This window comes from Zingiber officinale, chromosome 7B (assembly GCF_018446385.1).
Source record: "Zingiber officinale cultivar Zhangliang chromosome 7B, Zo_v1.1, whole genome shotgun sequence".
NCBI lineage: Eukaryota > Viridiplantae > Streptophyta > Magnoliopsida > Zingiberales > Zingiberaceae > Zingiber > Zingiber officinale.
Window position 1 is genome coordinate 90,054,063 of NC_055999.1, and position 72,089 is coordinate 90,126,151.

The 72,089-nt window shown below is 36.4% G+C and overlaps 2 protein-coding genes across 5 annotated transcripts; one reads left to right on the plus strand and one right to left on the minus strand.

The window, feature by feature from the left end:
- The first annotated feature begins 3,704 nt into the window (after positions 1–3,704).
- LOC122006229 (vacuolar fusion protein CCZ1 homolog) lies at positions 3,705–28,648 on the plus strand. 3 transcript variants are annotated; one of them, XM_042561650.1, is made up of 11 exons: positions 3,705–3,994; positions 4,069–4,130; positions 4,742–4,942; positions 5,127–5,220; positions 6,107–6,290; positions 6,406–6,515; positions 25,631–25,729; positions 25,865–26,326; positions 27,179–27,334; positions 27,664–27,893; positions 28,343–28,648. In XM_042561650.1, exons 3-11 carry the CDS (start codon positions 4,761–4,763, stop codon positions 28,371–28,373), a joined length of 1,548 nt encoding a protein of 515 aa, XP_042417584.1. In that variant the 5' UTR covers positions 3,705–3,994; positions 4,069–4,130; positions 4,742–4,760; the 3' UTR covers positions 28,374–28,648. The 3 variants fall into 3 exon arrangements, with proteins under 3 accessions (XP_042417584.1, XP_042417583.1, XP_042417585.1); XM_042561649.1 differs by having other exon boundaries at positions 4,759–4,942; XM_042561651.1 differs by lacking the exon at positions 25,631–25,729 and having other exon boundaries at positions 4,759–4,942.
- A 21,802-nt stretch (positions 28,649–50,450) lies between these two features.
- Positions 50,451–58,056, minus strand: LOC122006230. 2 transcript variants are annotated; one of them, XM_042561652.1, is made up of 5 exons: positions 57,116–58,056; positions 56,384–57,027; positions 56,206–56,295; positions 50,842–51,540; positions 50,451–50,769 (listed from the first exon to the last, which is right to left on the minus strand). In XM_042561652.1, the coding sequence occupies exons 1-5, from the start codon at positions 57,216–57,218 to the stop codon at positions 50,731–50,733; spliced, it is 1,575 nt and encodes a 524-aa protein (XP_042417586.1). In that variant the 5' UTR covers positions 57,219–58,056; the 3' UTR covers positions 50,451–50,730. The 2 variants fall into 2 exon arrangements, with proteins under 2 accessions (XP_042417586.1, XP_042417588.1); XM_042561654.1 differs by having other exon boundaries at positions 57,119–58,055.
- Positions 58,057–72,089: the final 14,033 nt, after the last annotated feature.

Sequence of the window (72,089 nt, forward strand, 5' to 3'; positions counted from 1 at the left end):
AGCTAGAGCCATTGTTCAGATTGAATCATGTGGCTGGAACCTTGAACGAAGTAGGGGAGGCCTTGAGCAAGTAAGTGACCTGGTGTTTGAGGGGATACTCTGAGCAAGTTAAGAGTGATTCGATACTTGAGGGAAGACTCTGAGCATGTCAAAAGTGATTCGATACTTGAGGGGAGGCCCTGAGTAGGTCAAGAGTGACCCGATACTCGAGAGGAGACCTTGAGCAGGTTAAGAGTGATCCGATACTTGATGGGAGACCCAAACCATGAAAATAATGGTGGTCTTTTGTTTGAGGGAACGATTATTGAGAATACAATCAAAGTCCCATATTGAAAATACATGAAAAAGATTATGGGTTTATAAGATGAAGATATCTCCATTGGTATGAGACATTTTGGATAGAGCCCAAGAGCAAATCTATGAGTGCTTAGGTCGAAAGTCGATAATATTATATTATTATGGAGATATATAAAATCTTTTGGGTTTACAACTTTTTTTTCTCTTTTCTCTTTTGCATGCAACAACTTTTCTCTATTCTTTTCCTTTTTAAATTAAATTAAACTTTTTTCTCTCCTTTGTATGCATGTAACAACAATTGTGGTGCTGATTTTTAAAAATTAGCACCACAATTTAATTACACCATCACGTTGTGGTGATGGTTTTTAAAAACCAACACCACGACAATGCTAATGTATTAAGTTGTGGCGTTGGTTTTTTTAAAACAGTAAAATAACATATTTGGACTTTGAAGCACTATGAAAATCCATAAGAATTAAAAATGGGTGTAATCAAAATTCTCTAAATCTATCAACGAGTTTTAACTGAAACTCATTGATGTACCTAGGAGATTTGAATTTTTAAAAAGTTGGCATGTAATGGAAGAGAATAGTATAGTGAAGGTATTTATGGTGTCTATGCCTAGTTATGACATTCCTATGATAAGTTATGTATATGTGTTAATTGCCTTAAAGTTATATGTTGGATCGTGATTGTTCGATAGAGGGGGGTGAATATCGATTTAAAATTTATCGAAAAGAGTTAAGCACAGCGGAAAAGGAAACGAGCCAAAGACGACACAGAGATTTACTTGGTTCAGAGCCTTTGGCGACTCCTACTCCAAGGCCCGCACACAAGGGTGCTTTCGGTGGGCAATTACTAATAATTCGAATAGTAATTACAGAATTGAGGTACAAGAATTAATTAGTAAAATAAAAATCGACAATTAGAAAAAGGAAAAATCAAACTAGAACTTTGTCGGAGAGCTTTCGCAGCATCGCAGGAGCACTAGAGATCGAATTGAGAGTTGTTGTTCTGACTTCAGCCTTGACCCTCTTTATATATGAGGTTCGGGGCGCCTGGTACCTTCAGGGCGCCCTGGTTGTGACGTAACCGAGCCGACTAGCGAACTCTACGTGGCACAACGACGTTGGGGATAAAACTTTGCCTCCGGGCGCCCGGGTACCTCCCGGGCGCTCGGACCTCCGAGCGGCCGGGTACGTTCCGGGCGCCTGGACCTTGATTTCCAGCAGCTTCCTTCCTGCAGAAAAACGTTAGTCTGAGACACTTATATCTCCTGCAAAACAGATTATTAGCACAGTTCATAGTTTAACAGAAAGAGTATTAATTAGATTTCGTCTCTCCGAGATTGGAATCTAATCAAGATCTCGACTTAGAGTTCCGAAATGGTTTTAAGTCAGATCGGCACCTAAGTTCCCTTCCCGGGAATGCGTCCTCACAGTCACTCCCCTCCAGTGACTTGCCTTTACTTACCTGCCAGACGTCAGGTCAGCCCTTTGACCCGTTTGGACTTCGTGCCAACTATCCCGTCAACCCGTCGACCCGTTTGGACTTCGTGCCAACTATCCGGTCGGCCCGTCGACCTAGCTGGGCTTTGTGCCAGACATTAGGTCAGCCCGTCGACCTGTCTGGACTTCTCTTGTACACTCGATCAGAGTGTTAGATAACAACGAAACTAACTTAACCTATTTTGTCATTAATCAAAACCTGGGTTAGACCGTTAGTGTTAACCACACCAACATTATAAACTTTGAAAATCTTCTGAGAATTGATGATAATGACTTCAAGATGATATTTTTGGGCACATATAGACTTCGGGGCACTTCAGAAACCTATAACACTTGAAATAAGTTCGATTAAAGCTTTTTAAGTCCATCAATGAGTTTTGACCGAAATCCATTGATGAACCTATGAGATTTATTTATAAAAAGTTGACATGTAATAGAAGAAGGTAGTGCTAGTGAAGATATGCATGATGTCCATGCCTGATTTTGATATTCCTATGATAAGTTATGTGTATGTATGTGTTAATTACCTACTTCTAGAGGTTATAACTTTTGATTCAGGTATCAGAACGAGATGTAATTTTTTTAATTGAAGTTTGTTCAAAGATCTATATTTATTATCAGATGAAGTCCATAACACCCAGTTTCAAGTCCAAAAAATATCATTTAAAGTTTTTTTTTCTATCAATGAGTTTCGGTTAAAATCTATAGATGCACTGAGAGAGCTCCGATCAAACTCATTCCAAATGCTATAAGTTTCTTAAGTGCCCCAAAGACTACATGCGTCTAAAAATATCAGCTTGAAGTCATTAACAACAATGATCATAAGGTTTTTAAAATTTATGACTTTAAGCAATTGACATATATACATAACTTATTGTGAAGATGTTAGAACTAGATATGGAAATCCTAAATATCTTCACTGCACTATCCTCTTCCATTGCATGTCAATCTTTCAAAAATTAAAATCTCATAAGTTCATCAAAAATAAAATTTGATCAAAATTTATTGATGGATCTAGAGAAATCTGATTGAGACGAATTCCAACTCTTATGGATTTCTATAGTGCACCAGAGTCTAAATATATCATTTTTTACTATTTTTTAAAAAATAATACCACAGTTTAGCACACCAATAGTGTCATGATGCTTGTGCAATTAAACTATGTTACTAATTTTTAAAAATCAGTATCATAGGAGTTATTGTATATATGCAAAGGAAAGAGAACATTTTAATTTTAATTAAGAGAAAAAAAAAAGAAAAAGTTATTGCATGTAAAAATAGAGGAAAGAAAAGAAAAAGTCAGCTTTTACCGATGGGTAAAATAGAAAAGATGGGTACCTTTTAGGCATTTTCAAAAGTTAGGGTGCCTTAGGGTAATCCCAAACTTTGAGTGCTTCATTTGTGAAATTGCAAAAAAAAAGAAAAAAAAGTGAGGAATAAAATTTACCTTTTATAGATTTTTAGGTAGAAAAGTATATTTGAATGTATATGAAAATGGATTAAAATTAGGAATACTTGAACATAATATAAATCGAAAAATAGAGAAATTTATCCACGACAGGCAAACTAAATATGATTGTTAGGATTGTAAATAAATTACATCTTCATGAATAAGTTTAGTATTCAAATTCATAAAATTTATTTATATAAGAAACATATAAAATAAACAAGTTTAAATATTAATAAATTTGATTTATTAAGATATGAATAAAATGTATGAATAATTTATAAATAAACTTATTAATTCACTTATATAAATTTATTTTTATTTTTTTATTAAATATATAAAAACTATAGTTATTTATAAATTTTAAATTATTCCTACTATTCTAAAAATAAGAAAAATGAAAGCTCGAGCTCGAACCCATTCCTAAAAAAGAATGCCTTTAAATTTTTAATTTTTTTCCCAGCTACCCGTCCAACACACGCGACACGATCCCTGACCTCCCTCCACCAAACCCTCCCAACGTCCTCTACTCCTCTCCCTCTCCCTCTCCCTCCCTCCTCGCTCCTCCCTCGATCCCTGACCACGTGAGATCGCAAGATTCCTTCGCGTTGCCGCCTCTTCATTGAGCTCAATTCGCAGCCGAAGCCTCGCCGCCACAGCCCTGACCTCATCTCCGCATCTCCGATCTCCCACGTCGCTATCCAATCGCCTCTCCACTCTTTCCCTCAATTCCTAACCTCATGTGAGACGAGAGCAGACTTAATCTAAGATTCATCTGTATTCTTGTTGGACCGTTCTAATATTTTTCGAGGCCAGTTTATTTTTCAGATTTGGCAGAATATTAGTTGGTCGGAAGGCTTATCTGCCACTCTAGGAAGGTATGAGTTGATGATGATGATTCAATACATAAACAATATATAATTTGCAGTATAAAATCAAGTTCCCAAACTTATTCTTATGGTCATATACTCATTTTTGGATGTCAATGCTTCATGCACTTGAGCTTGCTGTATTTTAACTAACTAGCAAATTTTACCTGCACTTCCATTGGGCTCATGTTAAATTTCCTTTTATTTCCCAATTCATACTTAATTGAATCTGCAGTGTAACTCCTGATTTTGATCAATTCAAGATGGTTGCACTAGAATAGATTGCAATCTCTTATGATTGTTAGGCTTACAATTAGGTTTTAAGGAATTACTACACCACAGAGCAGTAAATTTTGCATTCTAACATGGGTATGAAAAACCAAATCCTCAAAATGCCGGAGCGGGTGTTCCAATAGTTCAAGTGAAAATAGGTTTTTTGATTGCCTTAGGCTGAGAAGAGACTTTCTTCTTAGAATGACCGCTAAAGGTGCCTATCGAGTTCAAGCTGAGATGAACTAATTTAAAAATGAATATATTTGAATGAATGTGCCTTCCATATGTTTGTATGCCACTTGTTGATTAATACATCTGATTATTTACTTTCATCTTTGTTTTCTGAGTTGCTGATTCATAATAGCAATGGGATTGCCATCTACGATGGATGCTAATGAAGGCATCCAGTTATGCGTTTTTGACTCGAGAAGGGGACAACGTGAAGGGCAAGAGCTAGATAAAATATTGTTCTTTTATCCTCCAGATTGCCCTTATTCTGTGCAGTTATCTGTCATAGGGCTTTCAGGTGGAATGATTACGTTCACAAGGTTTGTCTCTTCTTGTGCATCAGCAATATGGATTTCAATTCATTTCCCTAATTTTTGGTTTCTCAATCCCTGCTTCATACACTTAATGTATATCTTAGCTGTCACCTCCTTAGTTTAGGAATAACAATTTAGCACCTTAAATCTCGAATATGGTCGTTGCTTTACTTTCTTTAATCTTTTGCAGACTTTTTTCTCCTGATGCTGCTTGTGAGGTCATTGAAGCTGAGAGGCACTCACATGTGTTCTATCAAGCAGAGCCGGATATATGGATGGTTTTGGTATGCATTCTATTATCATATTGATGTTATTAAGCTGCATATGATAGTGAGCTAGCGTGAAGTACTCATATCTAAGTTTAAGCACTACCAAATCACAAATGCTCTTTTAATTGTGACTTAAGTGGATGATGCATTAATGACATACATGACAGTATAAGAAGGGAAAAACTAACTTTCTACTTTCTTGTTAATTCATTCTTATTACTATTGGAATGTCAAAAAATTTGAGAACTGAAAATACATTCCCTATTTTTCAGATATATGAATAATTATTTCTTGTGCTCTTTCATATGAGATTGTCAAGAATGCCTAGTAGAAATCACTATCGCAAGCAACATGGCAACATAATTGTTCATTATAGTTGAAAAAGATAACTAAATTTTAGGGCCTTTTGAAATACCTTTGTTTAATATTTTTGTCTCCATTCATGTGACTTATGTTCAATAATATTATGTTGATAACCTCCATGGGATGACGCAGTTGGTACCTGCATGGATGGTTGCTCCAATAGGTCTTGGGGTCAATTTCCAGTGGTTGCAAAATGCCTCACTGGTGCTTAACCTCCTCCATGCAAAGGGCTGCTGTGTTAGGGAAAATGCCCCTCGTGAAGAGTGTGGAGCTTCCCTGGAGGGGCCGCTAAGGTGACGACTTCACCTTTTGCTCCGATAATATTATGTTGATAAGCTATAAAAAATGGTTTGCTGCTAAGCTGCCTATATTATATTGATTACGTCATTTACCTTCATGGAGGGAAAATCTCTTTTTAATTTTTAATTTTTGCTAAAGTTGCATTAGAGGAACTATCATGATCTCAGATTAAATGACATTTATATTCCACAAACAAATGTTACCATTGATACTGTTGAAATTTTTTCTGGTAGTGCAGATAGTGGAGAAAGTTAAGGACAGTGAGTCTATATGGAGGTGTGATGCCTTACAAGCCATACTCAGAGAAATACATTCTCTCTTCACGATGTTCAATGGATCCTTACAAAATATACTTGATAAACAACCCAGTGGTGCACTTGCTCGCAGCTGTTTGTACACGTTTATCACTGACTATTTAACAGGTGATATTTGTGCTCAGTGTTATTGAAATCTCCAAAGTTCTATCACCAGTATTCAGCCAATGAGCTCAATTTCTGTACCTTATTAGAGCTTCTATGTTACATCTTGCTAAAGCAGACTTTCGCGTTAGCAAGAAAATCAAAGTGCCTACCTTTCGTGATTGTCTCAAGGAACGGAGAACGGTCCAAATGTTAACAATTTCCCGTGAAGTGGCTATTGAAGTTCAGGTATGTAATGATCTTAGGAGTTAGAAGACCATGATATAGAACAAGGGAATAATTTATGTGCTACCTGATTGTAAGTTAATTTTTGATGATTCTTTCATTATTTTATGTGCTTTTTCCAACATTCGCTTTTCATCTTGAATAATTGATATTGCTTAATATACAAATGCTTGTCTTAGAACTTTAATTGGTATTACACTATTTTTTGGATTACAATTGTCATGCCCAACCCAAGTTCAGTCTACTAAAAGGTATACTTTGCTTGGCACACATGACATATAGTAATTTCAAAGAAAACAACTTAACCGTGTATTCCAAATGAGAAATGACCATCAAAGGCACAACCACCTCAATAATCAACTTACAACTGTTGGTAAAAAACATTAGAAATTGAACACAATGTGCATGTTGGGTTCCAAATATGTGCATAAATCATATATCTTTAGAAGAATTCAAATAACAATAGCAAGTTAAAGTCATCTACATTTTATCCAACTTTCAATTAATGAACAAACTATATATTATCACCATTTATCAATTTTTTAGTTATCAACAATTAACCAAGCTTAGTATTATCACTATTGATTACCTTAAGACTATCAACAACTAATCAACTTTAAGGGAATCAACATAGTACCTTCTTGTAAATTAGATGAACCCTATATGTAGCCATTAGGATATGCACCAAGATTTTCAATTTACAAAGTGTACCATGGGATACATTGGCCAAAACCCTAACATATAATATAAACGGATGAAACCCTACTTAAGTACGAATAGGCCAATGCCTCATCTACTGCACTTTGCTGAAGTTAAAAAAAAAAAGAAAGAAAGAAATGGGCTGAAGACCTGCCTGAGCGTGAATAGAATGAAGTCCCACCTAGCTTACATTGAGCTAATGACGAAGATAAGATAGTCTGACTAATAGTCTTCACCATTCCAATTATTTCTTCTTTAATACTAGTCACCATTAGAAAAATCCTTTGTTCTTGTTGCTTGGAGTTTTAGTCCATTTAAACTTGTTCCGTCTATTCTCAGTTTTCATAATTAAATTAGGACTAATCTAAGTTCCATTATCGAGATTTCAGAAATATTCATCATGAATATGTTTAATAATCTGATATAGATGTATCCACAAAGGCGGTCCATCACTATTCAACTTGAATGGAAAAAGTAAAGCAAAAAATTGACCAAGTATCAACAAGGAAAAGAGTCAGTAAAGAGAATAGATATTCAGGAATTACATACTCATGTAAATCCCTCCACAATATTTTGAAATAAAATTCTTCCTAAATATATTTACGCATATGCAATCCCATAGAATTACATGTTCATAAAATAAAGTAGAATTCCCAGATAAACATTCTCTCACATATTAATATTTACAACTATCATTTCAGCTCTTTTTAAAATAGGATCACAAATGGCTACTTGGAAGGGCTACTAGAATACCATATTACTGCTTCCCTAAATGAAAAAGAGTCATCAAACAGGTAAGGGTTTAAAACCCTCATACCTTCTCTACTAGAAGGGGAAACTTGAGGGTACAACATGGGTCTACAATACCTGTAGAAAAGAGAAAAAAAAAAGGGCAGTCCGGTGCACGAAGCTCCTACCATGCGGGGTCCCGGGGAAGGATCAATTGTACGCAGCCTTACCTGCTTTTTGCAAGAGGCTGTTTCCAGGATTCGAAGCAGTGACCTTTTGGTCACATGGCAACAATTTTACCATTGCGCCAAGGCTCCCCTTCTGCATGTAGAAAAGAGAAGCAAATGAAAAAAAAAAAACCTAAAATTGGAGAAGAAAGACTCCCAATGGAGGTCCTTGCTCGTCCACAATGGCTACTACAAGGGGGAGGCTGTTGCCTATTTAAAAGGTCTTGGGGAGGGTTTGCGGGGAGGGGAGAAGAAGCTTGTCACCCAAGGGGTGGGAGTGATTAAGTAAAAGTCAAGAGATGGGGGAAGTTCAGCATTGCCAAGAATCCAATTCAGGCTTAGCTTGAATCTAACATTCAAACCCCACTTAGCCACAACCTAAAAAAAACCAAAGGACTGCCCAAATTGAATCATAATCCAGCTAATATATATATAAAAGGCAACTAAACATTTCAAACCAGCTTTATTTAAATTATGTCAACTTCAAATCCAACCTTTAAACCAAATTAATCTCTCTAATGCATGATGAATGTTTGATTATACTTCAACCCAATTAATCTCTCTAATGCATGATGAACGTTTGATTAAACTTCAAGGATATAATGTTTTTAGACTAAACCATAAAAAAATCCAAGATATTATATGCATCAAATGTCATGTACATGTGTCTTGTTCTAATTTTCTAAGACCTCCCTTCTAGGTCTGTTCATATTGAGTTGTTGCTGACTTACTGCTATTTGAGTTTCTTGCTTTCATCTGTGGTCTCCAGTATTGCACTATTCCAATCAGTTGTCCGAGTATAACAGTTATCCATCTTCGATTTCTTCCTATAACAACTCTGAATTGTCCTTCTGCTCCTCAGGTCTGATGTTTATCGTTCAAAGTCAGCTGGAACTATGACAACAAACTATGGGATGTACACTTGGTGCAAATAAAATATCAAAATAAAAAAAACTGTGCTAATAAATAAACTGGATAATGATCTAGTTTTAAATTTTATTGTTGATTCTGTATAACAAGTATTCTCTCCTAGTGCTACATCAAGTTGCATCGAAATGGAATTCCTATTTTAGTATTCAATTCGCTGCTTAAATCTAGTCCATCAACCTTTGATGCTTGCTCTTTCCATCCACTGTTCATCTTCCCACACTAAGAATGTGGCAACCATTCTCCCTCCATGTGTGGTGTGCATCGTCTCCTCCTGTTGCCACAACCTAAGCCATGCATATGCCCAACTTGTGATTGCCATCTATTGTTTGTCACTTTTAGGAGTGCATCTCTTCCCCATTGTTGCACAACACAGCGCCTCCTGAAACTTACGCTTTCCTCGTACTCCCATCTCAATCCCTCCTTATTGTAGCAAATAAAACAATTCCTCCCTGGTAATAGGTTGGCCCAAGCTATTGTTTATGCTGATCCTCCTCTAGGCTCATCCATTAGAGTGTGGCTTTTTCATTGTCCTAAGATGTGAGAACCCTCGTAAGAGTTCCTTGTGTAATGTTTCCTTTTTCCACAGAAGTTAACTAGTAGTGAGACTATTTTTCATCACTTCGCCTCCCTCTTAATCTTGACATTTCAACTTGTTCCAAGCCTTCCCAGAGCAATGAAGCGAACAATCCACACCTTTTACCTCTGTAACCTCGTAGCTTCTTTAGTGACAACTTCTATGAACTCAGCTAACCACACCTTATCATTATTGGTAGCAATTCTAAAATGATACATTAGTTATATACTTTAGCTGAGAAATCTTTTCAAAATTACAATTGATAGAGGTAAGTGATGGTAGACAAACGTGATATCGTTGTTTCAATTGTCTACTTTACGAAGGGGTATGCCAAAAAGAGGCCAAATTGTTTGCCATTTTACTTTGCTAGAAGAGAAATGTTGAAACGAAAGTTCAAACAAAAATTAATCTCACCAAAGTTGTGATCATCAAAGTTAAATGGTTGAAACATAGTTGTCAAAGTTGTATCAAATCGGCCAAGCCGACCTATGAAAATCACACTCAGATTCTTGATTCTGTCAGGTTCTTTATTTAGATTTTTTTTTTGTATATGAATAAGTCATAGATCAATTGGACTAGTAGATTTATGTTAAACAAGAAAAGTTGGCTGGTTTGATCAACCCATTCATATACTTTGATAAATGGATAAAATTGTCTTTTTACAATTTAAAAGAATCAATGATACAATCTAATAATGAAGGGAAGCCTTGGCATAGCAGTAAAGTTGTTGCTTTGGGACCAAAAGGTCACGACTTCGAATCCTGAAAACATCTTCTTGCAAAAAGCAGAGTAAGGTTGCATATAATGGATCCTTCCCTGGACCTGCATGGTGGGAGCTTCGTGTACTGGGCTGCCCTTTTAATGATACAATCTAATAATCAATAATACTAAAAATAGAGAAAATTTTATTTTTGTTTTGAACTTTTATTATTTTTTCAAAATTTTCTTATAGTTTCACAATTGCTATTTAACTTCCCATGCTTTCACAAGTGTTATTGAAATGCTCCTGTAATTTCATTTTCTATCCGTACTTTCATGTCTTGTTGATTAACCCCTTTGTTGAGTAGAAATATTAGTAATGAATTCGCCCCTCGGTGACTTTAAGTTTCCAATTTCTAAACCTTACACAAATTATAGTGGAACTTTCTATACATTTTTTATTTTTTATTTTTTTGTTAAAATTGTCATGTTCATATTGCATTGTAGAAATCAACAGCATATAATTGTTGATTTTTTTTCTATTTCTATTTCTATTTTTTAGGCTAGAAAATATATATTTTTATATTATTTTATTTCCCAATTCTTGGGTTTCAGTTTAACTTGCCGGGATTGATTTGCTATTCAACGTTGACCCATTGGCTCAACTAATGAATTGCTGTCCCAAAGTTGTTTTTTTTTTGGTTTGATGTTCAATCCGGTTCTAATAACCATGGTTGGAAGACACTTAGTTGCTTGTTAGTTTAGTTTGAGAGGAGAAGGATTATGGAAAAGGAACCTAGATTATACACATAAAACAATTGAAGGATATGTAATTGAAACTTGTGGCATCTCAACATGAATCAAACAGGAAGAGTTCTTCCTCTCACTCCATATTATTTTGACTATTTCTTAATCATGCTCTCTTTTTGAGAAATCTATAAGCTCCTCTTCCCTCCCTTCCTCTCCTTTTCTTTTATTTTTTTAATCTAACATCAGTCTCTCACTTTTTTTTATATATACTTTTCTCTTTCTCTATTTCTTAAACTTGTCCCCAATTTTTTTTTTCTTTTAAAGACCATATTTTTTTGTACCTATTTCTATTTTTTTTTTTCAATTGGGTGCTACTGGACATGGTCTAGTGCGGGTAGAGGTGGAGTAATAAAGTTAATGATGATCAAAGGAAGAATAGCTGGGTGATTTTGGTGCTTCTTGGTGTTGTACATCATGCGATGAGCCAAAAGCTAAATATGTGAAGTTGGTGACTATTGGAGGGTAAAAATCTTGATCGTTTGCCTTGTATTGCTTTTGGCATTGTACGACACTGTCTTCATTCCCACTAAACAATTTATCTAGTTAAGCATGTCAATGATGGAGTGTTATGGTCAACAATGGTTCTGTGATACTATTGGAGGCACATAGTGTTGTGGAATAGTCAAGTCTTCCTCAATTCTCTATTTTTGTAGGGACAACATATGTAGCATACGGCCTTGTTACATCATTGTAAATGCCTTGAGAATTTGTTCTATATCAAGGATGACTAGAAAGAGGTTAGTGACAATTGGAATGACACAATCCCTTTAGATCTCTAGAGGCAACATGATAATGGTGAAGGTGCCATAGTTGGAGCTTCTATAGAGATGGTTGAGATTGATGGAATTTCTTCTATGTCATTGTAGGGTTATGTAGATGCATTGACTAACGTGGCAAATTTCATAGGCATCTACCATAAAGGGGAAGCCACATTCACGCAACAATATTTTGTAGTCAAAATAAAACGTATTCATGGGATAGAAAAGTAATTGATTAAAGGTGATGGATGTGATGAAAAATTAGAGATGAAACAAGATAAGGCTTCGACGATGGTGGATAATAAAAGGAATTTTAGTTTTATAGGTGTGTGTGTGGGGGGGGGGGTGGTGTTGGCCTTTATATTTCTAGAATTTAGGGATAATGTTTGTGGGTTTTCTTTGAAAAACTTCACATGTATTTCAATAACCTTGCCTCTTTTTATATACAAATTACATACTCCTATTTAACAAATTGAAATCACATATCTCCTAATCAATTACAACTATTATCAAATCAAATCTTTCTAATTATAAAATATTAAATCAAATATATAATAAATTTGTGCAATAAATCTGTAACAAATCTACCTATATTGGTTCTCCACACTCTCTCTCAATATGTGGTAGATGCTTTCCAACTAAAGGATCATGTTCTTCTCATTTAGATTATGTCTGAAAGGTTGATGCTTTGATGGAATGCAGTTGAGGGTGATTGACTTATCTTCAATTTGTTTGCTAATGAAATGTCGATCAATCTCCATATGTTTGGTACGATCATGGTGGACAGGATTCTTGACAATTGTAAAAGCTGATTGATTACCACATTAGATTTGCGCAGATTCTGATGCCTCAACTTTGAAATTGTTTAATAGCCGTTTTAGCCATATCGCCTCGCAAATACGTGAGGCTAGTGCTCTAAATTCAACTTCTGCACTACTAGCGACCACATTTTGCTTCTTGCTTTGCCATGTTACTAGGTTTCCCCAGATAAAAGAGCAATACCGACCTTCTATCATTTAGAGACCCTACCCAATCAGTATCGACATTGGTATATACTTTTAAAGATCCGCTTCCTGATTTCTTGACCATACAACCTTTTCATGGATTGCTCTTCATGTATCTCAATATACGATTCACTGCCTCTATGTGATCCATAGATGGATTACTTTGAAATTAACTCACCCGACTTATTGAAAAACTTGTGATCCATAGATGTATGCTTATATTGTCTGGGAGAGTAAGTGTTTTGAGTATGTTTTACAATTTCACAAACTTTGCACTAAAACAAACTCGGATTTTTATTAATAATGAGTGAGGGAAATAAGTACCTTAAATATGAAAAATTGGGATGACCAAGTCGAAAGTGCCACTTCATAATATCACTTTCTTTATTCGACCAGCAGGACTCAATTGACATTTGTGACTAAGTCGAAAGTGTCACATTATTATATCACTTTCTTTATTCGACCAGTCGGATTCAATTGACAATTGTGACTAACTAAATGACTTGAACATAGATATACATTAAGTAAAGACCTTCACACTATCAATCGTCTTCCTGGTGCTCAAATTCTGAAACACACAAGAGTAGAAAGGAATTTAGTCTCACAATTGAGATCTTTATTTAATCTATTAACAGACACAAGATTATAATCAGGGTCAGGAACTAATAACACAGAATATAGAGTTAGTGTGTTTGAGAAATGAATGATTCTCGTCCCAACTACTTTAGCACATGTCCCATTTGCTATATGCACCCATTGAGATTTGTCATAGTGAAAAAGTGGAGAAAAGTGATCTATCACCTTTCATGTGCTCTGAAGTGCCAAAATCCGTAATTCAAGGGAAATGGGTAGATGTGTGCATTGCTGATGGAGGCGATCTATTTAATGAACTGTCGGAGAATATTAAGTTGTTCCTTAGAGAAAGGAACCAAGTTGTCACATTGTGTCGTGGGTGTGACTATAACATTTCCCTTTGCTTCACGGTCCTAGGAGGGCTTCCATTCTATCGGTTTGCCATGAACATGTGTCTTTGGTGCGTCCTTGCTTTCAACAGTAGTCGCACCATGGGTGTCCCTTCTTTGTCCAATTGTTATTCGTGTTGTGAGCGGGATTTCGGACAGCTAGAGCACTTGCTTTAGTTGACTTGAGAGGCTGAATTTCGGGGTTTGGCCGACCCAACATTACCCGCATACGACTTTCTTCCCTTTTAGACTTATGAAAATGCCTCTCGAAGACTTGGCAGTGGTTTTGTGCTGAGGATTCTACCCCTTGTTGCATCCAGAGACTAATCAAGCCCTAACAGAAACTTAAACACTCTCTTAGCCTTTACAAATCTCTTGAAATACGTTTGGTCTTCATAACACTTCCAGTTATGAGTTTTAAAGAGATCCACCGGTTGCCAATTGAGAGTTGTGAAATAGGTAGTTATTGAATGATTGCCTACCTTGCTTGAAGTCTTGGAGAGTGCTTTCAACATGAAATAATTCAGCAATGTTGTCTTAGCCGGAGAAAGTATCACGAACTGTCTCCCATATATCTTGGACAGTCGTGAACAATAAAAAATTTTCATCGATTTTTGCATTCATAGAGTTGATTAGCCATGACATAATAAGGTTGTTTTTGGCCCTCCAGACTCGATACTTGGGACTACGTATTTCTAGTTTTGGAATACCTATGAGATAATCATCTTTTCCTATGAACATCATTATTGATTGTGACTACTGTAGATAATTGTGGTCATCCAGTTTGTGAATGATAATTGAGCTAGAGATAGTTTCTGGTCGAATTCGAAAGTGTGACATCATGGGGTGATTTGGAGTAGAGTTGAGAAGAGGTTGCTGACATCTACTTGAAGCCTGACATGATTGGCCACAGTCTCAGTAAGTAGACATAGGTGAAAGAGATGATCTGGCAAAAAGTTGTTGCCCTCGAAGATCAAAACCCCAATGGCTAATGAAGACTGAAACCCTAGAGGTGGTCGGACAGTAGAAGGAAACTTTGCTTTGATACCATATGATTTTCTCTAGAAAACTTCACATTTATGTCAATAACCTTGCCTCCTTTTATATACAAATTATATACTCCTATTTAAGAAATTGCAATCACATGATATCTCTTAATCAATCAAGCAATTATCAAATCAAATCTTCCTAATTATACAATATCAAATCAAATATGTAATAATTAAATTTGTGCAATAAATCTGCAACAAATCTCTAATAATTTGTCTAGATTGGTTCTCCACAATGTTCAATTGCTTCCACTAATTGATACCAATTACATGGATATATGTAGACTTGTAATTAAAAAAACTCACACTAGTGCCACTAACGTGTGACTAAGTTTCAAAAGAGGAGTAGAGCAAGCTACCATAATTCAATTCAATGCATTTATGTCTAACTTGTTAACGTCGGACATGATAACGATTATCCTATGACCTGACGAGAAGAGGGGATTGAGGAGCAGACAAGAAGAGGAATCTCCAAAAAAGAAACTTTTGAATAGAGGATAATTTTTCAATATCTAAACATGACTCTTATATATACCACAAGCTAAGACTCAAATAAAGAAAGGAAATAGATATTTTTTCTGAAAAGGAAATTATAAACAATTAACATATCTTAATTTCAATCTTGTAAAGAAAGGAAATAGATCTTTTACCCGAAAAGGAAAGTACATAACTGAACGATCTTAACTCCAATCCGGACGCGGATCAAGACAAATTCTCTCATATAAATAGCAGGAATACCAAAATTACCTTAAATACCCCAAAAAACGAAAATGACTAAAAATAGCAAAAAGACTCTTAAAGGGGTTTAAACGGTGGAATTTGAGGCCAAAATTTAACGGTTACGATTTCACCGGTAATAAACGTAGGCTTTTGAATTTTGCACGCGTGACGAAAGACAGCCTGATTATCGAATCCTCTGTCCCCAAAACCCCTTGTCCCCGTGTCCCACTTGTCAGCCCAGCCCATCGCTGGCGGCCGAAGCTCAATCAGAACTATACCCTAGGAGGAAGGTGAACCCAGAGGGATTGCCATCGGCACGATCGATGTCGGAATCTGGCCGGATCTGAGCAGACTTTCCTCTACTGTCAATCTGAGCTCTTGCTCAGATCCGATCGAATTCCGGCATCGATCGCGCTAGCGGTGATCTTCCTGGGTTTACCTTCCCCCGGGATATAATTTTGGCCAGTTCGGCGATCAGAGGCCGCTGGTGATGGGCTGGAGGTGATGAGTGGGACACGAGGACAGGGAAAAAGTGGGACAGCGAATCCGATCTCCTGATTTCGAGTTCCGAGTCAAAGGTTATGATCGTCTAAAGTTTGAAGGGTCATATTGGGCTTCAACATCGGTTGGTCTTCTATCAATCTCCCCGGATTGAAATGAACTCGCTCTTGAGTTCATATTAGCTTCATCAGCATTCGTCGAATAAGGAGTTAAGTGTTTCACATTGAAGACATCGGAAGTCTTCAAATGAATAGAAAGGCACAACTTGTAGGCATTATCGTTAATCTTTGTAGTATCTCACATGGTTCGATTTTTCGATCCTTTAACTTATTATACTCTCCAACAGGGAACGATCATGAATGAATATAGCCCAGATAAAATCTCGAATTTCACAAAGTACCTGTCGAAGATGACTATTGACCCGAGTCTTATACTTGGTATTACTTTCCATAATTGTCAGTTTCACCTGCTAATGAATATCTCGAAGATGTTGGTGCAGGTTGCACTAACGGTCTAACTCAGGTTTTGATAATGACAAAGTAAGTTAAGTTAGGTTTGTTATGATCTAACGATATAACTAAGTGTGAGGAGAAGTCTAGATAGGTCGACGTAATATCTGGCAAGAAATTCAGTTAGGTCGACAGGGTGACCGGATAGCTAGTACAAAGTTTAGATAGGTCGACGGGTTGATCGAATATCTGGCACGAAGTTCAGCTAGGTCAATGGGTGGACCAAATAGCTAGTATGAAGTTCAGATAGGTCGACGGACTGATCGGATATCTGGCAAAGCGGTAAGTTAAAGTAAGTCATTGGAAGGGAGTGACTTGTCAAGGACGCGTTCCCCATTTGAGGGAACAGTATGCGTCAATTCAACTTAGATCCATTTCGAAAATCTAAGTTGAGATCTTGACTAGATTCTGGTTTCGAGGAGATAGAATCTAATTACTACTTTACTTGTTATATAGTGTGCTAACTTTGTTTTGCAGGGTAGTATAATTTTTATTTGTCTCGGACTAAGTTTTTCTTGCAGGAAAATAGTTTGCTGGAAAAAGGAGGTCTAGGATCCGGCCGCCCGGAGTGGTCCAAGCGCCAGAACTGGTCCGGGCACCCGGAATGCCTAAGGGTTATCTGCTCGCTAGCTTGGAGCGCGCTGATTGGTTGGTCGACGTCACGGTCCAGGCACCCGGAAGGGATCCAGGCGTTCGGAATTGCTTATATAAGCAGTCTTCCACCAAGAGTACAGAACACAACATTCTTTTTCTGATCGCTTTCTTTCGCGCTGCACCGACGATCGAGCAACACAACTCTGACGACAGAGTGACTCTAATAACTGAAAGCATAGCCTTCCAAATCTTTGAAGTTGTTGGATACTTGTTTATATCTGCACTTAAATTATAGATCCATTGTATTGCTCTTGTAAAGATTTGCGAATTGTTAGTGGATTGCCCAACGAAAGCACTCGACGAGCGCAGACCTTGGAGTAAGAGTCGACGAAGGCTCCGAACCAAGTAAAACTTGGTTTGTTAGCGTTGTTTTCATTTTTCTCTTTCGTTGCGCACTTTAATTCTGTCTCAATTTTCAACGATCGCTATTCATCCCCCCTCTAGCGTTCCTTTCAATCCAACAGAAGATGCTTTTCCATCTCATCCGCTTTAGGACTAATTCGCCCTAAACGTGGAACAGGAGCTAAGTCTAGAATTTCTGATGGATTCCGCCCATAGACAATCTCAAAAAGACTTAATTCTATTGTCCTGTTCGTCGATTTATTGTAGGCAAATTCTGCTTGAGGTAACACTAAGTCTGCTTTGGTTTAGTCCCTGTAGGCATCTCAGAAGATTACCCAGACTTCGATTCGCTACCTCAGTTTGTACATCTGTATGAGGGTGGTAAGCATCACTAAGGTTCAACTGCGTGCTGAATTTTGCTCATAAGCTCTTCCAAAAGTGACTAATGAATGTGGTATCTCGATATGAAATCATGGACTGAGGAATATCATATAAACGCACGATCTCCTTGAAGTAAAGATGGGCAATCCGGATCTTTCTGCAAGCTATAAAATGTGTCATCTTTGAGAATTTGTCAACTACTACAAGAATTGAATTTGAGGTTTGTTGGGTGCGGGGTAATCCTAATACGAAATTCATGCTGACATCGAACCAATGAGCTTCAAGATTTGAAGAATTGTGATACCAATGCCAATGCCTTCGATGGTTGGAAGGCGCCTTCGACGAATGCTTTTCGAACCAATTTGAGCTTCCAACCATCGAAGGCATTGGTCTTCATGCTTTTCGAAGACAACACGGAGATGATCGAAATGTGATGCCTATGTTAGATGGTAAACGAGGATGTCGTCAAAGTATACTACCACAAACTTTCCCATAAAGGGCCGTAAGATTCGATGGTTGGAAGGCGCCTTCGACGAATAGTGCGAAGGCGCCTTCCAAAGCCATGGAAGGCGCCTTCGACCAGGCAATTTTAGCCGTTGCGAAAAGGATAAAGTTTTATCCTTTGGCCTCTTTGGAGGCACCTTCCAGCCCTATGGAAGGTGCCTTCATCCTGCGGATAAGTTTTTCCAGGGTCTATAAAAAGACCCCTGGACCTAGGAAAGATGTAACAACTTCGGTATTCAGTTTCCTAGTCATTTATGAGCTTTCACTGTGTGTAAAAGGCTTCTCCGCCTTCAGTGAAGGAGATTCTTAGTGAGCTTTCATTTGCATTGGATTAACAACCATTTAGGTTGTAACCAAGTAAATAGTGACCTTTTACTTATTTCTTTTAAGTTGTTAATTCTGTTTTAATTACTTTATTAATCTGAGTTGAAAGTCGAGAAATGTGCTTGTTTTAGTGTTACAGGCAACTCAACCCTCTCCAGCTAGCCTATCTGGGCCAACAAGTGGTATCAAAGCCTAACAGCTTCAGCAAGACTAACCGCCGAACGAAGCACACGAGATGGCAGGATCAAGCATCCACCCACCAAAGTTCGAAGGGGATTTCGCCAACTGGAAAAAGAAGATGGAAGTATTTTTCAAAACTGATTTCGATTTACTTTTAATAATGGAATTTGGTTTTGTAGCACCCGAAGGCAAAGAAAAATACCACTGAACCAAAAAGGAGCAGGCTGATTTCGTGGCAAATGACAAAGTAGAGTTCCATCTACTAAGCGTTCTACCGTCACAAGAAGTCAATCGGATCGGAGCCTATGAGTCTGCGAGGGAGCTCTGGGAGAAATTCCTGAAACTATACGAAGGAACCTTAGAGGCGAAACTCGCGAGACGGGATCTGCTCAGAAACCAGATCAACAACATTAAACTGGAACAAGGCGAAATCGTTGCATACCTTTATTTAAGGATTAAGGAGCTCAGGACTCACGAATCTCGGAGTAAAGATAAGTAACCGAGATTCGATAAGGTACGCGCTTAACGCATTCCCTAGAAATACTGAATGAGCATCATTAGTAGATGCTTATTACATATTTAAGGATTTAGATTCAACTACTTTAGAAGAATTATTTTCTATTTTGGAAGTTCATGAAACGAGATGTGCAGATCCGAACAAGGAGCCAAAGCATAACATTGTCTTGGACGTACAAGATTCAGAATCCTCTCTTGACAACAACAAAACAGTAATGATGGTAAGACAATTTAAAAAATTATTTAAATCTAAAAAATCTAACCATCTGCAGGGTAGAAAAAAAAAGAACAATCAGATGCTACCACTACAATGAAGAACATGTAAAAGACAATTGTCCTAAATTGAAGAACAAGGACAAAGGCAAGGACAAGAAGCCTGTCCAAACAGACAAATACAAGACCCTTAAGGCGACGTGGGATGAAACGTCGTCTGAATTAGAGGTTGAAGCTTTTTCCGGACTTGCGTTGATGGCAAGTCATCAAGAAGACGAACACGAAGTAAGCTCGTCTGAAATGAGCATCGAGAGCATCGATGAAGGAGGAGTTATATCATAAGAAAGCAGCAGTTTAGGGGGAGCTACGGATGACGAGATCGACAAGGTAAGTCAGGCACGATCTCTTCCACCTGATAAGTTTTCCAAATTTGTTAAATTCCTATAAAAAAAACTGTTGCAAGTTAGAAAAAGAAATTATAGATTTGAAAATACGGTTATCCAAAGTATGCCACTAGAATTATGTGATAATTTAAAAATAAAAAATGACAAATTGAAAACAGAGATAGAATATTTGAAAAATCGTGCATGCTCATATAATAAAAATATTAGAAAATATAATAATTTGAACTGGTATTTTAATTACCATAAGGGGCAAATTAGGAAAATTTCTCAGAAAAATATTCCTAAAAGATTTTTAATTAACTTAGTTGGAAGGAACCTAAATTGGGTTCCAAAATTTTTTATAAATTAAACTTTAATTAGACTCAGGGCTTTCAGTGAGAAAATTAAATGTTTAATTTCCTTAAAAGGCTTTGTCTAGAAAGTGGTTGCTGCTCCAATAACCAAGAAGACCCAGTGCCTCGCCACTGCCTGGAAGTCAATTAATGAAATAAAATATTTAATTGACTAACTGTTAAGTATTTAGAAATGCATTAAATTGTTTTTCAGTTAGAAATATTTTTTAAGAACCTCAATTTTAATGTGATCAGAGAAGAACAAGTTTGACTTGACTTGCAAATTTCACTTAAAAATTTCTTTTTACTTGCAAGTCTCACTTAGAAAATTAAGTTTTTTTGTTAAAACTTATTTTTTTACCCTTAGATTTTTTTTGGTATCCCATTTTTTATGTGATCAAAGGGGGAGAAGGGCAGATTAAGTCTAGGGGGAGGTAGTAGTTCAATTAAAATTTTAAATTTGAAAATCTTTTTGCACTTTATTGCATAATTGCATTAGTAGTTCAATTCAAATTTAAAATTTGAATTTAAAAATCTTTTTGCACTTTATTGCATAATTGTAATTTTATTATCTTTACTTTATGATTGGTTTACCCTAACTTAACTTGTGTTGCTTACATCATAAAAGGGGGAGATTGTTAGAACTCCAAGGTTATTTTTGGTGTGATCAACCAAGTTAGGTTATGTCCTATTATGTTTTGATCACTGTGTCTAACTGTGCAGGAGTTTAGGAGCACAGGAAGTTGAGCGAAAAACGCAGCTAGCGAGAAGGACGGCATGGGAGAGAGCCGACGGGCTCGGTGCGTCTGAGGAATGAGGTGCTGCGGAAGAGTACACCGGTGGACCAGAAGGATGCGCACGACGGTCCGAGGGACGAGAAGCCGGGGAGGAAGGTTGCTCGAGGAGAAGGTCAGAAATTGGGTTCGGGTGAGCCCTATTCCGTTAGCCGAAATCACTCAGGAGATCATAGCAACAAAGGAGTGAAATGGAGCTGCAAGTGTTGCTGGAGGTACCTTCAAAGGCTGTTGAAGGCGCCTTCGCGCTTTCTCTGGAAGGCGCCTTCCATGGCTGGAAGGCGCTTTCGATAAACAGTGCGAAGGTGTCTTCTATAGCCATAGAAGGTGCCTTCGACCAGGCAATTTTGGCCGTTGCAGAAAGGATAAAGTTTTATCGGCTTCGCTGGAGGCGCTTTCCAGTCCTATGGAAGGTGCATTCAGCCTGCGGATAAGTTTTTCCAGGGTCTATAAAAAAATCCCTAGATTTAGGAAAGATGTAACAACTTCGGTATTCAGTTTCTTAGTCATTTATGAGCTTTTACTGTGTGTAAAGGCTTCTCCGCCTTCAACAAAGGAGATTCTTAGTGAGCTTTCATCTGTCTTGGATTAACAACCATCTAGGTTGTAACCAAGTAAATAGTGGTCTTTTACTTATTTCTTTTAAGTTGTTAATTCTATTTTAATTGCTTTATTAATTTGAGTTGAAAGTCGAGAAAGGTACTTGTTTTAGTGTTTCAGGCAACCCAACCCTCTCCAGCTGGCCTACCTGGGCCAACAAACTCAACGTCCGTGGTAGGAGCAACGCTTTGGCACGGTAGCAAAGCATATACAACTCCATGCTCCACTTCATCTAAAAACCTGGATATAGAAAGCATATTAGTATTTTTAGCTACCTAGCTACTGAAATTAGAGTAGTTCTTTCCCGCTGCGGCGCTAACACAATATTTTTTCCCTTGATACGAAGGGTATATGTATTTTTCTGCCCATTATGAATAGCACTACGATCATACTGTCAAGGTCGCCCCAACAATACATGACACGCATCCATGACCACCACATCACACCAAACACTATCAAAATATTTGTCAATTGAAAAGGAAACGAGACATTGCCGGTTTACTGTTACCTCACTTTTTTATTCAGCAAGGATAACTTGTAGGGTTTAGAATGACGGTTTGTCTTCAGTTGTAATTTCTTGATAGTCTCAGCAGATATTACATTCTCACAACTATCGCTATAGATGATCATCTTGGAGACTTTATCCGCGATGGTGCAAGTAGTATTAAAAATATTGGTTCTGAATCAATCATCCCCCGAATCGTGCTTGGGAGTACTCTTACGAATGACCAAAGTCTCATGGCCATCACCATAAATCACTTCGTTAGATACCCATCATACATCGTGTCGTCTATCACATCTTCCTCGATCAACAAGTTTTTTCCCTTTAGATTAGTAGAAGAGGCATTTTGCATTGGTGCGCCATATGTCCCTGTTCACCACATTAATAACATCTAGGGGCCTTAGAGTAAACCTGTGGCTACTGTTGTAGTGGCCGCTGCGGTGGCTGTTGCATTGGTTGCCGCTGTGAAGTATGAGAATTTTGAGAGCGACCTGACCGACTATTTTGGTTGCTTATCCCTGCCAGTTTTCAATTTTTTTTGCTTTTCAGCCGCCAGTGAACGCTGAAAGGCTTTTGACACCGTCGAAAATGAATGAAGACTGAGGACATCTTGCAATGCCAAGTGTAGACCCCCTATGTATCATGCCACCTTCTGCTCCTCCATCTCGGATAGATCATTTACTCATCTATATATTCGTCGACCGTTCGCACCGTCTCAACGAGTGAAGTAGAATAGAGTTTGCGTGTAAGCGAAGGGAAGGAAGTGTTCCTTCATTTTTTTCCTTCATATTCTCCCGGTCAGTTATTTGGGATTTACCTTGTTTGTCTCGAGAGTGTTGCATCTATTCCCACTATGTTGATGCTCGCCCATTGAGTCTGATGACAATTAACTTCACCTTCATCCGATTTGAAACTTATAGTCGAAGATTCGCTCTACTTCGTTGATCCAGTCAATGAAGTACTCTGCTTGCAGCGAACTAGAAAATTCGAGCATATCTCCAAATTCAAAGTCTCCAACAGGCTCCTCTCGCCCACGGCATTCCTGAGGTGTAATATGGGTTCTTGAAGGAAGATTCAGATCCACGATCAAAAATCTTACGATCTTTGAGATCCTGCGCCGCTTGACGTTGGTCAACTCTACAACTTGCCTTCGTAAATCCTCAATCGTCATTATGTCATGTTACGACCATGGTGCTCAGCTTCTCCCACTGAAGCCTGCCTGCTATTGCGACCGCGACTACGACATGACGACCCGCCATTGGATCTGATGATGACCTTCTTGTGGCTTTGATACCAACTGACGCTGGGCAGGATAGTGACTATCCTGTTGGCTGATGAGAAGATGGGATTGAGGATAAGGCAAGAAGAGGAATCAAAAAAGAAACTTTTATTAAGAATAGAGGATAATCCCTCAACATCTAAATAAAACTCTTATATAGACCACAACCTAAGATCCAAATAAAGGAAAAAAATTACAATTAACATATCTTAATTCCAATCTTGTAAAGAAAGGAAATAGATCTTTTACCTGAAAGGGAAAGTATAAATAATTAACAGATCTTAATTCCAATCTTGTAAAGAAAGGAAAAGATCTTTTACTCGAAAAGGAAAGTACATAATTGAATGATCTTAACTGAAATCAGGACGCTGATTAATACCAGGAATATCAGAATTACCTTAAATACCCAAAAATGGAAATTATCAAAAATAGCAAAAAGGCTCTAAAAAGGGTTTAAACGGTGGAATTTGGGGGCCAAAATTTGGTGGTTACAATTTTACTGGTAACAAATGTAGGCTTTTGAATTTTGCACGTGTGGCGACAGACATAGCCAGATTCTGAGTTTTGAGTCGAAAATTATTTCAGTTTGAAGTTTGAAGGGTCATATTGGGCTTCAACATGGGCGGAGCCTGTATCACTTGTTACATAAACTAGAGAAATTCTCATAAGCAAAATATGAATTAGATTGATAATAATAAAATTAGAAATACACTTGTATCCATGTTGGTGTGATCCCTCGTCACCAATCTCTCTAGTCATGAAACGAAGTTAGTAAAAGTCATGCTTGCATCCCTCTTAGGCTTCATAGCAATCGGAGGCAGATGTTTACATTACGAGCAAAGGCTAGTAGTGGCGATGCTTCCCTTTGCCAAGTTCTAGCATTGCTTTTAGTCCTCGAAAGGAGAGTTGCTACTCCTGTTTTGCATTTGCATGAACTCTAATATTGAGAGTGAGAAGAACGAATACTTTGCATGATAAGAATCAATTTGAAGGTGAGGTTGGATTTGGAGGTTTGTTTTGTGGGAGAATGATTGAGAGCAAAGGGAGTGCCCTATGATAGCTTCTACTTTGGGCAGAGGCTAAGTGTCACACAGGACACACTCATGGATATGGTAACAATGGCCACCTATGCACGAAGGGTGGCTGTAGCTTGTTGCGTGTGGAGGAAATCTCAAGCGGAGGCTCCTATCTTTATCTGCCCTTAGAATATGGTAGCGAATACATGTGAGAGAGGACATGGCGCTAGAAGAGGCAGTAACGATTGAAGGTTTTAAAGCTTTAAAGGATTTGTGTGCATAAAGAGGCACAAGGATGAAGAGGGACCTCTATTGGTTAAGCGAACTTGTACACCTAGTCTCCTCAAAGCTATTCAAAGGCGGCTATAATGTCATGTAGAAACTTAGGGATAGGAAGACATTCCATTGCTTCCATTAATGAGATAACTATTACATGGGTATATATAGACTCATGCTAAAACCTAAACCCAGAATTACTAATGTGAAACCAAATCCAGACACCAATAGATTTTAATCTAATACCTCTAACAATATTAGACATGTGGCCTCCCTTCAAGGGGATAGATGAAAGAAAGCTTAAACCTAGTAGAAGATCTCACTCTGACACCAGGTTGAGTGGGATGTAATCTTGCATTATTGATGTATAGGGTTCATATGCAATGTGGTACTAAACGTATTCAACATGTAATCATAACTCTGATAACAGCTAATACTAATTCTAACAAATGGTTATGTTTTATTCATTATATAATATATTATTACTTGTTATTTTTTTCTCATATTGTGATCATAAAAACTAATGGTTGTACTTGACTTGAAGCTTCATAACAACTGACTGTAAATGAATATCTAATATTAGGTTCTATTTGTTACTTATACATATACATATGCATATGCTTTCTGCAGTCACTTGCGACAGTCATAGGGTCTTCATGCATTGGAGGAATAACGTGCAACTCAATTATATTATTTCAAGATCTGCTAGTGTCAACAACACTTTCCCCTGTATGTTTTTGTTTCTCATATACTTTTCTGAGAGTTCATTTGTTAAGTTTGTGGTAATCATGGATGATGTGTGTGGTTGAAGTTTATACAATCTTTTATGTCTTGGGAAACTTACTTGCTTGGTTTTCCTTTTAGGGTGACACTGCCAACATGTTTACTTATGCTGTTTTGAGGTTAACACCGCATGCTTTATCCTCCAAGACAAGTTCTTGGTCCTATTTAAGGAAAGGAGTTTCTTCCTCAAATGTTACTGTTAGATCTGCTTCACTAAATACTGGATCTTCACTAGAAGATTATCAGGATGGATCTTGTAATACTTCCCCTAGAGGGCAAGGTCAGACATACCACACAGCGAGGCTTCTTCAAACTGATAACTGGTCTAAAGGAAAAGATGGCTTTCTTGTTAGTGGCATTCATGGTGAAGTTGGTAATTTAGTTGATATTCCCCCAATAGTGTGGCTCCAACAAACAGAAGAGCAAGTGTATCTTTGTGTCTATCAGCATCGGAACCTCACAATTATTTTCCTCATACCTGTATGCACATTGACAGACGGAGAGACAGGGATATCTCACGCAAAAAAACAGTTTTTGGAAAATGTTAGTTCAATCTACCTTCGGTACCATTTTATATATTGTCCTAACTAGCTTTGTTTTTGGCTTCATTTTCTCATTGCCAGTTGTCCATATTGAATGGATACTAATCTATTTAGTTTCCAATATTTGAATATTCTTTCTAATTTCTCTGCATCTTCAAAACTAAAATATAAGAAAAAAGTTATTCAAGAATCGACTTTGGGTTTTCAAAGCATAAATTAAAAATACAAAGGAATACTGAATAATGACTCAGGTAACTTGAAGTTTAGATTCATCTGCCTTATTTCTTAGAATGTTTTTGACAATGCTGCATTATGTGTTATGATTTCTCACCATTGGAATCTACCTATCACTGAAAGAAAGTGACCATCCTTTCATCTACTGACACAGTATTTAGAAAATCCTGATTCCAATATACAATTGTGATTTTGAGGAGTTTTACTGATGATACCAACATATAATTTTTGTTAGATAGTAGGAGATCATATTCTTTTAGGTTCATTTTTACAGCTGACGATCATTATTTGTATGCTTGCAGTATTCTTATGTGTATACAGACTTAATATTGTTGTTGACTTATATGCTATTCTTATGTGTATTGGGACAATATATTTTCGTTGACTTGTTGCTCTGGCATTCAGTTATATAGATTTATGTTGTCTTGAAAGCTCAATACATCTATATCATTGGATCTGTAAAACTGGTTTATAAAATCATGTTCCTTTAGGCCATTGTTATTTATATCATAAATTCTTGGCACTTATTTCCTTGCTTGATATTGCCGTTGCTAGTACATGACTGTATAATTGCCCTGCTGATGATAAATTTGAGTTTGTATTTACTTGTTGCTCGCAGGCTTCAGAGAAGATTGTATATGTTGAAGAGAAACTATCTAAAGGATTTGGTGGTGAAAATGCTTATCATGTTAGTGGATATCGCTACTTGCTGGTTGACAGGGATAAGAGCATATCAAGGGCTTCTCCCCCAGGAAAAGTGACAACTCTTGCAAAAGTTAGCACCATTTGAAACAAACTCTTGATATGCTTACATGTGCATGTGCTATAAGTTTCCTTGTTTCATTACATGTTTCTGCTCTCCTGTTTGCTTTTATTATATCTGAGAAAAGTGTTAGAGAGGAGGTTATGAGCCCTATCAAAACTTAGCTACTGAAGTTTTTACATGGACATGAACTTCTAACCACCATTTTAAACAACAGGTGCATTCAACCTAGCTAAAGAAATTAGTTAACCAAAGGACTTTGGTTAGAACTCGAGAACAGTTGGAGGCAGTTCCTTGCTAAAAGGCTTCTTTCTAATATTTGTTGTGGTGTTTTCCTGCAGGATTCATTGCTTGCTTTTAATAATCTAAGAGAAGAGGTTGATTTGAAAAAGGCTCGAGCAAATAGAGAAAAGCCAGACTGTGAAAATAATTTTGAGATGTGCATTAGAGCCAAGAACAATGCATGGCTAATTGCTAAAATAGCACGAGGGAGGGAATTGTACATGGTGTTGGAGAAGGCAAATGAGACGCTTCTTTATGCATCTGATGCTGTTGAGAAGTTCAGCAACAGGTGCTTTGTGATACATGTTTTTTTCCACTGTTTCCCAAGCCTTAGTAAACGTTCATCTATAATTTTCTGCAGAATCATTTCATCAGTCACGTATTCTTATGGTTGGTCCGTGCACAATTTTTCACAACTAAACTGGAGATTCATATCTAAATGCTTCACTCTGAAATTGGTCATAAATTTTGTTACTTCTCCTAGTTGAATCAACCCTCCAATTTGGCGTGGGTTTTAATGAAAACAGGACGAGGCACATAATTAAATGACAATATAATTATCGCATCAAAGGAAAAAAGAAATCATTTGTTGGGCTTGAAGAATGCCATACCAGATGATTCATTCTTTTAAACTCTGACAATGTTGAGCTAGATAAAGCCTTCACTGTTGCGTGGTTTTCAGTTTTTCCAATGTTTAGAAATCAATTTCTAATGATTTGTCCTATATGTTGTTAACAGGTATTGTGATGGAGCGTTTTCCTTGGACTAGTAGAAACGTGAAGTTTTGCTCCAGAGTTGCACTGCATCAGTTCTTTGTTTTACAGGCTTATAAATGTCTACCTGTTAAGATTCAGAACGTTAAAGATTTCTTCAGTGAGATAATACAGCGAAAGTGGACTTGCTTCGTAAGGCGCACTAGCTTAAGAATATCGATTGCAGGGTTATTTTAAATTATTGAAAATCTGGACTAAGGCTGTTGTAGATCAAATTGAAAATCTGCGACCGCCTACTATTATTATACAAAGAATGGTTTAGTTGCATTACCGATCTAGGAATTTTAAACATGCTTACTCGAATTTGCAAAATCCATTCCATATAAGCTCCTTTCAATTATAGGTTAATCAAAATCCAAAAGCTGTTTTTTAAAGCTTTTGCTCAACTCTATGCTAATATGGATGCAAGATAGGAGAGGGGGAGAGAGTGTGTGCGTGCATGCAGAACGAACCATTCATCAAATGTAATCTAGCATCATACGGCATCTGGATGGAAGCCAAGCTTGTGCTAAAATAATTACTTTTAAATTATACATTTTTTGAATGTAAGTTCATTATATGATACTAAGTACTTGATTAAATTTTACCCATCTAAATCTTAATGCTGTATGATGAATTAGATATAACAATTTTAGTTGAATTAAGATGAATATTTTTATTAGTAATTTTTTGTGTATTATTAATCCTTCTATTAGTATTTCAAGTCAAGAGTAAAGGAATCATAATTATGACATAAAATTTGTCACCCATCAATATGGAATTAATTGTTAAGGTTGTCAAGAGAGATTAACAAATTCTAAAGGTAAGTAATTCAAATCTTCTTGTAAGGGTAAATCTATTATTGTCAGACAAAGTTTATTATTGTATGTTGATCTATTTGATAAGCATCAAATTCTAGCCAAGTATTGTCTTGTAGTTGTATATGAGGTCCACCTCATCGGGTCAGAGGACAAATACATATTTGCTAATTTTTATTATTTTATTAAATCATATTCGTCTATAAAATATTAATACATTACAAAAATATAAATAAAAATAAATACAAAATATAAACACATAAATCAACATTTATACGGTTCAAAATTTTTAATTCCGGCTCTCGGATAATGGTGTAGCGATAAAATATATGATAGATTAATTAAACATGATTTAATTCTTAGTTATAGCGTATTGCAGGTATTTTAGGTAAGATCATCTTCAGAGCTTATTTATTCTTGTACAATTCCTATTATCATTTTGTTTTTTCTGTTCAGATTCCTTTTACAATTTTTTTTTAAAAAAACTGACAATAATTTATTCTTTTACATCAACACAATAGTTTTGTAATATTCATTTTTTTTAAAAAAAAATATATACAACGTATAGATTTTTCATTTTTTAATCTTTAGTTTTTACCGGTAACAAATTTTTAATTTTTAATTTTATATTACTTTTAGCCCACAGAGTTAGCCTGTGCTAAGCCACAGAAGTATGACATGCCCAACACAATGTGCATGCTTTGTCCAACCTAGCACATTGAAGCGCCTTGCGCAGTCAGACGGGCTAGGTCTTATGTTGTGCCTTGCTCGAATACAACCTGTTAACATGACTCTATTTAACAACAATTGTAGTCTTCACCAACAAAAGTTAACATGGCTAGTCTTCAACAACAAAAGATGAAAAAAAAAACAGTCCAATTATAATTTTTTTCGACAAATTACTGACTCGGGCCGTTGAAGTTTTATATTATCGAAATCGTGTAGATAATTTTGAAAATATCCCAATTGCATACGTGATACCGATTTTGCCCCTATGCAAGTTCACTTTCGCTCATGAATAATAATTTTAATTGACTTTTTTTGAAAAAAAATAATTTAAAAGTTTTCGATAAAAAATTTACTACTCTCAATATTATATCGAATTGATATTTGAGAATGGATATAATAAGAAAAATTAGATAAGCATTTAAAATCTTGTTTCATATCCTAGGTGTTTGTGCAGGTTGTACTAACGGTCGAACTCAGATTTTGATGAATGATAAAGTAAGTTAAGTTAGGTTTGTTATGATCTAACGATGTAACTAAGTGTGCAAGAGAAGTTCAGATAGGTTGACGGGCTGACCGAATATCTGACAAGAAATCCAGCTAGGTCGACGGGCTGACCAGATAGCTGGTACAAAGTCCAGATAGGTCGACGAGCTGACCGGATATCTGGCACGAAATCCAGCTAGGTCAACGGCCCGATCGGATAGCTCGTACGAAGTCCAGACAGGTCGACGGGCTGCTCGGATGTCTAGCAAAGCGGTAAGTTAAGGTAAGTTACTGGAGGAGAGTGACTTGGTGAAGACGCATTCCCCGTTTGAGGGAACAGTAGACGTCGATCCAACTTAGATCTATTTTGAAAATCTAAGTTGAGATCTTGACTAGATTCTGATCTCGAGGAGACAGAATCTAATTACTACTCTACTTGTTATATATTGTGCTAACTTTGTTTTACAGGGTAGTATAATTTTTTATTTGCCTCGGACTAACTTTTTCTTGTAGGAAAAAGGTTTGTTGGAAAAGGTTGTCCGGGCGCCCGGAACTAGTCCGGGCGCTCAGAATGCCCAAGACTTATCTGCTCGCCAACATGGAGCGCGTTGATTGGTTGACCGACGTCACAGTCCAGGCGCCCAGAAGGAATCCAGACGATCGTAATTGCATATATAAGCAGCCTTCCACCAGGAGCACAACTCACAAGCTTCTTTTGCGATTAGTTTCTTGCGCGGTACTCCAAAGATGCTCCTACGACTCCACGACGTGACTCTAACGATCGAGTGACGCAACTCCGACGACTGAGCAACATAACTTCGACAACAGAGTGACATGACTCCAACAACTAAAAGCACAATCTTCCAAATTTCTGAGAAGTTGTTAGTATACTTGTTTATTTTTGCACTTAAATTATAGATCTATTGTATTCCTCTTGTAAAGATTTGCGAATTGTTAGTGGATTAACTAACGAAAGCACTCGACGAGTGCGGGCCTTGGAGTAGGAGTCGACGAAGGCTCCAAACCAAGTAAAAATTGGTTTGTTAGCATTGCTTTAATTTTTCTCTTCCGATGCGCACTTTAATTCTGTATCGATTTTTGACGATTGCTATTCATCCCCTCTAGCGTTCTTCACGATCCAACAAGTGGTATCAGAGCAGGTACCGCTCTGATTTAGTGCAACCACCAATCAGGCAAAGGGGGTGAAAATTTTCTGTTCTCTTGTTTTCAGTTTTTTGACACAATCCAAATTGGTACACTTACCTCTTTGGAAACATTTTCTCGTAGCAAATCAATTTGAATTGGTGCAACACCAATTCAGTCTTAGTATTTTTACTTTTATCCCACACTACTAATCCAAGACCAAAAGTCTTGGGACCATTTATGTTTTTCTTTATTGTGTGCAAGAGCAATGACCCAAAACGAGGGATACAACACTGTCCGCCCCCTCCCTCTTTAACAATGACGACTTCCCGTACTGGAAGAAGCAAATGGAGGTCTATCTGAAGACCGATTTCGACCAGAGGTTCAGCGTCACCAGAGGCTACAAGGCTCTCGTCGACAACTCTGGAAATCCAATGGACCCGGAACAATAGAATCCGAAAATGAAGGAGAAAGCTTAGACCGACTTCAAAGCTCTCAACACACTACAATGCAGGCTAACGAAGGAAGAGCTGAACCGTGTGGGACCACACAAAAATGCAAAAGAACTATGGGACAAGCTCATCGAATTGCACGAGGGAACTAGTGACGCGAAGGTTGTAGGACCGTTAGATTCGATAGAGGGGGGGGGGTGAATATCGATTCGAAAATTTCGAGTAAAAATACGCAGCGGAAAAGTAAATGAACACAGTTGTTTTTACTTCGTTCGGAGCCTGTGACGACTCCTACTCGAAGGCCCGTGGTCCTTGACCACTTTCGTTGGGCAATCACTAGCAATTCGAATATAATTACAAGATGAATACAGGAAAAGCTATTGAAACAAAGTAATACCGACAAGGAAATTAACTAAAAACCGAAGGAGCACTTTGTCGGAGCTTTGTTGGCGTCGCAGCAGAGCAGCAGGACCAGCAGTAGAAGAGTTCTCAGATTGATGATTGATTCTGAAGCTCCTGCCTGGGGCTTCTTTTATATGTTGCTCCGGGCGCCTGGATTCCTTCCGGGCGCCTGGAATGTGACGTAGCTGCTCAAACCGTGATGCTCCACGTGGCGACGACTCGGCTGGATATAATTTGCCTTCCGGGCACCCGGACCACCTTGCTCCAGAAAACTCCCTTTTCCTGCAAAACAAAGTTAGTCCGAGGCAATATATAACCTGCAACATAGATTATTAGCACATTTTATAATAGTATGAATTAGCACAAGTTAGTATGACTTAGATTCCGTCTTTCCGAGACCGGAATCTAGTCACGATCTCGACTTAGATATCCGAAATGGATCTAAGCCGGATCGACGCCTAATGTTCCCTTCCCGGGAACGCGTCCTCGCAGTCACTCCCTTCCAGTGACTTACCTCACTTACCTGCCAGACGTCCGGTCAGCCCGTCGACCCGTCTGGACTTCTCGCCAAGCGTCCGGTCAGCCCGTCGACCCGCTTGGACTTCTCGCCAAGCGTCCGATCAGCCCGTCGACCTGCTTGGACTTCTCGCCAGCTATCCGGTCAGCCCGTCGACCTAGCTGGACTTCGTGCCAGACATCCGGTCAGCTCGTCGACCTGTCTGGGCTTCTCCTGCACACTCGATCAGAGTGTTAGACAATAACAAAACTAACTTAACCTATTTGTCATTCATCAAAACCTGGGTTAAATCGTTAGTGCTAACCGCACCAACAATCTCCCCCTTTTTGATAGAATGACAACCTGGTTAAGTTAGTGAAAGAACGCAAAAAATAGGTACATCGGTTTTAAAGTTAGTTTTAGTGTTTTCAATTTGGTTTATCTAACTTAACCGCCTAACCCTCCCCCTTTGGCATTCATCAAAAAATAAGGGTAAACAATCATAGTGTAGAGTTACTGTAAAAGGTAATCAAAATAAAAAATAGCTAATTTTGAGAAATATCTAAGTTTGGTTCAAAATTCAAAGATAAAAGTATAATTTTTTAACACTAAGTTAAAAATAGTCAAGTTGACTTGGGGGAGACAAGTTGAATTTTGAAAAGTATAATTTTAAAGTTAATCATGTTTAACTTTTCAAGCGTGTAAAATGTTTCAAATCAGGTTTTTCAAATTTACTTTTCAAGTTTAAGTAATATTTACTTAAGGCTAATTTGATAACAGCTAAATTTAGAAAGTCTAATTTTCAAACATAAGTGCATAAGTTCTAAATTTCAAGATCAAGTTTTATATTTTCAAAACAAGTTTCAACTTTGAAACGCTTTTCAAACATAAGTTTTCAAAACCAAAATTCCAAAACTAAGTTTGAAAAATTTATTTTTCCAAAACTGATTTATTTTTCAATACTAAGTTTGTAAACGATTCAATTTAAAACTTAAGTTTTGAAAATGATTTAAGTTTGTAAACTTAAGTTTTGAAAAATCTAACTTCCACAATTTTCAACACTAAGTTTTTGCAAATCAAATTTTAGTTTGCAAATATTAAGAAAAGTGATTTTGAACTTTACTTTTAGTTTTCAAAGGAGTTTGGTAAAACTAATTTTGATAAAGTAAAATAATTTTTAAAATATTTTAAATAAAGGAAAAAATTTAATTAATTCCTCCCCCTGAATCTAACATAAAATTTTGAAAATATTTGCTAAAAATATTCAAAGTAATTTTTTTTTTAAAATGAGGTAGAATTTTCTAGAGAGATTTTAAAGAGAAGATTAAAAAATAACGCTTAAGGAGATAATTAAAAAATAAACCACCCCCTGAATTTGATATTCCTTTAATTTCTTAATCCTCCTTATTTATTAATTTTCTAGGGGATTTAAAAAAAATGAACCTCCCCCTGAATTGGTTACTCCCCTTAATTTAATATCTCCCCTTTAATACTAAGGTTTGGTTGTGTTAAATTTCAAAGCCCTAACACATTTGTCTAATTTAGTAATACATATATTATTATCTCTGTATCCTTGGTATAATTATTTATTTGAATTTGATTAATTAATTATTAATTAATTTTAGATTCAGGTGCTTAACTTTAGTTTAAGGTTAAATAAGATAAGATTTTATTAATTCAATAATAGTTAAACATTATCAATAATTTATTGATTAGTTTTTACTTGATTTAATAATTTAATACTTAGTGAAATAATTTAAATTTCATATTACTTGATAGAGTTGGTCAATAATTTATTTAATTTTTTTTTTAAAGGGATTTCTAAAACAGCATTTAAAAGAAATTTAAAATAATTTTTATAATATGTTTTATGTCAATTAACATATGTTTGATTCAGTTTTGATTTTAGATTTAAATTAATATTAGTGGTTAATTTAAGTTTAAGTTTAATTTTAAGTTTAAGTTAAAATTTTTAATTTTGATTGCAATTTCAATATTAAGTTTTAATTTAAGATTTAATTTTTAGTTAAGTTAAATTAATTTTAAGGTTAAAATGATGTTTAAGATTAAAAATGAGTTTAAAGTCAAAATAATAATTTTTAAAGTGAACATAATCTATAAAAATAATTTATTATTTAAGTTAACAAAATTTCATTATAGTGAAAAAATAAGAAGAAATTTTCAAAATGATAGATAATTTTTAAAATAGTTTTTTTTAAAGAATTTTTAAAATAGTTTTTTAAAGAATTTTTAAAATAATTTTAAAAGAATTTTAAAAATAGTTTTTTTTTTAAAGAATTTTTAACATAGTTTTTTAAAGAATTTTTAAAATAGTTTTTTTAAAGAATTTTTAAAATAGTTTTTAAAGAATTCTTAAAATAGTTTTTAAAGAATTTTTAAAATAGTTTTTAAAGAATTTTAAAAATAGTTTTTAAAGAATTTTTAAAATAGATTTTAAAGAATTTTAAAAAATAATTTTTAAAGAATTTTAAAAATATTTTTTAAAGAATTTTTAAAATAGTTTTTAAAGAATTTTTCAAATAATTTTTAAAGAATTTTAAAAAATAGTTTTTAAAGAATTTTTCAAATAAATTTTAAAGAATTTTAAAAATAGTTTTTAAAGAATTTTAAAAAATAGTTTTTACAGAATTTTTAAAATATTTTTTAAAGAATTTTTCAAATACTTTTTAAAGAAATTTAAAAATAGTTTTTAACAAAAATTTAAAATAGTTTTTAAAGAATTTTTAAAATATTTTTTAAAGAATTTTTAAAATAATTTTTAAAGAGTTTTTAAAATAGTTTTTAAAGAATTTTTAAAATAGTTTTTAAAGAATTTTTAAAAAATAGTTTTTATAGAATTTTAAAAATAGTTTTTAAAGAATTTTAAAAAATAGTTTTTATTTAAAGAATTTTAAAAACTAATTTTTAAAGAATTTTAAAAATAATTTTTAAATAATTTTAAAATAATTTTTAAAGAATTTTTAAGATAGTTTTTAAAGAATATTTAAAATAATTTCTAAATAAATTTAAAAATAGTTTTTAAAGAATTTTTAAAATAGCTTTTAATGAATTTTTAAAATAATTTTTAAAGAATTTTAAAAATAATTTTTAAAATAGTTTTTAAAGAATTTTTAAAATAGTTTTTAAAGAATTTTAAAAAATAGTTTTTAAATAATTTTTAAAATAATTTTTAAAGAATTTTAAGATAGTTTTTAAAGAATTTTTAAAATAATTTTTAAAGAATTTTAAGATAGTTTTTAAAGAATTTTTAAAATAATTTTTTAAAGAATTTTGAAAATAGCTTTTAAAAGAATTTTTAAAAGTTTAAAATAATTTTTTAAAATGATTTTTTAAAAGTTTTTTTTTAAATAATTTTTTTTAAAAGAATATTTAAAATAAGTTTTAAAAGTTTTTAATAGAATTTTTAAAAGAATTGTTTTAAAATGATTTTGTAAAAGGTTTTTTTTTTTAAATAAATTTTTTTTAAAGAATTTTTAGGTTAAAATAATTTTTAGGTTAAAATAAATTTTTAAGTTAAAATTATAAATTCTTAGGTTAAAATAAATTTTTAAGTTAAAATAAATTTTTAAGTTAAAAAAAATAAGTTTAATTTTAAAATAAATTTTTAAAAAAAATAAGTTTAATTTTTAAAATAAATTTTTAAGTTAAAAAAAATATAATTTTAATTTAATTTTAATTTAATTTAATTTTAATTAATTTTAATTTAATTTGAAATTCAAAATTTAATTTTAATTTTAATTAATTTTAATTTAATTTGAAATTTAGTTTTAATTTGAAATTCAAATTTTAATTTTAATTAATTTTATTTAATTTTAATTTAATTTGAAATTTGAAATTTAATTTGAATTAATTTTAATTTATTTTGAAAATTAATTTAATCCTTATTCATCTCACCCGATCTAGATTATCAATCAGGGAATCGTATAATTTTGTGAGATGAATTAGATTTTATTACAGAGTTTGGTTTAACTTGTGTTAGATTCAGGTTTAGCTTTGGTCTCAACAAATAGGCATTCTTCGGATAAACTTCTAAGCTTGGTGAGTCACTTGGACGTCATTAGAAGTGACCAACCTTTCGAGGTTTTCCGAATAGTCCTATCCACGGAGCTTAGTACTAAACCTTGGTCTAACTAGTTAGGATCCATTTAAAGGTAGCTTCGGTCGGTTCCACTTGGCCAAATGCACCAGATTGAAAGTTTAAGTTTTAAATTAAATTAACTTAAATTAAATTAATCAAATAAAGAAAATAATAATAAAAAAAGGTGTCAGAAACCAGGGGCACCCACCCCTAGTATTTGAATCTGGGCGTCTGGAACATGCTCTGGGTGCCTCGCCCCGCCACATTGCTCCAGGAGCCCAGACCCTGTCCGAGCGCTTGGATTGCCTTATAAAGGGGCGGCAGGGGTGCCCCCAAAGACTTGCAAGCCCACCTTTCTCTTTTGCAAAGGTCTTCATCAACCTTTAACGCTAAAGGAATAAAACTTTAAATTTTCTCTTTCTCTTCCGGTTATTATGCCGCTGTGAAACAACTGAGGTCGTCAATTCTATTCATTAACGACGCCTCGATAAATTTTCTTTCCTCTCCTAAGTTTTTAAATTATTTTATTTTAGTATTTTATGCTTAGTTTAGTTTTCTTTGATAAATTAGGAAACATATTAAACTTGATGTTGTGTCTTCTACTGCTAGTACTGACCCTAGGTTTCCTACTGAGGAACTTAGGATTAGGTTTGCTACTACTATCTACATGCCCATATGGACTAGGTGTTTAGATAGACAGTTTTTTATGCGTCCATACATTCCTACTATAGAGGTCATTAACTACTACAACTTGCAGCGTCTTGTTTACTGTACCAGCTCAGTTAACATAGGTTTATGTGCTGAACAATACAACAACCTAGTTAGAATAAATAACCTTACATACACCACTAGGGTAGCTGGTACTGATGTCACGCTATCCCCTACTGTCATCCGTACCTTTACGACCATATGCATGCACTTTTCAGTGCTATCCCCTTAGGGATCCACCATTTGGTGATCCTTACTCACACATTATACTTGATACGATCTACTTGTATTTTTTCGAGGAAAAACGAGTACCCACAGTTACCCTATTTAGGTCAGTCTCCCTTAGAGTCCAGGACTATGCACTTTATATGGTCCTAGTGTTGGTGCGGGAAGCATCCGACGATCGAACCTGTGTTTTGATTATGTCAAAGGGTTCAAAATTAAGCTGTGTTGTTATCTGATATGTGTGAATGAGTTTGCAGGAAAGTCCTAAGTGTACTTAGGTAAAAGTCCTAGCTGCGGTTAGGCAGACAGAAAACTCTAGGGGGTGGTAACCCTAGGTAAGGAGAAGTCCTAGCTGCAGTTAGGCAGGTGGAAAACCCTAGGGGGTGATAGCCCTAGGTCCTAGGGGTGGTAACCCTAGGCGGAAAGCCTTGGCGGGTCGAGATCTTCGAGCAAAAGTCTTAGGGGGCGGTAACCCTAGGTGAAAAGTCCTAGTGTCGCGAACCAGGTGAAAGTCTGGGCAGGTCGTGGAGCGGAAGTCTAGCAGAAAGACCTGAAGACTCGGGCGCTCAACAAAAGTCCAGTCGGTCTGGAGGACCGGTCTGGCAACAAGTATGCTCTCCGGAGTGGAGTAGGTGAGGACGCGTTCCCCGCTCAGGGAACAGTAGCATTGGTTCAACCTAGGGGTTCCGGTAGGAAATCCGAAGTCAAAACCGGACAGTTCATTGACTGCCACACATTTATTTGTATGTTATTATTATGTGCTAACTTTGTTTTGCAGGATATGTTGTTGTTTTGTGAACTAATATATGTTGCAGGGACAAAAGAGCAAAGTTTGCCTCGGGTGAACAGTACCCGAGGCGCCCTCCATGGAGCTTGGAGGCGCTTCGGGTGCAAGGTTGAGAAGTTCGCGCAGTAAAGCTGGAGGCACCCTCATGGAAGCTTGAGGCGCCTCGGACGGCATTGAAGGCACCTTCATGGAGGATGAAGGCACCCTCAAGTGGATAGGCGAAGACTTCTTCGGAGCTGATCCACGCTGTGGATCCGGAGGTGATAGAGGTGCCCTCAAGAGGCTTGGAGGCGCCTTCAACAGTCTTTATATGAAGATCTCGACTAGCAGCTTTGAGAATCACTTGAAAAGTCATCTTTCTTCAGTGCGCTGCTAACAAGACGTTCCAGATAAGCTACGACAAGTTCCCGATGACTTGGAGCTGCGATTTTACAGTTTCTTGTTGTCGGTATAAGTTTCCAATGCACTTAATTGTAATCATTTCTTGTAATCCTATTTGCGCGATTATAGTTGTTGCCCAAAGTAAACGCTCAACGAGCGTGGGCCTTGGAGTAGGAGTTGCTCTAGGCTCCGAACCAAGTAAATACTTGGGTCTTTCTATGTTATGTTCTTTATTATTCCACTGCTTAACTCGATAGTTTTCCGATACGAAAAGTGAAAGCCACGAGCGCTATTCACACCCCTCTAGCGCGTCTCGATCCAACAATTGGTATCAGAGCGGGGTCATTTTGATTTGATGCAACCACCAGTCAAGCATATTTTCGTGGTGCTTTTCAGTTTTTTGAAGTCGGTCGGAATCGGTATTCTTGCTGCCTTCCGATCCAGTTTTTTTCGTAATCGAATTCTTCTTTCGAAGTCGGTGCAACACCACTCGAGATCGTATTTTATTTTTCTTTTAAACCACACTACTAATCTAGGATCAAGTCCTGGGATGAGTTTTTCTATTTTTCTTTGCGCAGTTGATTTCGTTTTTATGGCACTCCAAGAAGGCTATAGCACCGCTCGCCCACCGCTCTTCACCGGAGAAGACTTCGGCTACTGGAAGGGCATAATGGAGTTGTACCTTCAGATTCATTTCGAAGTATGGATGATTGTTAAAACCGGTATTGAACTTCCAACTGACGACACTGGCAAACCGATTTCGTGCGAGAACTGGGATGCAACTCTGATAAAGAAGGTAGAAGCAAACGCTAAAGCAACGTATACACTTCAGTGCGGTCTAACCAAGGAGGAGCTAAACCGCGTCGGCCCCTTCTCAAGTGCAAAGGAATTATGGCAGAAGATGATTGAGCTAAACGAAGGTACTTCCAATACGAAAGTAAGTAAGCATGATTTAATAGACGAATTATTTGAGCAGACTAATACTACTTCGGCCGAGAAAGGTGTTACGTTGGTTGCAGGTACAAGCAAGACAAAGGAGGCTAGAAAGAAGAAGGTGTTGAAGGCAACATGGTCCGAGTCATCAGACGAATCTGAATCCGATGAAGAAGAACAAGCAAGCTTACACGCTCTATCGGTACAAGTAAATATTGTGGAAACCGAGTCTGAGTTCGAGTCCGAAACTGAGAGCGAATCAGAAATCGAGTCCGTGCGAAGCCACGGATCCGTATCCATTTTCGAAGAGCCTAACCCCTCTGTAAGTACTTCTCAGTTATATAACTTAGTTAATTATCTGATGCATAAATTAGCAAAATCTAACATTCGGATCAAATCACTTCTAAAGGAGGTAACAACTCTTAAAGAAGTGGTTGTCTTCGAATCCTTGACTGACCTGATTCAGATAGTAACCTCAACTCAAGTTTAAAAACTTAAGGAATAGAATTCCAGTCTGAAAACTCAAGTCAAGGATTTGAAGATTGCATTGGAATGGTTTACACTGGGTTCCAAGAATCTAGACTTGATTCTTGGAAAACAGAAGGCCGTATATAATTGATCCGGACTAGGATTTAGAACAAAAAGAAAATACCGTTCATATTCGTCACTTGTTAACAGACCAAATAGAAAGGTAGTCCAAGCATGAGTACCTAAGTCCAACTTGGTTAATCAAGTTGGACTTGGTAAATATTGGGTCCCCAAGGATCAAATCCATTATTTTGATAGATCATATTGAGGCTATAATCCAGGGGGAGCAAATAGAAAAACTATCTTAATAAATAAATAGAATTGTTTTATGATTGTTATTTTCTTTTCTTTATAATATGCATGCTTAGATTAGAATAAATTAAGGACCTAGGCATAATTTATACTTGATTAGTTAAACCTAGGGGGTTCAAAAGGAAAATTAAATATATAATTTCTTTGAAAGGCTCTGTCTAGAAGTGGTGGATGATCCCATACCCAAGAAAGCCTAGTGCCTCGCCACAGTCTGGGAGCCAATCCTTGAAATGTGTATTTAATTGACTAATTGGAAAACTTAAGTCTAACTCAAATGTAAATTAATCCTTAGACATAATCTAAATTAAAGATAACCATCTCACAAAAATATATAGGGTTCCCGGATTGATAACGTAGAATTGGGTGAGATGGACCTAGGATTAACTTAGTCGAAATTAATTAACATAATTTAATTTCAAATTATAATCAATTTTTAAAATCATAATTAATGTTATAATTAATTTTAAAATTATAATTAATTTCGAAATCTTACTTAATTTTTATAATTAGTTTTTTTCATAATTAATTTCAAAATCTCACTTAATGTTATAATTAATTTTAAAATCATAATTAAATTATTTCTTAAATTATTTTCAAAAAGTTAATTATTATTCAAGTCATAATAATTTCAAAATTCAAAATCGTTATTTACAAAATTATAATGTTCAAATCAGAATTAAATTTCAAATTATTAATTATTAAATTTTCATTTTCAAAATCTTAATCCTAATTTCAAATCATAATTAAATTTCAAATTAATAATTATTAAATTTTCATTTTCAAAATCTTAATCCTAATTTTTAAATAATAATTAAATTTCAAATTATTAATTATTAAATTTTCAAAATCTTAATCTTAAATTTCAAATCATAATTAAAATTTTCAAATTATTAATTATTAAAATTTCAAAATCTTAATCTTAATTTTTAAATCATAATTAAATTTCAAATTATTAACTCTTAGATATTCAAAATCTTAATTATATCTAATTAATTTAATATGAAAGATTATTAATTCTTAATATATCTTTGAAGCTTCAAAATCTGAAATGTTTACTTATATTTTAAATTTTGAAATTCAAACCTATATATCAATTTCAAATAAAATTAAAATAAAGTCAATTCCGTCTCATACTCACTCACAAGCTGAACATGTTTGATAACCTAGAATGGGTGAGATTGAAAATTAGGAAAATAAATAGTAATCTTTTAGTTTCTCTTTCATGCTTGGACTTTAGGACCCTAAGAATTTATTAAGGCATTAATTAAGGGGGAGTGAAGGGAGTCAAGTTAAATTATTCTTTAACGTTAAAGTTTTTTTAAGGTATTCTGAAAAAGAAAGTTTTTTTAAAAAATGAATTATTTTTAAAACTAAGTTTTTTTATCATTTTTTTAAGATGAAGTGCTTAACTAAGTTTTTCTCTAACTTTTTTTTAGAATTTTTTTTTCAAAATCTTAGCTAAGTCTTTGTTAAAATTTAAGTATTTTTTAAGCTAAGTACCTAACTATTCAAAAAGTCAAAATTAAGTAAATTAAGAAGTTAAACATGAAAGAGGAAGCATAGGTGTTGATTTCAAATTATTTCATTTATACTCATGCTTAACTTTCTGTATTTACTATTATAATTTTTACTTAACTTTGAACTGTGTTGCCATAATAAATAAGGGGGAGATTGTTGGTGCGGGAAGTATCCGACGATCGAACCTGTGTTGTGATTATGTCAAAGGGTTCAAAGTTAAGCTGTGTTGTTATTTGATATGTGTGAATGAGTTTGCAGGAAAATCCTAAGTGTATTTAGGCAAAAGTCCTAGCTGCGGTTAGGCAGGCAGAAAACTCTAGGGGGTGGTAACCCTAGGTAAGGAGAAGTCCTAGCTGCGGTTAGGTAGGTGGAAAACTTTAGGGGGCGGTAACCCTAGGTCATAGGGGGTGGTAACCCTAGGCGAAAAGCCTTGGCGGGTCGAGGTCTTCGGGCAAAAGTCCTAGGAGGCGGTAACTCTAGGTGAAAAGTCCTGGTGTTGCGAACCAGGTGAAAGTCTGGGCGGGTCGTGGAGCGGAAGTCCAATAGAAAGACTTGAAGACTTGGGCGCTGAGCAAAAGTCTAGTCGGTCTGGAGGACCGGTTTGACAACAGGTATGCTCTCCGGAGTGGAGTAGGTGAGGGCGCGTTCCCCGTTGAGGGAACAGTAGGCGTCGGTTCGACCTAGAGTTTCCGGTAGGAAATCCGAAGTCAGAACTGGACAGTTCATTGACTGTCACACATTTATTTGTATGTTATTATTATGTGCTAACTTTATTTTGCAGGATATGTTGTTGTTTTGTGGACTAACATATGTTGCAGGGATAAAAGAGCAAAGTTTGCCTCGGGTGAGCAGTACCCGAGGCACCCTTCATGGAGCCTGGAGGCACCTCGGGTGCAGGGCTAAGAAGTTCGCGCAGCAAAGTTGGAGGCACCCTCAAGTGGATAGGCGAAGACTTCTTCGGAGCTGATCCACGCTGTGGATCCGGAGGTGATAGAGGTGACCTCAAGAGGCTTGGAGGCGCCTTCAACAGTCTTTATATGAAGATCTCGACTAGCAGCTCTGAGAATCACTTGAAAAGTCATCTTTCTTCAGTGCGCTGCTAACAAGACGTTCCAGATAAGCTACGACAAGTTCCCGATGACCTGGAGCTGCGATTTTACAGTTTCTTGTTGTCGGTATTGTTAGGACCAAAAGTAGCTAGAGGGGGGGTGAATAGCTCGTCGCGTGCCCGTTGTTCGGCGTTGCTTGTTTCTTCGAAGATGTGCAGCGGAAAATACAGAAACAAATCACACAACGCTAACACGGTTGGTTTACTTGGTATCCACCTCACAAGAGGTGACTAGTCCAAGGATCCACACTAACACACACACCCTCCACTAAATAAAACTCTCCTTTATGGTAACTACCAAGGGCGGAGAAGCCCTACAAGACTCAATACAAGAAGAAGAAAGGGTAGTAAAGAAATACAAGCTTACAAGCTTACAATGAGTGCACAAACCCTAACCCTAGTTTTTTCTTCTTGCTTTGATCCGCCTCTTGACTTGGAAGAGCCTCCAAGAACCTTCAAGAACTGGCGATCTCGAGCTTGAGAAGAGCTGTGGAGGAGCTAGTGAAGATCTGAGATGAATCGGTGAAGAAGTGCCGAAGACAACGCTCGCCTGCGGCTCAAATACGACTCAACGGTCGGATCCCGATCGATTCAATTTTTCCCAATCGATCGGGGAGGCTTTGGATCGATCCACGGATCGATCCAGAGCGCCTCTGTGCTCTGGAAAAACGCCTGGATCGATCCACGGATCGATCCAGCGCTTATCGCGCGAAGCAGCAGCGTCCCAATCGATCCACTGATCGATTGAGACCTCTGGATCGATCAACTGATCGATCCAGAGGCTTTCTGTTCGCTGGGAAAGGTCTGGATCGATCCACTGATCGATCTAGCACTTGATTTTTACCCAAACCAAGTCCCAAACCTCCCAAACCAACATCCGGTCAACCTTAACCTGTTGGTACGTCATGCCTAGCATCTAGTCACTCCCTTGACCTGCTAGGACTCCCTCACCAAGTGCCCGGTCAATCCCTTTGACCCACTTGGACTTTTCTTTCATGCCAAGTATCTGGTCACTCTCTTGACCTACTTGAACTTTCACCAAGCTTCACTCACTAGGTCTTTCACCTGGCTTCACTCACCAGGATTTCCATCTGCCTAGCTTCACTCACTAGGACTTTCACCTGGCTTCACTCACCAGGATTTCCATCTGCCTAGCTTCACTCACTAGGACTTTCACCTGGCTTCACTCACCAGGACTTTCATATTGCCTAGCTTCACTCACCAGGACTTCCACAATCAAGTATCCGGTCAACCTTGACCTACTTGACTCTTCTGCAATCAACCTTTCATTGTCAAACATCGAAATCCAAACCAAGACTCAAGCTTGGTCAACCAGGTCAACCTTGACCTAAAGGATATTGCACCAACAGGTATAAGTTTCCAATGCACTTAATTGTAATCATTTCTTGTAATCCTATTTGCGCAATTATAGTTGTTGCCCAAAGTAAACGCTCAACGAGCGTGGGCCTTGGAGTAGGAGTTGCCCTAGGCTCCGAACCAAGTAAATACTCGAGTCTTTCTGTGTTATGTTCTTTATTATTCTGCTACTTTACTCGATAGTTTTCCGATACGAAAAGTGAAAGCCACGAGCGCTATTCACCCCCCCCTCCCCTCTAGCATGTCTCGATCCAACACCTAGTCTATTGCATTTTGTCGTTGACCACTCGGGGCATCGCGATGATGTGCCCCTTTCACTCATTCTTACTGTATGCCCTCTGTCATAGATTAGATATAAATATTAGTTTACATATTTTTCATGCCATTATTTACTCAGCTGGACTCATCAACAGCAGACAGGTTCACATGCTCTACTGCCATATCTTGACCGCATACATTGCCTCTTTAGGTATTGATGTCACCAGAGGTGATGTCAGAGCCCTAACTGAGTTTGACATGGTAGGATCTAGGAACCTTTCTTTAGATGGTATTCATATAGATGATAAGGGTGTCTTGTCCTGGCGGAGGGGGGCCAACACCAGCTTGACCTGGACATCGAGCCACAGCCAGATGGCGAGGGGGAGGAGGCAGGGGTGGATGAGTTCATGTATGCACTTTTTGGCGATCCCCCTCCAGCTCGAGCACCACGTCCCGCCCCTCGCACTCTAGCCGATCGAGTTACCGGCCTTGAGACAACTGTGACTAGTCTTCGACAAGAGGTCTTCGACAGGATATGCAGCAGGAGATTTTTGATCTTAGACGAGACATACGGCAGTATGTCTCTGATCTTCAACGAGACATATCCAGCTCTCGAGAGGATGACTGGACTCGTCACACTGAGCTGATAGAGATGTTACGCTTTTTAGGTTCTGGACCACCCTCATCATCATCATAGTAGATTAGGTTGCTATTATCTACGTGTATTTTGCCTTGACTGTTGTCCTTGTATATTGACTTTTATGTTTCACTTCAGCTATTGACTTGTCATATTATGATTAACAGACTAGGACTATTAGTTTTAAAATTGCTTTCATTTTTTTTTAATTCTAGGGTAAAATTCTTTATTTATTTTTCTCAAAACTTCCCTTATTTTTAGAATTTTTAAAATTACTTTAGCCTTAGTCTAGATCAAACCCTTAGAAAGCATGTTCCTATAGATCTAGGACTTGAGCATTTCACCAACACACTAGGACTACCTTGTTGTGTATTGCTAGACTTAGAAAGGAGTGAGATGCATAGGCAGATTGCCTGGACTTAAGATGTTTATATCAGTACATCAATATAAGTTTGAGCGTTAAATACCAAACTAACAGTAATCATATTAAGTTTTTCAGCTTAGTCAAACACTAATTGGATAAATTATCTTAACCTGACTAACCAAATGAAAACTGCTATCTTTTGATAGTTAGTAAGTAACAAATGGTTAGACAGTTAAGGACACTTTTTCGTTGATTATTTTGAAATAATGTCAGGCTCAGGGGGAGGATTAATAACTTTAAATACTTTTTAAAGAAATTTTTTGAAAACTACTTAATTTTTTAGCCATACAAATTTCAAAAAATGTTTTAAAAGATAACTTTTAAAAATCAATTTGACAATTGTTTAAGTTTTTGAAATGTTGCTTTAAAAGACAGTTTTGAAAACATCTTACTTCAGTTTTACTGTTTTATTCATTTAAAAAAACATCCCTTATATCTTTTTCAAAATTCTAATTTTGAAAAAGTTTTTTAAATGTTATCTTAAAAAAACCTAGCTATTTTCAAAATATTTCTTGTTTTTATTTTAAAATTTTTTGAACTTCTAACCTTAAAGTTATTTTTGCAAAAACTTTTCTTTTGAAACCTTATGAAAAATTAGCAGGTTTTGAAAACAATTTCAAATTTTCTAATCTTTAAAGTTATTTTTGCAAGGTTTAAAATTATCAAATTTTTATATCTTTTGGAAATCTTATTTTTCTAAAAACTTAGTAGATTTTGAAAATAATTTCAAAATCACCTTATTTTTGAAAATCCTGACATAAAGTTTTTACTTTTAAAAATCACTTTATAAGATATCTTTAAAGATTTTCTTAAAGTTAATTAACCTATTTTTTAAGTTAACTCCCCAAGTAATCCTAAAAAATTTTCTTTGGTTACTTTACTTAGCAATTTTTTTTTCATAAATTGTCTATTTTTATTTTTTGATGAATATCAAAGGGGAAGGTTAGGCGGATTAAGTTAGAAAAATACCAAAGCATAACATTAAAACAAGACTAACTTAAAAACCATACTTTTTTCATATTATTTTTTTTGTAACTTAACTCAGGTTGTCATTGCATCAAAAAGAGAGAGATTGTTGGTGCATGTTGCACTAATAGTCGAACTTAGGTTTTGATGAATGATAAAGTAAGTTAAGTTAGGTTTGTTATGATCTAATGATGTAACTAAGTGTGCAGGAGAAGTCTAGATAGGTCGACGGGCTGACCGGATATCTGGCAAGAAATCCAGCTAGGTCAACAGGCTGATCAGATAGCTGGTACGAAGTCCAGATAGCTCGACGAGCTGACCGGATATTTGACACGAACTCTAGCTAGGTCAACAGGCCAACCGGATAGCTGACACAAAGTCCAAATAGGTCGACGGGCTGACTGGATGTCTGGCAAAGTGGTAAGTTAAGGTAAGTCACTGGAAGGGAGTGACTTGGTGAGGACGTGTTCCCCGTTTGAGGGAACAGTAGGCGTCGATCCAACTTAGATCTATTTCGAAAATTTAAGTTGAGATCTTGACTACATTTTGGTCTCGAGGAGGCAGAATCTAATTACTACTCTACTTGTTATATAGTGTGCTAACTTTGTTTTGCAGGGTAGTATAATTTTTATTTGCCTCGGACTAACTTTTTCTTGCAGGAAAAAAGTTTGTTGGAAAAGGTGGTCCGGGCGCCCGGAAGGGATTCGGGTGCCCTGAATGCCCAAGACTTATCTGCTCGCCAGCATGAAGCGTGCTGATTGGTTTACCGACGTTACATTCCAGGCACCCGGAAGGGATCCAGGCGCTTAGAACTGCTTATATAAGCAGCCTTCTTCCAGGAGCACAACTCACAAGCTTCTTCTGCAATTACTTTCTTGTGCGCTGCTCCAAAGACGCTCCTGCGACTCCACGACGCAACTTTGACGACTGAGTGACGCTGCTCCGACGATCGAGCAACACAACTCCGACGAGTCGCGAACAACTAAAGGCACTGTCTTCCCGATCTCTGAGAAGTTGTTGATATACTTGTTTATTTTTGCACTTAAATTATAGGTCTATTGTATTCCTCTTGTAAAGATTTGCGAATTGTTAGTGGATTGGCCAACGAAAGCACTCGACGAGTGCGGACCTTGGAGTAGGAGTCGACGAAGGCTCCAAACCAAGTAAAAATTAGTTTGTTAGAATTGCTTTAATTTTTCTCTTCCGCTGCTCACTTTAATTCTGTATCGATTTTCGACGATCGCTATTCACCCCCTCTCTCTAGCGTTCTTCACGATCCAACACTAGGTCTCTAGGTCCATCAATTGGTTTTGGCCAAAATTGACTTATGGACTTAGAGAGCTCAAAATGACGTGGAATAAGATCCTATGTGTTCGTCTCTAGTTCTCCTGATTATATCTATGCCCTCAAACATCAATTTGATATACCGTATTGAGAGCAACGAACTTTTGAACATGAATCAGAATTTTTGGACACATTTGTGTTAAAAAATTCACTGCTCTTAATACAACATATCAAATTAATTTTTAATGGTATGAATATAATCAAAAGAATTAGACGAGTACATAGAACCTTGTTCCATGACATTTTGATATCTCTAGGCTCATAAGCTAATTTCGACCAAAATCAGTTGATGAACCTAGATAGCTTGGAATGCTATGAAATCCGGTCGTATGCATTCGTCTAGTTCTCCTAATTATATTCATATATTCAAATATCATTTCCATACGCCATATTAAGAGCAACAAATTTTTAAATACAAATCAAAATTTTTAATCGATTGCTACAGTGTAGCAATTGATTCGGTAAAGCTTATTTTTTTTATAAAAATAATAATTAAAAAGCCTTCTATGATCAAAAGTTCGTTGCTCTCAATACAGTGTATCAATGAGATTTGAGTGCATGAATATAATCATGAAAAATAGACGAGCACATAGGATATTGTTCTATATTATTTTGAGTTCTCTAGGTTCATCAGCGGCTGTCAATAAAAAATTTTAATCGATATTCATGTTCAAAAAATTATTGCTCTTAATACGGTGTATCGAATTAATATCTGAGGGTATGAATATAATTAGGAAAACTAGACGAACACATAGGATCTATTCCATGTCATTTTGAGCTCTCTAGGTTTATCAGCCACTTTCGAGCCACTTTTGATCAAAAGTCGTTGATGGGCCTAAAGAGTTTGGAATGACATGGAACAAAATCCTATGTGTTTATCTATTTCTCTTGATTATATTCCTACTTCAAATATCAATTCGATATACCGTAGTGAGAGTATCAAATTTTTGATCATAGAAGGTTTTTTTTAAAAAAAAAGTATTGTAGCAATCAATTTAAGTTACGTTCACAATCACATAGCTTTATCGAATGTATTGCTATATTGTAGCAATCAATTAAAAAGAGTGATCTGTGTTTAAAAGGGTAATGCTCTTAATATGGTGTATGAAACTGATATTTGAGGGCATGGATATAATCAGGAGAACTAAACGAATACATAGGACCTAGTTCTATGTCATTTCGAGCTTTTCAGGTTCATAAGTCGATTTCGGCTAAAACTATTTGATAGATCTAGAGAGCTCAAAATGATTTGGAACTAGGTATTATACATTCGTCTAGTTCTTTTGACTATATTCATGTCCTCAAACATTATTTTCATATGTCATATTGAGAGTTGTACTTTTTGAAACATGATTGTATCTAAAAAATCTAATTCGTATCTAAAAATTTACTGCTCTCAATACGTTGTATCGAATTGATATTTGAAGATATAAATATAATCAGGAGAATTAAAAGATCACAAGGTCTATCAGTCAAATTTAGTTGAAATTGACTAATAGACCTATTTAGCTCGAAATGACATGAAATAAATTTATACACGCTCGTCTAATTTTCTTGATTATATTCATACTCTCAAATATCAATAATCATAAAAAAAAAAAATGTTTTAATTATTTTTTTTTAAAAAAATTAATCGATCGTTACAAACACATACGAGCAACACATTTTTGATCATAGAAGATCTTTTAATATATATTTTTTTAAAAATTAATCAATTGTTACAGTAACCTATTCATAATCACAAAACTTTACCGAAATGATTATTACCCTCTAACAATCTAATCGACGAACTAAACGAACAAATGGATAAAATCAATATCAAGTACATGATTTGAATATTTTTAAAATTGCTTACACGATTTAAATAATATGAAACTTAAACTATGTGGTTATTTAATTTGTTATTTTTTTTTTTAAAAAAATGCCCTCATTGGAGTAGCACTCTCCGTGAATAAGGAACTCCAAATTCTTCAGAAGATTTTTCCCTGTAGACTTTCTTATATTTATAAAATCTTTTTATCTACACGGATCAAAAGCCTACTCAATGTAAACTGTATTCTTGTAAAATTATACTAAATGAAGAGAACCGCAAAACAAATTCAATAACAAAAGGAAGACATCATTTATCTAAAACTTAGTGAAAAGAAAAAAAAAAAAAAAAGAGATTAATCCTCGCCAACTGCTACTCAAACAACTCATATTGTATGTTCTCTAAATATCACATTTGGGAAGATCTCATACGAAATCTAGCTGGACTTCAGTGGTCGCCGTGTTTGCGTTTCGTACTGCAGAAAAGGACGGCAGTAAATATAAAGACAAGGATATGAATGAACTGATGTAAGGCAAACGGAACGTACCTTTTTGAGGAAAGCATCAATCTCCTCCTGTGTCAGAGCTTCTTCACCAGCATTTTTATCCCACCCAAGTGATCGTAAGAAAGCTTCTTCTTCCGGATCAGGAACAGCGTCTAAATATGAGTTAGCTTCTTTATTGTCAACATATAGTCTATCAGGCTCATCAGTACTAAGATTTATATTTTCTGCTGAAAAATCCAAGCCAGGTTGGCAGTTCTGTACACTGACTGAGGAAGCATTTTGCAGGTCCTCCGGTGGTCCATGGGAGCCTGGCTCCCGAATAGAACCTGAAGGATTTAATGATTTCTTCCTCAATAAATTGAAGAAATCATTCCTATTCTGGGTGTGAGAAAGAAGTTTTCTTTCTCCAACGGATACAACTCGCTTTAACACACCATTTTTGTCCTCACCTTTATTCTTTTGGTCAGATTGGGTCTTTGAAGCAACGCTTGCAGTAGATGGAACAAGTCCAAGTTGGTCACTGGCTTTGCGAACACTCGAACTGTCTTCAGCAGTAGGTGATATGATGTTCTTCTCACGGTTAAGAACTTGAAAGTTTCCCACCTGATATGCCTTTGCAATATCAGATCTTACTGGTGTTCGCCCAGCAAGGTTTATCTGCTGGCCACCCTTTGCAAAAGAACTAAAATCTACACCACCCTTTGCACTTTTTGTTTTGGCCTTTTCTGCCAAGTTGCAAGTCTGAGAGCAACAGATGATCGTCAGAATGCAGAAGATGAATAAATCAAGCATTCAAACATAATTTCCTCAGAAAATAAATGAGACGGTAATAAGGAATGAATAACTGGAAAATCAGCACAAGAAAGGTATTTAATAGAAACAGATCGTTTTCATCTCACAACACCAGATTGCAGATTCATGATAGAAGATAGGTGTGTTGCATAATATTAAACAAAATTAAACATTCAGTGTATCTTTAAGTCATTTCTGAAATACATAATGCATGAAGATAGATATCATGAGTCATGACAAATGATAACTTTAACCACACTATTTCACAATGGGATCTCTGGCATTCATCTGATAGTTTTGCAATGCATATTTAGACAATATTCATCTGTTGCAGTAATAAATCAAATATAATATATGACTATTTGAAGATTCTTTGTGATAATTAAGATCTAGCCAATAATACGCTTTATGAGAACAAGATTCCCACCACATGAAATAAGATGTTTGATGGGGATTTGTATTCAGCACCAACACAAGTCACGGATCGCACCTCTTTTTAAAGGTTCTAATACTTTCTCTATACTTATTTTGCATTACTTTGGTAAAAAGCTGTTTTCAGCCCTAAGGTAAGGACTAATTATATTTGTGCACGGATCATTTTTATTTGACTAACATTACAACACCAAATCGATATAACTGAAGTTTCATTTGAATAGACACTGCAAAGAGAATCATTAAGGATTTATCATATCAAACTAAATGTAAGAAACTGATGTCATTTTATCTTTGTTTAATAGAGTTTGAAGATTCTCCATTGTGAAACCTTCAAAGTTTAAATTGCCCTTAAGCTAAAAATGCTGAGATTAGACATGAAAATTTGCCAAGGAAACAAGCAAACTGATACTAAGTCACGTGTGATGTTTACATGGAGCTTAATGGTTAATGGAGGAAAAAGATCTACGAGTTGATCCCAGTAGTTGGAACAAACATGGCTGGTGGACCACAAACCAAAAAATTGAGTTTCCGGAATATTCAATAAATAAGTGATAACCAAATTTTCTCGAGTTGTTACACTGGTTGATTGTGGAGTGTGGAGGTAAATGGAAACCAAAAAAAATCTAATTAGTAAAATGAACTGATATAAATGAGCTGAGCATTACTCAGTGGGTATTTCCCAGTGACATACTAAAGTCTTCAGGAATGGGTTAACCAAACAATGGGTGGACAATGAAAGATTTTGGTGAGATTAGATAACTGTGAGGGAGAGGAGATTCCATCTGTTTTTGCATAATAAATGTGTAGTTTCATTAATTCACATATAGTAACATGTTGTGGGAAAAATAGAAAAATAAGAGGGAAAGCTTTTTTATCCTAACCTTAGGAGAGAGGTTATGGGTATATTTTGAGGTAGAAATTTATTCCTCAACTAGAGTCAAGCTTAACTGTCAAAAGTTTGAGTGTCGTAATGCATTATAACTCTATTCGAACACTAACATAGTGGGATTTTGCTGGACCCTATTTTAGGTCTTTTTTTGGTTATTTTGTCCCTTTATGTATGTTAGACTCTTTATATATATAAAAACTTTTATTATTTTTGTCTTGATTAAAGTATTTATTTTATTGGAGTATGCATTATTACTAATTTAGTTGTAAACTTGTTATTAAAAAAATAACAGCTAGGTGCACGATGTCCCCCGCCAATGCAAGTCTCGAGGAAGAGTCTATTATTCACAACCTTACCAGCACTGCAAGAGATTGTTTTTGCAACTCGAACCCATGACTATCATATCACACGACAACAACTTTACCATTGCGCCAAGACTCCCCTTCGAAATTTACTCGTTATTAATTATAAATTTACTTGTTATGTCATATGAATAGTAAAGAGATATTATGTTAGAGAACTCAAGATAAGGATATGATAGTATGTTTGTCATAAATGAATTATAGTATGTAACCACTTGTAGAAACTTGCTCTAAGATTGGATTTGTGAAAATTGGGTTCAACCTAACCTAAATGAGTATGATAAAAAGAGTCGAGATTCCAAAGTACCTTAGGTTCAAAAGAGTTCTCTAGGCTTGGCAATCAAAGTGATGATTATAGTCGAGAGATTTTAAGAACTTCCAACCAAAGTAACCCTCTTGGATCAAGAGAAATATACGGGTATTGCCCCCTTGAATCCATTGTATTTCATCTTAGAGACTATAACTTTTATATTCTTTTCTCTTGCATGACTTGCTTATTTTTTTGTTTGGCCTCTTAAGAGGCTCTCCTACATATTTATACTTTTTTCAAATTGCAATTAGGTTTGGAATTCACACATTTTATTTAAAATCACTTTTAGTTTCTTTATGTATTTGCACAATTGTTTTATGATTTCCAATAATTTCTCTTTATTAACTTAGATCAATGTAAATATGGAGTATATTTAATCATATTGAATTGTTATTCTTATTTGATGTAACGCTTATGCATTCCTATGATTGAGGCATGCAATTATGTAATTAATATTGTCTACAATAGGCATATCCTTTGATTGGCATGAGGGACATGCCGATTGGGTTATTCCATCATCAACATGGTCAACATGGCCATTCCCATCCATGAGAATGGGTTCAATTGGAGTGCGACACCAATAGTTTCGAGATTCAAATCACACTCCAATGCTAGTTTTAAAGTCAAGCGGGGCTAAGATAGTGCAAATGCTCAAAAATTAAGTTGAATTAATTATAAATTAAAGGAGAAAAAGATCACCTTTCAACCATCTAACAACAAGATCCATTAATACCAGATACATCATTGATACTCTGATGCCGACTAAGTTCCAGATTAACCTGCCATGCCCAAGTGACATTATTTGAGAACAACTCATTGCTGAAGTGTTCAAAGATCTATAGCTATGAGCAAACTTCCAAGACTAGGTCAGTGTGTCATCATCTCTTGAAGCCAAAGGGGTAATATCAGCCAAGTTTCCATAGCTCACCCCTCTGAATATGCAAAATTACAGTAGTCAACACACCCCAAACTCTTCTCTAACGTGAGCTCTCCAAGCTTCCCTATCTGATGCTCTGAGCTCCCACTAACTGGGTTCTCTTCTTCAAGTTCCCCAAACTCTCTGCCCTGAGCTCTCAATGTTGCTCTCCTAGCCATCCCTAAGTATGGTTCTCCATATCGCCCATCATTGCATGCCTACACATGGCTCCCCACTAGTATGGGTCATATTTGGAAATGGTCACCTATGTCGTTTGTCACTACGAACCAAGCCATGCTTAAACATGACCCCTATAGTTACAAGTCATCCCCAGACATGATTTCTCACCTACCTCCGCCTATAAATACACAGGTATATCCACTAGAAAAGGGGTTCACATTGTTATGCACTCTCTAGTGTCTTTACCATCTTTCTACATTGACCTTTGTGTGACTTAGGCACTAGAGGGGCTTTACTGGACAACTTTGGCTCCCATTGACCTCTTTCAAATGTGTGTGAGTTGGACATTACTTGAGCTCAGCAATCTCCACCTCAATCATTTCAACATTATTCAACCTTCGCATCATTGACATCCACTTCAGCATCCCACTTCAGCAGTCGATTTCTACCACATCATTCAATGGTAGTATTGCTTGTTACACCATAGGAACAAATTGAGTGCTCAATCAACTAAGGAAGCATCAAAAGGTAGTCGAGTAAAATAAGGGCATAGGGATGGCACCTCAAATTGCAACAAAAATGTAGGGTCAAAAATAAGCAATTTTAAAATAAAACCAAAGCAAACTGAAGGTTTTATATGTGTATGGGTATACAACATATAATATATATTATATATCATCAAATATAATTATAGAATATTATTATGCATGAGTATAGATTTTATCCAAAAAAAGTATATATGTACACAATATGTAAAATAAGGATTAAGAAATAGGTTGATTTTTTAGGAAATCCTGAAACTCAATTTCTAAGAAATAAAATAATTAAACCCAACCAGAAACCCAAAATCAGATAAATTTGAATCAATTTATAGGTCAGTTCAAGGTGAAAAGCTTTTTATTTTTTGCCTAGCCTTGTATGGATATAGGATGTTTGTTCCAGCTTTCCAAGTGATCTGATAAAACCATTTGAACAGTTTGAACTATGTTATTCTAACTTGTCTAATGTGTTGCTTTTAAGATACACCACTCTATTCTAAAGAGAATAATTTGAGTTTCAAGTAGAGCTAAAAGTTTCCATTGATGTTAGATCCAAGGATGCTGGAAGATCACAAAAACCTTCAATTCCCTTTCCACTTAATCACTCATTCACAATTTACAAACCAATGAATGCAAATTAATTTCTAATCCTATGTTAATGCTTTCTAACAGATTTCCTAATTATATTTATAACATTTTACTTAGTTGTTTGTCTCATAAGAATCTGCACAAGCTGGTAAAATCAAACTTGTTATCCAACATGGTTTCTACAATGATTACCCTATACCTTATTATCCAAACCCTAGATGTATAATCATTTTATTAGAGGAGAAAATCATTTAGCAATGTGGATAGAAATGGTACACAAGATCAATCGAAGTCTAAATAAATAACGATAAAGAAGGAAAGGATCATACATTCATTGATGTTGTGAAAATAGGAAATATATTTCAACAAGAAAAAAGCAAGTCAGGAAGTTATACCAAGACTTTAGGCAGTACAGGAGTCACAGGTACCAGCTGCTTGAATTTTTTTAGAACAAGTTCTTCAATCCTCTGAGTGTCAACAGAGGACTACATAACATATAAATGTCATGTTAATGGAAACCACATGGCTGTAGTAAAACAACAAAAGGCAACAGTTCTGGATTTTAAATATTACCTGGCGACCGTTATCAATTAGGGAAGGTCTTTGTGCCAGTGCCTCCGCCATTGTGTTTCCAGTTGCAGATGAAAGCAAACTTCCATCAGTTTCCACTTGTACAGGTATTTCAGCTAAAGCTGAAGTTCCATTGATGATGGCAGTTGCAACAGGAAGACTTTGGACAGCAGTCTTAAGACAAGGAGACAATACATCAATAGAATCTGAGAAGTTTTGCCTGCCTTCAGCTTGAAGGGATGGAAAATCCTTCTCAAATTTTCTGTCAATGCTTCTAATTACACTTCCCACAGAACCAATGTTATTCCCACTATTTACAGGTCGTTTAAGACAGGAGTCAAGTTGTCTTCCTGCTAGCGTAGATTGGGAATGTCTCAAAGCATCTTTTTCAGCCCTAACTCTTAGAAATGGGTCGTGATAGCCAATTCCATTCTCAACCAACGATGGCCTACTTTGCCTATCACAGGTATCAAAATCCCTCTCTTGGTTTTTGTCACGAGACCTACGGAAACTACTGTAATCCTGCAGTTTGGCAGAGCTACCTCTATCCCGAACAATAGACCCATTAGAGCTTAAACTCCTCCTGAAATTCTTATCGTGGTGACTGAGTAATCTACTCCTTGAGCCACACTCCATGCCATTTTCATCTACAGGAAACCAAAGAAATAGGATCAGCTTAGAAATTTATAATGTTAAACATAAGAATAAGTATCATAAGGAAGGAATAGCAACAACTACCAGAACGTTTGGAAGTGCTGATGTGCAGGGTATTGCTGGAATTGCTCCCATTTGCTAACTTATACCATTGTGGAACCAATGCAGGCTCACTTCTATCCATTTGGAGTATAGATCATTATCTATATACAGCTAATGCTCTCTACCTCTGGACAATCTATAACAAATTTATTCAACGAATCTATTTCCTATACTAAATATCCTACCAGAAGAATTCAACCGTAGTACTTGGATGAGGACAGCTGTAATTTTTTTTTTCAAAACGCCATCGCCATGGGCACTAAATTAGCATTGTAGGAAAGGTAATCTCCCAAATCCACCGACTCCGCATACAAAGCCCGTCCAGGGACACACTTCTCTCAAGAGGAGCAGGATTCAAATATCTCAAACAACCATGGGAGGATGGTGCAATGGCCGATAAAATCAGAGAAAGATCACCGCCGAGAAACCATCAAAGAAGAATAACAACAAGGTCAAACTCCAAAAAACGGTAACTGCAGGTAAATCAAGCAAGGCAAACCTAGGCCAAAAATGGAAATGAGAACAAAAAGGGGACAAGGGTAAGGAAACAAAAGAGGGAAATTCCACCCTCTCCTCCAAGATTACGGGAAGAACTGGGGAGACCTCCGAACCCTAAAAGGCCGTTCAGATTGATGAGAGCGGAACAAAAACCTTACGGCAGGGGAGGAATCCGACCACGTCGTGGCAGATTGGATTAGGCTGCGGGCCGGCGGTGAGTGTGCGACCTATTACGGCGATGAATCGGAGGAGCGCCGTCTTCTTGCCTACTTCGATCTAACTCGCTTCTCTCTCAGAATCGCAATCGAATCAAAACGGAAATGCTCGCTGTGGCTCTTTGTTCCCTTGCGGCGTTTGTGTCTATGAGGGAGGAGTCGGGGAGGCAAGGCGTGGTTCTCTCGCTCGCTCGCTCTCCGCTCCGCTCTTACCTTTTATCATCTGTCTGGTTCGCCACCGGTTCGGTCGCTATCACGGTTTTCAGCGGATGGTGAACCGGTCTAGGGCTGGCAATTAATGCCCATGGTCTGCTCTGCACGTGGAAAAGGAAATAACGGGCTTGCTTTTATATATGTTTACGCTTTTTTGTTTTCAAAGTTATTTTTTTTTTCATATTCTAAATAAAGTTTCTTGATTTTGTTAAATAAAAAATCGAACTGAACAAAAATAATAATTTGGTTTGCTATTTTAATTGAATTCATTTTATCAGGACTTAATTGATCAAAATAGAATAATATTTTAGTCTTAAAAAAATCCATTCATTATAATTTCTATTTTAAATTAATTTACATTTGATTCGATAGCATTGTAATAAAATATCAATTTGATTTTGGTTAATTGTAAAAATAATTAATTGAAAATTTCATTTGTTCTTTGAAATAATAAAAACATACTTTATTTAGTGTGACGTAGCAAAAGGAGATCGTGGGAATTTCTCTATTTTCAGTGTTTATCTTAAATACTTTATTTTTATCAAACTTTGAATAAAATTTTAAAATAAAATTTATAAATTAGGTTAAGAATGACAAACATATTGATATTTTAGTGTAGTTTCATTTTATATTGAAAATTTAATTCAATTAAATTTTGCAAGTAGATAATCATCATTTTTCTACCAAAAATTAAATTAGATTGATCATAATATAGTAATATCTGAAAACAAATCAAAACTTTAATCAAAATGCTATTGATCATAATATACTAGTTTTGATCAAAATTAGTATAAAATTAAATTGATCTAATATACTAATCGTATCAAAATTAGTATATAAATTAAAAATCTAATATATATATATATATATATATATATATATATATATATGATTTAATAATGTTTAAAAGTTAATATAATTATAAATTTTAACAATAAAATATTGACTATATGGATTTTGTTAAGTCATTAAGCTCCATTCTTTACTACCTTCTAATCTATATTTAAATAAATTAGATTTTATTTTATTATTATAAATTAAATCTTTTACGATATCTTTCTTTCTCAAATAATGTGAGTATTTATTATTACCTGACCTCATTAATTTGGACGTGTATTGGCTACCTAAATACATGTGAGCACAACTTTTGTTTTTTATTTTAACCATTATATTTAGCTAAACATTTTCATATTTACAGCTTCGGCACTTTCTCATAGGACACCCCTAAAATTACCGAATTCATACAAGGCATACCTAAGTTCCGCAATCTTTCAACCTTTAAAAAATTAATTTCCTTTATTTAAACATAGAGAACCCAACCAAAAATAATTTTAAAAAATTTACGTCATAATCATCTTCTATTTCTCTTTTTTTAAAAAAATTAAAATTTTAATAAAAATTTTAAAAATAAAAAAAATAAAAAAGAAGGTTAATAAAAAATTATAAAATTAAATGAACATTAATAAAAGTATTTTTAAATTTTTTTAAATAGAAAATTACAAGATAAAAAATGAAATATTTTTTTTTAAAAAAATAAAAATTAGATAACTGAAATAAATAAATTATCTTGATGTTGATTTCTTGAAACCAACATCATCATGCTAATTTTTTTTTAATCAATATCATGTTGGTGCTAATTTCTTCAAAATCAACACTAAGATGTTTCTAAGAAATTAAAGTTGTTGGGAGATTTTCGGTGTAATTATTCCCTAGGTCAAGATTGACTAGTTTGGCTAAACTCGGAGAGATTTGAGCTTGAGTTTCGATTCGATGTTTGAACAATATGTTGTGAGATATATGTGAGAAAGGTTAAGTAGGTCAAGAAGAATCGGTACTTGACTAGTAAAATCCTAACTAGAGATTAGGTAAGGGTAAGTATTAACTCGAGGGTTAGGCAAAGGAAAGTCCAAGTGCATCAGGGAGAACCACATGTTGGCAAGGAAAGTCCAAATGGGTCAGGGAGGACCACGCGTTGGCAAAAAAAAAAAAAAATCCAAATAGGTCAAGGAGGATCGTACGTTGGCAAAGAAAGTCCTAACTACGATTAGGTAAAGGAAAGTCCAAGTGGGTTAAGGAGGACCACACATTGGTAAGGAAAGTCCTAATTGCGGTTAGGCAAAAGAAAGTTCAAGTAGGTTAAGGAGGATCATACATTGGCAAGGAAAATCCTAACTACGATTAGGCAAATGAAAGCCCAAGTGGGTTAAGGAGGACCGTACATTGGCAAGGGAAGTCCTAACTGCGATTAGACAAAGGAAAGCCCAAGTAGGTCAAGGAAGATCACATGTTGGTAAGGAAAGTCTAAGTGGGTCAAGGAAGATCGTACGTTGACAAGGTTAAGTCTTAACTGTTGGACCGAGTAGGCCGGCTAGAGAGGGTTGAGTTGCTCGAAATACTGAAACAAACATCTTCTCGATCTTTCAACTCAGATTAGCAGCAATAACTAATAAAATTAAATAGAAATAACAACTTAAATAAAATCAGTAAAAGGCCAAGAATTACTTGGTTATAATCTAGATGGTTGTTAATCCAAGACAGTAGAAAGCTCACTAAGAATCTCCTTCACTGAAAGCGGAGAAGCCTTTTACACACAATAAAAGCTCAGAAAAGTCTAGGAAAGTGAATACACAAGTTGTTACTTCTTTCCTAAGTCCAGAGGTCTTTTTATAGCCCCTGAAAAATCTTATCCACAGACTGAAGGCGCCTTCCAAAGTTGTTACTTCTTTCCTAGGTCTAGAGGTCTTTTTATAACCCCTGAAAAATCTTATCCATAGACTGAAGGCGCCTTCTATAGGGTTGGAAGACGCCTTTAGCGAGGCTCTCATGGATAACTTTATCCACGACCAACGACTCATTTCAACCTGGTTGAAGGCGCTTTCCATAGCCTTGGAAGGTGCCTTCGCACTATTTATCGAAGACGTAGAGGCACCTTCAACAACATTTGAAGGCGCCTCCAGTAGCACTTGCAGTTCCATTTCGCTCCTTTACTGCTACGATCTCCTGGGTGATTTCGGCCACCGGAATAGGGCTCACCTGAATTCAATTTCTGGCCTTCTCCTCAAGCAGGCTTCTGCTATGGCTTCTTATCCCTCGAACGTCATGCACATCCTTCTCGTCCATAGGTGTACTTTTCTGTAGTATTTCGTCCCTCAGACACACCGAGCCCGTCGGCTCTCTCCCGTGTCGTCCTTCTCTCTTGCCCCGTCTTTCGCTCGACTTCCTGTGCTCCTAAGCTCCTGCACACTTAGACATAGGGATCAGAACATAACAGGACCTAACATAACTTAGTTGATCACATAAAAAATAACCTTGGGGGTCCAACAATCTCCTACTTTTTTGATGTGAGCAACCCAAGTTAAGTTAGGGTAAACCAACCATTAAGTAGAAATAATACAATTGCAATACCAAGTAAATATGCAATAAAGTACAAAAATATTTTTAAATTTAAATTGAACTACTACCTCCCCCTAGACTTAACCTTCCTCCCTTTGATCACATAAAAAAATTAGGGTAAAAAAAATCTAAGGGAAAAGAAATTTTTTTTAATAAAAGCTTAATTTCTAAGTAACTTGTAAGTAAAAATAAATTTCTAAGTAAAATTTGCAAGTCAAGAAGTGAAAATGTTAAACCATTGACAACTATTGAAAGTATTAATTTAATTAACTATTTCATGCTTATCAGTTTGTCAATTATTCAATTCAGTAATTGACTTCCAGGTTGTGGCGAGGCACTAAGCCTTCTTGGTTATTGAATCATCAACCACTTCTAGATAAAACCTCTTAAAGAATTCAATTATTTAATCTTCTATCTAAAAACCCTAAGTCCAATTTTACTTTTAATTTATACAAGTTTTTGGAATCCAATATAGGTTCCTTCCTACAAGATTAATCAAGAATTTTGGGGGTACGTAACTTTTGGGTATTTTTTTGATTTGACCACTGTGAATCTAAGGTACCAGCTTAGTCTTTTAAAATTTTAAGTTTGAACAGTTAAACATGTATGATTTTTCAAGTTTTCAACTTGTGTTCTTAATTTATTATTTTCAATTTTTAATTTTTCAAAATCTTCTAACAGACAAGATTTGGCTAAAATTATTTTTAATTCTTTGTTTTCTTTTTCAAGTTTGCAACAATCTTTAGTTAATAATTTTACAAATTTAAACAACTTGTCAGGTGGGAGAGATCGTACCTGACTTACCTTGTCGATCCCGTCATCTGTAGCTCCCCCTAACTGCTGTTTTCTTCTGATGTAGCTCCCCCTTCATCGATGCTCATTTCAGACGAGCTTTCTTCGTGTTCATCTTCTTGATGACTTGCCATCAATGCAAGTCTGGAAAAGGCTTCAACCTCCAATTCGGACGACATTTCGTCCCAAGTCGCTTTAAGGGTCTTGTGTTTGTTCGTTTGGATGAGCTTCTTGTCTTTGCTTTTGCCCTTTTTCTTCAATTTAGGGCAGTTGTCTTTTACATGTCCTTCTTCATTGCAGTGGTAGTATTTGATTGTCCTTTTCTTTCTACCTTGCAGATGGTTAGATTTTCTAGATTTAAACAGTTTCTTAAACAGTCTTACCATCATTACTGTTTCGTTGTTGTCGACAGAGGACTCTGAATCTTGTTCGTCCATCTTTGCCTTAAGGGTAATGTTGTGCTTCGTCTCCTTCTTTGTATCTACACATCTTGATTCATGGACTTTAAAAGTTGAAAATAACTCTTCTAAGGTAACAGATTCTAAATCCTTAGAGATATAGTAGGCATCTACTAATGATGCCCCTTTCATATTTCTAGGGAATGCATTAAGAGCGTACCTTAGCGAATCTCGGTTGCTTACATTTTCTCCGAGATTCGAAAGTCCGATGATGAGCTCCTTAATCCTCAAGTGAAGGTGTGCAATGGTCTCGTCTTCTTCAAATCGAAGGTTGGTGAGCTAGTTGCGAAGTTGGTCCCGTCTCGCAAGTTTCGCCTCCGAGGTTCCTTCGTGTAGTTCCTGGAATTTCTCCCAGAGTTCTTTTGCGGACTCATAGGCTCTGATCCGGTTGACTTCTTGTGACGATAAAACACTCAGCGGATGAAACTCTGCTTTGTCGTTTGCCATGAAGTCGGCTTGTTCCTTCTTCGTCTATTGAAACTTTTCCTTGCCCTTGGGTGCTTCAAAACTAAATTTCATTATTAATAATAAATCAAAGTCTGTTTTGAAAAATACCTCCATTCTCTTTTTTTAGCTCGCAAACTCCCCCTCGAACTTTGGTGGGTAGATGCTTGGTCCGACCATCTCGTGTGCTTCGTTCTGTGGTTAGTCCTCCTGAAGCTATTAGGCTCTGATACCACTTGTTGGACCGGGTAGGCTGACTAGAGAGGGTTGAGCTGCTTGAAACACTAAAACAAACACCTTCTCAATCTTTTACTCAGGTTAGCAGCAATAGCTAATAAAATTAAACAGAAATAACAACTAAAATAAAATCAGTAAAAGGCCAAGAATTACTTGGTTACAACCTAAATGGTTGTTAATTCAAGGCAGTAGAAAGCTCACTAAGAATCTCTTTCACTGAAGGCGGGAGAAGCCTTTTACATACGATAAAAACTTAGAAAAGTCTAGGAAAGTGAATACATAAGTTGTTACTTCTTTCTTAGGTCCAGGGGTCTTTTTATAGCCCCTAGAAAATCTAATCCGCAGGATAAAGGTGCCTTCCATAGGGCTAGAAGGCGCCTCTAGTGAGGCGCTTGTGGATAAAACTTTATCTATAGCCAACGACTCATTTTAGCTTGGTTGAAGGCGTCTTCCATAGCCTTGGAAGGTCCCTTCGCACTATTCATCGAAGGCGCCTTCCAGCCATGGAAGGCGCCTTCCACAGAAGGCATGGAGGCGCCTTCAATAGTCTTTGAAGGTGCCTCTAGCAGCACTTGCAGTTCTATTTCGCTCCTTTACTGCTGCGATGTCCTGGGTGATTTCAGCTATCGGAATAGGGCTCACCCGAATCCAATTTCTGGCCTTCTCTTCGAGCAGGCTTTCACTCTGGCTTCTCATCCCTCGAACGTCATGCACATCCTTCTCGTCCATCGGTGTACTTTTCTGCAGTATCTCATCCCTCAGACACACCGAGCCGGTCGACTCTCTCCCGTGTCGTCCTTCTCGTTTGCTACGTCTTTCGCTTGACTTCCTGTGCTCCTAAGCTCATACACACTTAGACACAGGGATCAGAACATAATAGGACCTAACATAACTTAGTTGATCACACAAAAAATAACCTTGGGGTTCCAATACTAACTATGATTAGGTAAGAGAAAATCCAAGTGGGTCAAGAAGGACCACACTTGGTGATCGGAAGTCTAACAGAAAGTTGACAAAGTCTATGTGGATCAAAAGGTTGACCAAACACTTGGTGGAGAAGTCTCATTAGGTCATGGTTAAATAGAGATTGGGCAAGGGAACCCTAGACTTGGGTTAAACAAGTTAGAGTTTGAACATCGATCAAGTGATCGATTGAGAGTTGCGTCAATCGATCAACTAATCGATTGAACGTATCTCTTCGTGAAGTGCATTGTGAATCGATCAGGTGATCAATTCACCTTGAAAGTGATCGATTAGAAGCTAGTTTTCATGAAGCACAGTGCATTGCATAGTGCTGAATCGATTGGGAAGAATCCCAATCGATTGAGGATATCGTGAGAGACTTAATTGATTAGCTAATCGATTAAGCTTGGTTGCGAGAGAACAGAAAGCTTCTGGATCAATTAGGTGATCGATTGAAGATGCTTGATCAATTGAAGCTGCTTGATCAATTAGGTAATTATCTCATGAGCGAATAGAAGGCTTCATAATTGATTGAGTGATCAATTAAGAAGGCTCATAATCGATTGACTAATCGATTAAGTGACAAAGAAAAGAGGCATTGCTAGGTTTGGATGGCTGGATCCTCTCAGATTTAACGCAACAATCAATTGGGGGTAAGGTCGATCGATTGGGAGTCCTAATCTACGGGATGTTAAGGTGATGACGAAGATTCAAATACAACTCTTCTTCTCCATTCTTCACCACTGATTCTTGAAGGTTCTTGGACCAAATTTCTGATATATTTCCAAGCATCAAGAGGCGATCCATAGCAATAAGAGATCAAGAACAAAGGCTCTTCATTGTTGTATCTATTTCCTTATTCTTGCTGTATCTCGTATTCGCTTGTGTATTGCTTGTACGAGGATTCTTCGCCTTCTAGAAGAAGGATTTCATAGTGTACTATGAGTGAGGAGAGTGGACCCTTCACTACAACAAAAACCTTTATAGACATCGATTTTCCATCGGTGTCTATTTCATTTTCGATCGATGTCTATGAAACCGATGTTAAAAGTCTGCCATTTTAGACATCGGGTTAAAATCGGTGTAGTATCACTTAACGACACCGGTCTTCGAATCGGTTATTAACCGGTGTAGTATCACTTAACGACACCGTTTCATCAACGGTGTAAAACCGATGTAATATTGTATGTTAATAACACCAGTTTTGGCAGCGGTAAATGACCGATGTAATATTAGTTAATAACACCGGTTTTACAGCGGTGGAAAACCGATGTAATATGTATATTTTTTAACAGCACAAATTTGATTTTCGAAACAATGAAAAACCGACAATAAAAAAAAACACAAATATTCACAAATTATACAAATATTCTTCATTCAATAATATCCATAAAATACACAAATATTCACAAATTATATAAATAATCTTCTTACAACAATATCCATAAAATACCCAAACATTCTTTTTTACATCAAAAGCTAGCTAATAGATATCAAAATCAAGGTAGAACATTCTTTTAACACATCAAGGTAGAACCACACTTCAAATGTAATCTAGCATGCATTCAGCCCACTCGAACCGTACTTCATCAATTTCAACTCTGGAGTTCTTGAGATTTGTAAACTGTAAAAACACATAAATAATATATTAGTAAACCAAGACTAAAAAGGATACAGCATGCAGAGTATCAGTAGTACAAGATGTTAGCAGTTCCTGCTAACAGAATTATATGCAAAGCTATATAAAGAATATTAGGCAGTAAGAGCATGGATAACAATGAGTCTGTCACATACTGATGCTTATATGAACAACTTAATGCCTATCCCATTGGATAAACTTTCATACACTCGAGCAAACTATTATCCTAGGCATGCATTCCATGCATAAATTTGTAGATATATATGATTCTATCTTATATGCGTTTGCAGCAGATGAAAGAAGGGGTAACAAAATATGTTGCACAAACAAGAAACAAGGAACAAAGTTTAACAATAGAGCATTGCCTACAAACTTGGCTATGAACAAAAAAAGGGAAGATAGTCTACATAGAAATAGATACTTAGAGAACAAGAAGATCCAGAAGGTATGGTCACTTTCACACATCAGTACTTTAACAAATAGAATATTACAAAGGCCAATCATAGGAAGGAGAATTTTACCGAGAAAATAAAGTTGTATCCCATTTCGAGAATAACACGCAGAAATTCTATCCTTCTCCACATCATTGACAAATATCCAGCAGTCATGTAAATCTTCTCATCTGAGAAATCCATTCCCTCAGTATAAAGAGCAAAACAGTGAGTATGCAAGGATATGCACCTTATGTACGCTTTCTTGTCCAAGGCAATGATTACCAAATGGTCCAGGAGTCTGCGTGTTCCATCTCCTGTCCGAAAACTTTGAAAAAACAAATATATAATAGAACCAGGAGAAGCCCAGGCAGCATTCAAAGTTGTTAATATTACTGTTTTGTTTTCCATAGCTGCGTGTTCCATAGTTGTTAGAACTTTCTCAAGCTTAACATCGTTCTTTTCCTGCAAGAAGATATATAATTCTCTATAAAGGAGGAAAATTCATAATTGTTTGCAGGCACACAAGTTAAACGATATAAATTAGGGGGGGATGACTTATTATATTGCATAAAATAGCATAAATCAAGTGATTTACTGACAGCTTAAGCTCATGGGGCAGATAATCATCCAATCGGATTTAACATTGTATTAAGCAGGAGAAACAAAATTAGTCCAGGTACTAGGCTTGTCTACAAATTCAACTTCGCCAAAATGAAGTGTGTTGAGAATATAGCATTCAGAATTCAACATCAAAGGAATGGTAGCTAGAGAGTATCCTAGAAAGTCACAAGGCATAAAAATTTTGAAAACAGTTATAATTTTTCAATAGTTTAGAAACATTATAGACTAAACCCTATTATGTCTAATTGAAACAAGTTGATCGGGAAGGTTAAAATAAGTTAATCAGCTTTTCATATATGTTGGATTTACTATAGAAAACTGCTGCATTATGCAGAAAAGACATTCAATCGCACTTTACAGTATCTTAAAGTTTTTCAAGAAGAACAAAATACTCTACAAAAGACTATTGTATACTTCGTAAGTAACTCATATCATACACATACTAAGTGCGTAATGAAAGTTGTTAAATTGTAGTTAGTCCAACAGAAATGGCTTCATAATTAGCATCAAGAAGTTCACCAAAACACAAATGATTAGGAAGACTAGCATATGAGGAATAGATTTAAATCATGAAACTTCTGACGCAGAAGGTACATGCTGGTCCAACAAAGTTGTACACAATTTAGTTGTTAAAATAAGTGAGATGAAACGTAAAGCAAAAAATAGTTCTTAAAATATTCAAATTAGACATGAAAACAATCTCAATAAGTGCATTGCCAATAGTTCTTAAAATATTACCAAGGAGGAGAAAATAAGGAAAACATTCTTACGAAGTGTTCTTTTGTTTTAGCAAACTAACTTAGCGAAATGCAAGGAACAAAATGTTAAGTAAACAATGAATTGTGAGATAAATTCTTTCCTTAGAACAACATTAACGGTAATACACGAACTATTTTAGAAGACAACACTAGCATAGATAGTTCCACGGTTGCACCACATTGTTAGCAACACAAAATAATCAGATAAAGACAGTATCAGTGGAAGAAATGTTATGTTAATTATCTATTCTGAACCTAATCACAGGATTAAATCAATGTGCCCACATCCGTACCTACACAGAAACTTCAACTGGTCCAAGCTTTTCTAATTAGAAAGAAGACACTTCATCAAAGGGGGAAAAAATCAGCAAGCAGTAGAAGATGAGGATGATTTGGACCTGCGAAGCTCTTCTTGGCGATAAACAACCTGCATTACCAATGAATGAGTTTTAAGCATCTGAAAGTTATTTATTCCCTCTTTAACTTGTTAAATAGATATTAGATCAAAGTGCAAGTTGTTTGAATAAATCAACATTTGCGGACTTACCATCATCCTCAACCATAGGATGATAAGGTGTTTTAGGTTCAGTTATTTTCTGCCTCACTGGTGTTGGTGCAGGAAGCATCCGACGATCGAACCTTAGTTTTGATAATGGCAAAGGATTCAAAGTTAAGTTAGTGTGTGATCTAATATGTTTGAATGAGTGTGTTAGGAAAGTCCTAGCTGCGGTTAGGCAGGTGAAAAACCCTAAGGGGTGGTAACCTTAGGTCCTAGGGGGCGGTAACCCTAGGTGGAGGAAAATCCTAAGGGGCGGTAACCTTAGGTCCTAGGGGGCGGTAACCCTAGGTGGAGGAAAATCCTAAGGGGCGGTAACCTTAGGTCCTAGGGGGTGGTAACCCTAGGCGAAAAGTCCAGTCGGTCTGGAGGACCGGACTGGCATCAGGTAATCTCTCCTGAGGGGAGTAGGTGAGGACACGTTCCCCGTAGAGGGAACAGTAGGCGTCGGGTCGACCTAGGGTTTCCGGTAGGAAATTCGAAGTCAGACTCGGACAGTCCGAAGACTGTCGTTTATTCTTTACTATGTTTTATCAGATTCTAACGCTGTCTTGCAGGGTATTTTGCTCAGACTAACCTTTGTTTGCAGGTGAGGAACCTGCTGGAAAAAGGTGGTCCGGGCGCTCGGGACCAAATATTATCCCCTGCGCGACTTCGCCACGTGGAGCAACCTGGTTGGCTGGCCACGTCACACTCCAGGCGCCCGGAAAGGTCCCAGGCGCCCGGAACCTCATATAAAAGAAGGGTTGAGGTGCAGCTTCAAAGACAACCATTCGACAAGCTTTCCTTCTGCTGTGTGCTGCTCAAGAAACGACTCTAAAGTGCTGTTACAGTCGCCGACGACCTAAAGCTTCAGTTATTATTTTGTTGTCGGTATTATTTCAATTCCAGTTGTACTTATTTCCTTGTACTTATTCACGATATTATAGTTGTTGCCCACCGGAAGCGATCAAGGATCGCGGGCCTTCGAGTAGGAGTCGCCTTAGGCTCCGAACGAAGTAATTCCCTGTGTCTCTGTGTTTGACTGTCTTTATTCCGCTGCTTATTACTCTATTAGTTTCTCGTACGACTTACGATTTCGAAAAACGAAATAGCCACGAGCGCTATTCACCCCCCCTCTAGCGCTTTCGATCCATCAATTGGTATCAGAACGGGGTCATTTTGAATCGGTGCAACCACCATTCAAAATATTTTTTTCGTGGTATTTATTTTTTTCGGAGTCGATTAGAATTTAGCCTCATAGCTATATTCTAATTCTTTTTCGCTCTAATCGGTTTTTCTCGGAATTGGTGCAACACCACCCGAGTTCGTGGTCCATTTTTTTTCCTACCGCACTACTAAGCCAGGACCAAGTCCTGGGACATTTTTTTGTGTTATTTTTCGCTCTAGGTAAAACTGAAATGGCCCTTCAAGAAGGCTACAGTACTGCCCGCCCTCCGCTATTCACCGGAGACGACTTCGGGTACTGGAAAGGTCGGATGGAGGCATATCTCCAGACTCACTTTGAAGTCTGGATGATTGTCAAAACCGGATTCAAACTGCCAACTGACACCACCGGCAAACCACTACCGTACGAGGACTGGGATGCATCCTTGATCAAGAAAGTAGAAGCTAATGCCAAGGCAACCTGCACCCTCCAGTGTGGCCTATCAAAAGAAGAACTCAACCGCGTCGGCCCCTTCAACAGCGCCAAAGAATTGTGGGAGAAGCTAATTGAACTTCACGAAGGGACATCCGACACCAAAGTAAGTAAAAGAGACTTAATTTTTAATAAATTATTTAACATCAAATTGCAGGAAGGTGAAACAGCTGCACAACTCCATGCCCGAATTCAAGATCTGCTCAATGGTCTTCATGCGATTGGACAAAAGGTAGACAACCGCGACATCATAAGGTATTCTCTAAACGCCTTTCCAAGGAACACCTTGTGGGCATCCATGGTAGATGCCTACAAGGTCTCCAAGGACTTGTCTACCATTAAATTAGATGAACTGTTTGCAGAATTCGAACTTCACGAACAGACTAATGCACGCCCGACCGAGAAAGGGTTGGCTTTGGTTGCAGGAACAGGTAGATCGCGCGAATCAAGAATCAAGCGGAGAACCGAACCTGAGTCAGAAGAAGAATCAGATTCAGATGACGACGATGAACTTACCACCGAGATAGTCAACTTAGTTAAGAAGCTCTGCAAAAAGAAGGGCTTCAACAAGAAGGATCTCAGAAAGGCCATCCAGTCTAAAGAAGCCCAACCAAGCTCGAAGGTTAAATTCGAAGTGACCTGCTACGGGTGCAATCAGAAGGGTCACATAAAGGCAAATTGCCCGAACCAGAAGGATCCAAAGAAACTCAAAAGAAAGAAGGCATTGAAGGCAACATGGGACGAGTCTTCTTCCGAAGAATCCGACGACGAAGAATAAGAACAGACGAACTTTCTTGCCTTGACAGCCCGGGACTTCAACAACGGATCCGGAAGTGAGGACGAATCGAAAGCCGAGTCCGAGAGAAGCCACGGATCCGCATCCGTTTCTGAAGGGCCGAACCCCTCTGTAAGTAAAAGTCGTTTATACAGTTTAATTAATTATTTAATGCATAAAGTAGCAAAGTCCAAGATTCGAATTAAAGCGCTTCTGAAGGAGGTAACACTTCTTAAAGAAACGCCTAACAACGAATCCTTAACTGATCAAGTTCAGCCTGGAACCTCAACTCAAGTTCAAAAACTTGAGGAAGAGAATTCCAATCTGAAAAGTCAAGTCAAGGATTTGAAAACAACTCTAGAGCGTTTTTCCTTGGGTTCCAAGAATCTTGACTTGATTCTTGGAACACAAAGGGCAATCTACAATCGAACTGGACTAGGATATAAAAAGAAATATAAATCTTACATATCCTTAATAAACAAACCAAATAGAAAAATGGTCCAAGCATGGGTTGCCAAGTCCAACCTGATCAATCAAGTTGGACTTGGACAATATTGGGTCCCTAAAGATCAAATACATTACCTCAATAGACCTTATCGAGGCTATGATCCAGGGGGAGCTAAAATAATTAAAATTCAAAATTAATTATCAAACTTAAAATTAAAAATTAATATTAAACTCAAAATTAAATTCAAAATTCTTAAATTCAAAATTTTAAATTCAAAATTCTAAATTAAATTCAAAATTCTAAATTCAAAATTTGAAATTAAATTCAAAATTCTTAAATTCAAAATTCAAAATTTAAAATTCAAAATTAATCTAAAAACTCAACAATAAAAATTCAAAATTAAATTCAAAATTCAAAAATCAAATAGAAGGAGGGTCCAGAATAGCTGGCAACTCCGAAATCTATTTACCCGACAGGGTAACCGAACTTAATCTACCCGAAAAGGGTAAACAAGAGTAGATTACCCGGATGGGTAAATAAGGATAGATTAAAGAGGGTTAAATTTTAACTTGAAGCACAGTACTGGTGAAGTTTTTGGATGATAGTACGTTGGAAAAACTTGGGCATCGCATGTCTAGGAAGATATGGCTTCGACCTGGTGCATTTGGCCAAGTGGAACTAACCGAAGCTACCCTTAAATGGATCCTAACTAGTTAGACCAAGGCTTAGTATTAAGCTCAATGGGTAGGACTATTTGGGAAACCTCGAAGGCATGGTTACTTTAATGAGCTCCTTGTGACTCACCATAGCCAAGAAGTTTATCCAAAGAACGCTTACTTGTTGAACCCAAAGCTAAACCCGAATCTAACA

Coding starts and splice junctions, on each gene's coding strand:
- LOC122006229 (XM_042561650.1), top strand. CDS start 4,761: ATGGGATTGCCATCTACGATGGATGCTAATGAAGGCATCCAGTTATGC. Junction 4,943..5,126: donor GGAATGATTACGTTCACAAG/GTTTGTCTCTTC, acceptor AATCTTTTGCAG/ACTTTTTTCTCCTGATGCTG. Junction 5,221..6,106: donor CGGATATATGGATGGTTTTG/GTATGCATTCTA, acceptor CTGGTAGTGCAG/ATAGTGGAGAAAGTTAAGGA.
- LOC122006230 (XM_042561652.1), bottom strand. CDS start 57,218: ATGGATAGAAGTGAGCCTGCATTGGTTCCACAATGGTATAAGTTAGCA. Junction 56,296..56,383: donor TAATTGATAACGGTCGCCAG/GTAATATTTAAA, acceptor TATGTTATGTAG/TCCTCTGTTGACACTCAGAG. Junction 50,770..50,841: donor TTGATGCTTTCCTCAAAAAG/GTACGTTCCGTT, acceptor CCTTTTCTGCAG/TACGAAACGCAAACACGGCG.